We start from the raw sequence: 51,373 nt of genomic DNA, 5'->3' as shown, positions 1-51,373 counted from the left end.
TAATCATGTTGGTTTGGGTATGTAATCATGTTGGTTTGGGTATGTAATGGCTTTGGTTTGGGTATGTAATGGTTTTGGTTTGGGTATGTAATGGTTTTGGTTTGGGTATGTAATCATGTTGGTTTGGGTATGTAATCATGTTGGTTTGGGTATGTAATGGTTTTGGTTTGGGTATGAAATCATGTTGGTTTGGGTATGTAATCATGTTGGTTTGGGTATGTAATGGCTTTGGTTTGGGTATGTAATCATGTTGGTTTGGGTATGTAATGGTTTTGTCAGGATGTGTTTTGTGAGACAGAGGAAAGTGTGGCTGACTGATTAGAGGACTTCAGCTAAAATAACAATTAGGCAAATTGTCTGAGTAAATTGTTTTCAAGTCGGTGCAAGTAAATTAACAACATAAATCTTCATCAGGATTGCTTTCATTAGAGCTTTCTTTCCCTCTCCCAGTTTTCTTGGAAACACAATGTCATAAACTGGGTATGTAATAAATCAGTTGATAAACAATTATTAAATCATGTTAGATTGACCAATGACCATCCAAGATTGATGTTAACTTCTCCATGATCCTTTTAAGAGACCACATCCAATTTCAAACTCTGTTCTGGAGGAATCTGGTTCAGTTGCAGATCAACTGATATCAGCTCATAATAGCATATTGTGTCAGGTATTTGTGGGGATGCCTGGCATGGTCCACATGCCAACAGGGTACACCTTGCTAATGCTACCCTTGTCTCCAGCAGGTCCAGTTCATGGAGTCTGCCACAGATTAGCATCTAGACAAGGTGCTGAGAGTAATGTGATACAGGGTCTATGGAAAGGCCTTAACAGACCCCAGTGGTTGATGACAGCTAAACATCAAACAGACTTGCAAGGTCTTCACCTATGACCTTATTACTAAACTTCCCTGTCACAGTGCCACTACCTGTTGTTAGGTATCAGCCATGAAAGGATGTTTACCATTCATTTTGCAATATTTGACAAATATTTATTACCTTTATTTAACTAGGCAAGTCAGTTAAGAACAAATTCTTATTTTCAACGACAGCCTAGGAACAGTGGGTTAACTGCCTTGTTCAGGGGCAGAACGACAGATTGTTACCTTGTCAGCTCAGGGATTTGATCTTACAACCTTTCAGTTACTGGCCCAATGCTCTAACCACTAGTTTTGGCCAACTCAAAAATGTGAATTTATTGCAACACTTGAAATGAAACACTTGTGGAATTGGTTATAATTTTGTTGAGTTAGGCCACCTCTATTTTTTTTTTTACAGTATGTCGAGGAGCTATCCCCAGCCAGCTTGATAAAATGATTGCAATATAGCTGTCATGCCATCATATTCAGTATCTCTAATAAAAATAAAAATAAATAGTGCTGCTGGAAAAGTCTATGGCAGTTCAGCTAGTCGCCAAAAAAATGGCGAGGATAAGAAGTTTAACGCAGCGGTTCGGTGAGGGATTTTAAGGAGTCAGATTTCCATGTCCATGGGCCGGTGACTCACTGAAGAACTGAGAATGTCTTTGTTCGATTGGTGGGTTTACTCCAGGCTGTCGGAGAGAGAGAGAGAGAGAGAGAGAGAGAGAGAGCTTGAGAGTGCACTCAGTCGCAGGAGATGCAAAGGTCCGCAGGAGACAGAGCGCGTGAGAGAGCAGATTCCAACTCTAAGCACGTTAAGGACCATTTTGAATTCTTGGATTTTGCAAATCGAGCCCACAATGATTATTCGGTAAGGGTGTTTATTTTAATGTTTTGTGCTTAATTTTGAAGACCAAGAAAGATTCGGGTTAACTCACCTAACATCATTTGCTTATCTCCAGCCTGTCCAGGTGGTCTCTGGTTATTCATCTCGTCCTGCTGTATCACTTTTCTACTGCGGTTCAGGTCATTGAAGGTAAGACGTTTTGAAATGTAAGTATTCATAATTAATATAGGTCTATTTGATGCATTTTTTTCGGGGAGATGGAATACTTGGAAGTGCTGTATGTGATTCTCAAAGCCTAGGCTATTGACCTGCTACGTGTACCGCGGTAAAGAATGTCTTGACTCTGACTACTCTTGGAATGAACATTGGCTAATTGAAAGACAAAGTAGCTTCTTTTCAAATAGCCTTCTTTATGTGAAATTGATAAAGGCTACATGATCACTTTGCGAGGAAGTTGATTTAAAGCTTCAATCCTTAGTTGCTAAATCGATTTTTGGACCTATAAATTAATGTTATACTCTATACCCATTGATTCTTGAAGACGATAACGTATAAATGCCTCATGAGCTTAGTTCAACTGTTGTACCCCATCAGAACCAATCATATAAGCTTGTTTTACTCCAATGTTTGTAAACTAAATGTAAACACACACTGTGTAGTCTCAAAACATGATTAAAACTCTAATTTGGATGGCCAGTCCTTGCATCCATAGCTCTGTCTATGAAGTTGATAGTGGTTACATTTCTCCAGGCCATTCCTCAGCTTTTTACCAAAACAGAGGCTGGGCAACTGCTTTGTTATTGTTTCAATTAAAGGCACAGTGCAGTCAAAATTCAGTTATTCCTGTGTTTTATATCATATTGTACAACAGGTGATGAAACTGCAAAAGTGTGAATAAATGTAATCAGTGTTATTTCCTGATACATGCGTTCCGAAAGTATTCACATCCCTTGATTTTCCCACATGTTGTTGTGTTACAGCCTGTATTAAATGTGGATACAATTTTAAAAAATATTTTCACTGGCCTACACACAATACCCCAAAATGTCAAAGTGGAATATGTTCATCCAAATTAATTAAAAATGAAAAGCTGAAATGTCTTGAGTCAATAAGTATTCAACCCCTTTGTTGGTGGAAGCTTAAATAAGTTCAGGATGAAATATGTGCTTAACAAGTCTATGTGAGTCTGTATCCCTCCCCCCTTAACAAGTCTATATGTTGCATGGACTGTGTGCAATAATATGGTTTATCATGATTTTTTGATGACTACCTCATCTCTATACTCCTCACATCCAATTATCTATAAGGTCCCTCAGTCAAGCAGTGAATTTCAAACACAGATTCAACCACAAAGATCAGGGAGGTTTTCCAATGCCTCGCCATGAAGGGCTCTTATTGGTAGATGAGTAAAAAAAATCTGACATTGAATATCCCTTTGAGTATGGTGAAGTTATTATTACACTTTAGATGGTGTATCAATACACCCAGACACTACAAAGCTACAGACGTCCTTCCTAATTCAGTTGCCGGAGGGAAGGAAACCGTTCAGGGACTTCACCATGAAGCCAATGGTGACTTTAAAACAGTTATAGAGTTAAATGGCTGTGATAGGAGAACTAAGGATGGATCAAAACATTGTAGTTACTCCACAACACTAACCTAATTGACAGAGTGAAAATAAGGAAGCCTGTTCAGAGTACAAATATTCAAAAAAAATGCATCCTGTTTGCAACAAGGCACTAAAGTAACACTGCAAAAAATGTGGCAAAGCAATTTATTTTTTGTCCTGAATACAAAGTGTTATGTTTGGGGAAAACCCATTTTAACACATTACTGAGTACGACTCTCCATATTTTCAAGCATAGTGGCTGCCTTATTTTATGGGTATGCTTGTAATCGCTAAGGACTGGGGAGTTTTTCAAGATATAAAATAAATGCAATGTAGCTTAGCACAGGCAAAATCCTAGAGAAAACCTGCTTCAGTCTGCTTTCCACCAGACAATGGGAGATGAATTCACCTTTCAGCAGGACAATAACCTAAAACACAAGGCCAAATATACACTGGAGTTTCTTACCAAGAAGACAGTGCATGTTCTTGAGTGGCAGAGTTACAGTTTTGACATAAATCTACTTGAAAATCTATGGCAAGACCTGAAAATGGTTGTCTAACAATGATCAACAACCAATTTGAAAGAATTTTGAAAAGAATAATGGGCAAATGTTACACAATCCAGGTGTGGAAAGCTCTTTAGAGACTTACCCAGAAAGACTCACAGCTGTAATCACTGATAAAGGTGCTTCTAAAAAGTATTGACTCAGCGTTTGTGTTCCACATATTTATTATAACCGTGAAACTGAATGCAATACATAAATAAACTTAATATATCAAAACAACAAACCGTGACGCAGAGAGGACAACACACTACTCAAAAGATAATCACCCACAAGGACATGTGGGACAAACATCAACTTAAATATGGCCTCCAATTAGAGACAACGACAACCAGCTGCCTCTAATTGGAGGTCATGCCAAACAACGACCAACATAGAAATACAAAAACTAGAACTGAACATAGACATACAAAAACAGATAAACACCCCCTGTCACGCCCTAACAACTTACTATGGTCAGGACGTGACACTTATGTAAATTAGATATTTCTGTATTTCATTTTCAATAAATGTGCAAACATTTCTACAAACATGTATTCACTTTGTCATTATGGGTAATTGAGTGCAGACTGGTGAGAAAATAAATGAGTTTAATAAATGTTGAATTCAGGCTGTAACACAACAAAATGTGGAATAAGTCAAGGGGTATGAATACTTTCTGAAGGCACTGTACTTGCTGGTTAAAAATACAATCTACACAGGACCTTCTAGTCAGCAGGTTTACATCGGCGGGTGACATCACCATGCTATAAATTAGTTAATAGACCAATAACAAAGAGAGTACCAAATCTCGATACCAATAACAGCGATTTTTTTATGTTTTTCCCTCCCCACTCAGACCACTCCCAGACAGTTGTTAAAAACCTACTTTTGCCCATTTTAATGGTATTATACTACAGTACGGTACTTAATTGTTACCCAGAAATGAAATGATTTGAGGTTGATGTAAAATTGGCTGCATTGGGCCTTTAAGGACTCTGGCTTTAAGGTGTGAGATGTAAGCCTATGAAGTTTTATCTTAGTGTACCTTATATTGGACCACCCAGGCTGCAGATGCTTTTCAAATGACCTGTCATCTGAAAATTTCACCTCCACACTGAAATTTGAATGCAACTGTTTTATTGTATGAATAGCTGAAGGCATGTTTTATTCCATCACGTAGATTGTCATGTGCAATACAGTAGCATTTGATAAACAGATTCAGAGCTAGTCTGAGTTATATGATCATCCTTATGTGGACCTGCATTTTTTGCATATGTATTGAAAATAATATGTGAGTCACATACAGTACAATATGTGTAAATGAACACTTTTTAGAGTGTACATATCCCCCCCCTCCCCCCAATTTAGCATATCTAATTTATTGAATTTGTTTCAATAGATCCTCATATACTGTGCTATAGGATGTGGTTCTATTGTTTGTTTGATGGGACATGGTTTCCTCCCCATCCTCATGTGTACACAGTGGACCTGGAAGCAGTGGTCTGGTTAAACACAGCACCTGGGTGTGAACTGGTGTGGTCACTTCTTATGTAAATTAGGACTTCCCTCTTGTCCACATGCTTGTAATGCTGACCAAGCCCGTGTGGAAAAGTGACTTTGAAGTGGGAGAGGAGGAAAACACTCCCATCCCATTCTCTCTATGGGTTTTAGACAGGGACGTGAGAGGGAGGGCTGATATTGGGGTGTTTCTCCCACCCTGTGTGACAGGGTTTAATACGGTCTCTGTGTTTACAGAGCTGCACCTTCACTGGGTTTAAGTCCAACCAAGAAAGCCAAAAACATCCCCTCTGGCTACAGACTAATGTTGATTGAGTTGATGAGCAGATATGATCCATTTATGCTTCAGCTTGTCATCTCAGACAAGTGCACTATTGTGGCACCTTATGAAGTAAGGTTCACTAGGACATTGTTATTACCATAGAGATAGAACTGTGCTGTTATCTAAGGTTGTTACTTTATCATTAACCTGACTCTGCACAGTACCATCTGTTGAACACAGACTTATGTTCATCTCTGAAGGGCTATTCAGAAATACATATTTCCTTTTCAATCTGCTGTCTAATGGAGTGGTTCTGGAGAATATCATGTTAACTATGCCTCGAATCAATAATATAATTCTGATTCGCAGTTTTGAGATGTCTGCATTAAAACATGGGAATGTGTGTATGTGTAGGAATGTTGTAATTCTAAATATAATCATCACTCGATTGCCAAAACATCTGGTAATTAAGATGTGAAAGGCAACAGAGATTGTGTCGTCTTCCCACAAAATCCACTGCTAACTGAGGTTGAATTTTTTTATGACTGAGGACTTCATCATTTTACAGTCAAGTCTATTTCACAGAATGTTTTATTTTTTATTGGGGCCGAATATTACTGCCTTTCACATTTAATTTTAGTTTAGTTCAGTTCCTCACAAGGGAACTCATGTTTGGTCAATAAAGTACAGTGAGGTGACCCCCAGTGGGAGTTTTCTTTCGAAGCCCAGTTAATATGTTGAACAATTCACAATATTAACCTTATTCACAGATTTATGGGCTAAGAAATTCCCTCCACTTCTTGGAAAGGGTCCCAGTCAGCTCCATTTACAGTATATTGCCATGAAGAACAGAAGTGTGTTTAAAGACCAACTGTAAAAGTTGTCACTGAGCTATAATGTAACGGTTAGCTTTAGTTTTTAGGAGAAAAGCCATTCAATGGAAAGTTATTTTACTTTTTCGGACGTTGATGTGAATACAATATTTTCCATGTGCTCAAAATGTGTTCTTTTGTAGACGTGAGGTTTCCTGCTTGGTTACATCTGTTGAAAAGGCTAGTAAGTACAACCCTCATCTACAGATTATCCACATTTGAATGTGAAGGCAATCTTGTATCTGCCTTAGGAAACTGTAAGTGACATGAGTTCATAAGAGAACCATATCTGATTACAATCATAGAGCAATCTTAGAGTGAAATGTGTTTTTAGACAAACAACACATGAAGCTTTGAATTCACTAGAATTCGTTAAAATCATGTCCGATGAGGAGGTCAAATGAAGGGGAACATACTGTACATTGTTCCTGGAGGCTCCATGGGGAGCACTCAGCTCTCTCTCTCTCTCTCTCTCTCTCTCTCTCTCTCTCTCTCTCTCTCCTGTCTGTCTGTCTGTCTGTCTGTCTGTCTGTCTGTCTGTCTGTCTGTCTGTCTGTCTGTCTGTCTGTCTGTCTGTCTGTCTGTCTGTCTGTCTGTCTGTCTGTCTGTCTGTCTGCTGCTGCTCTGTCCTGTAAAGTTGTGGAAACACGCCCAGTGAAAGGGAAGCCCTGGCCATTATGCAGCTGTGTTGGGGACGACCTGACACAGATTCATAGAGAGATTACACAGGCATGGAGAATGAATGACTACATGTACCTCCTGTCAACACCTCACATTTAGGATGTATCCCAAATGGCACCCTATTCCCTTTATAGTGCACTACTTTTGACTAGGAGAGTGTTATTCCTTCTGGGTGGTGTCTTCTCTCTCATCTGTGAACTCTTGCTCTGATTGGTCTGCTTGTTTTTATGCTGCGCAAATCACCTATTGTTAGATTATAGCAGCATCTCACCACCTTATCAAAGGGTTAGAGTGCTGTCTCATGAGAACCATTGAATGAACTAGACCAGGTGACACATTTAACATCCCACGTGTGTTCAAACTCTACACTGCTCTCGTTGTTAGGTAGAGGTTAACCAAACGTAGCAGGTGTAAAATAAAAACTGTCAGGAGAGGTTCTCTTCTGCACTGTTCAACCAATCCAGGAGCAGGAGTTAAGATGTCGCCTGGTTAATGTTAAAAAGCAGAAGTCGTGTCAGAGGCTCTCTTTCCATTTCCCCTGAAAACTAGAACATCCGATTGTTGGGGACTCTAGAGGCTAGTTAGAGGTTAACGTGCTCAAAATGAACTTGTGAGATCAGTAATGCTGCTTGCATATGGGTGAATGTACATAAAATGACTCCAGTCTTCTCCTGTGAGACCATAATTAGAGCAGAGTGTGACAGTGGGGTTACAAATCATTGAGATACCAGTATCAAATCAAATTTATTTATATAGCCCTTCTTACATCAGCTGATATCACAAAGTGCTGTACAGAAACCCAGCCTAAAACCCCAAACAGCAAGCAATGCAGGTGTAGAAGCACGTGGCTAGGAAAAACTCCCTAGAAAGGCTAAAAACCTAGGAAGAAACCTAGAGAGGAACCAGGCTATGAGGGGTGGCCAGTCCTCTTCTGGCTGTGCCGGGTGGAGATTATAACAGCACATGGCCTAGATGTTCAAATGTTCATAAATGACCAGCATTGTCAAATAATAATAATCATAGTAGTTGTCGAGGGTGCAACAAGTCAGTAACACAAGAGTAAGTGTCAGTTGGCTTTTTCATAGCCGATCTTTGAGAGTATCTCTACCGCTCCTGCTGTCTCTAGAGAGTTGAAAACAGCAGGTCTGGAACAGGTAGCACGTCCGGTGAATAGGTCAGGGTTCCAGCAGGTCTGGGACAGGTAGCACGTCCGGTGAACAGGTCAGGGTTCCATAGCTGCAGGCAGAACAGTTGGAACTGGAGCAGCAGCACGGCCAGGTGAACTGGGGACAGCAAGGAGTCATCAAGCCAGGTAGTCCTGAGGCATGGTCCTAGGGCTCAGGTCCTCCGAGAGAGAGAAAGAAAGAAAGAGAAAGAGAGAATTAGAGAGAGCATATTTAAATTCACACAGGACACCGGAAAAGACAAGAGAAATACTCCAGATGTGACAGACTGACCCTAGCCCCCCGACACATAAACTACTGCAGCATAAATACTGGAGGCTGAGACAGGAGGGGTCAGGAGACACTGTGGCCCCATCCCATGAAACCCCCGGACAGGGCCAAACAGGTAGGATATAACCCCACCCACTTTGCCAAAGCACAGCCTCCACACCACTGGAGGGATATCTCCAAACACCAACATACCATCCCGGGACAAGGCCGAGTATAGCCCACAAAGATCTCCGCCACGGCGCAGCCCAAGGGGGGGTGCCAACCCAGACAGGAAGACCACGTCAGTGACTCAACCCACTCAAGTGACGCACCCCTCCCAGGGTCGGCATGGAAGAACACCAGTAAGCCAGTGTCTCAGCCCCCGTAATAGGGGTAGAGGCAGAGAATCCCAGTGGAAAGAGGGGAAACCGGCCAGGCAGAGACAGCAAGGGCGGTTCGTTGCTCCAACCTTTCCGTTCACCTTCACACCCCTGGGCCAAACTACACTTAATCATAGGACCTACTGAAGAGATATGTCTTCAGTAAAGACTTAAAGGTTGAGACTGAGTCTGCATCTCTCATATGGGTAGGCAGACTATTCCATAAAAATGGAGCTCTATAGGAGAAAGCCCTGCCTCGAGCTGTTTGCTTAGAAATTCTAGGAACAATTAGGAGGCCCGCGCCTTGTGACCGTAGCGTACGTGTAGGTATGTACGGCAGGACCAAATCGGAAAGATAGGTAGGAGCAAGCCCATGTAATGCTTTGTAGGTTAGCAGTAAAACCTTGAAATCAGCCCTTGCCTTAACAGGAAGCCAGTGTAGGGAGGCTAGCACTGGAGTAATATGATCACATTTTTTGGTTCTAGTCAGGATTCTAGCAGCCGTATTTAGCACTAACTGAAGTTTATTTAGTGCTTTATCCGGGTAGCCGGAAAGTAGAGCATTGCAGTAGTCCAACCTAGAAGTAACAAAGGCATGTATTAATTTTTCTGCGTCATTTTTGGACAGAAAGTTTCTGATTTTTGCAATGTTACGTAGATGGAAAAAAGCTGTCCTTGAAACAGTCTTGATATGTTCTTCAAAAGAGAGATCAGGGTCCAGAGTAACGCCGAGGTCCTTCACAGTTTTATTTGAGACGACTGTACAACCATCCAGATTAATTGTCAGATTCAACAGAAGATCTCTTTGTTTCTTGGGACCTAGAACAAGCATCTCTGTTTTGTCCGAGTTTAAGAGTAGAAAGTTTGCAGCCATCCACTTCCTTATGTCTGAGACACAGGCTTCTAGCGAGGGCAATTTTGGGGCTTCTCCATGTTTCATTGAAATGTACAGCTGTGTGTCATCCGCATAGCAGTGAAATTTAACATTATGTTTTCGAATGACATCCCCAAGAGGTAAAATATATAGTGAAAACAATAGTGGTCCTAAAACGGAACCTTGAGGAACACCAAAATGTACAGTTGATTTGTCAGAGAACAAACCATTCACAGAGACAAACTGATATCTTTCCGACAGATAAGACCTAAACCAGACCAGAACTTGTCCATGTAGACCAATTTGGGTTTCCAATCTCTCCAAAAGAATGTGGTGATCGATGGTATCAAAAGCAGCACTAAGATCTAGGAGCACGAGGATAGACGCAGAACCTCGGTCTGACGTCATTAAAAGGTCATTTACCACCTTCACAAGTGCAGTCTCAGTGTTATGATGGGGTCTAAAACCAGACTGAAGCGTTTCGTATACATTGTTTGTCTTCAGGAAGGCAGTGAGTTGCTGCGCAACAGCTTTTTCTAAAAATGTTGAGAGGAATGGAAGATTCGATATAGGCCGATAGTTTTTTATAATTTCTGGGTCAAGATTTGGCTTTTTCAAGAGAGGCTTTATTACTGCCACTTTTAGTGAGTTTGGTACACATCCGGTGGATAGAGAGCCGTTTATTATGTTCAACATAGGAGGGCCAAGCACAGAAAGCAGCTCTTTCAGTAGTTTAGTTGGAATAGGGTCCAGTATGCAGCTTGAAGGTTTAGAAGCCATGATTATTTTCATCATTGTGTCAAGAGATATAGTACTAAAACACTTTAGTGTCTCCCTTGATCCTAGGTCCTGGCAGGGTTGTGCAGACTCAGGACAACGGAGCTTTGGAGGAATACGCAGATTTAAAGAGGAGTCCGTAATTTGCTTTCTAATGATCATGATCTTTTCCTCAAAGAAGTTCATGAATTCATCACTGCTGAAGTGAGAGCCATCCTCTCCTGGGGAATGCTGCTTTTTAGTTAACTTTGCGACAGTATCAAAAAGAAATTTCGGATTGTTCTTATTTTCCTCAATTAAGTTGGAAAAATAGGATGATCGAGCAGCATTGAGGGCTCTTCGATACTGCACGGTACTGTCTTTCCAAGCTAGTCGGAAGACTTCCAGTTTGGTGTGACGCCATTTCCGTTCCAATTTTCTGGAAGCTTGCTTCAGAGCTCGTGTATTTTCTGTATACCAGGGAGCTAGTTTCTTATGACAAATGTTTTTAGTTTTTAGGGGTGCAACTGCATCTAGGGTATTGCGCAAGGTTAAATTGAGTTCCTCGGTTAGGTGGTTAACTGATTTTTGTCCTCTGACGTCCTTGGGTAGGCAGAGGGAGTCTGGAAGGGCATCAAGGAATCTTTGGGTTGCCTGAGAATTTATAGCACCACTTTTAATGCTTCTTGGTTGGGGTCTGAGCAGATTATTTGTTGCGATTGCGAACGTAATAAAATGGTGGTCCGATAGTCCAGGATTATGAGGAAAAACATTAAGATCCACAACATTTATTCCATGGGACAAAACTAGGTCCAGAGTATGACTGTGGCAGTGAGTAGGTCCAGAGACATGTTGGACAAAACCCACTGAGTCGATGATGGCTCCGAAAGCCTTTTGGAGTGGGTCTGTGGACTTTTCCATGTGACTATTAAAGTCACCAAAAATTTGAATATTATCTGCAATGACTACAAGGTCCGATAGGAATTCAGGGAACTCAGTGAGGAACGCTGCATATGGCCCAGGAGGCCTGTAAACAGTAGCTATAAAAAGTGATTGAGTAGGCTGCATAGATTTCATGACTAGAAGCTCAAAAGACGAAAACGTCATTGTTGTTTTTTTTGGGGGTAAATTTAAATTTGCAGTAGACACTAGACAGTGATGATCACAGTGACATTTCATAGTTTGAGGGCACATTACTAAGTTATCTCATCGGTACTTTTGACCTCTTTCACTCCTGTACATTTGACCTCTTTCACTCCCTACAAAGGGAGATTTATGAATGAACTCTGCTGGTGCTGAATCACTGCTCAGTCACTGTAACAAATCTGTCTCAGTCTGATCAATAATCAATAGAGGTTTGTTTTAGTGGACTGTTTTCCTGTGTGGACATAATGCTGCCACATTCTGTTATGACGTGATGCCACCAGTGCTGTATGATTTCTGATTGGTTGAATGAGCCAGTGAAATGGCTAGATAGTCTTTATAGAGTGGACTGAAAGACAAAACCAGACCCAGAGGCATTGTGTTCACCTTACCTGCCAAAGTACGTGTATCTGTGTCTGTGTATGAGCGCATGCATGTGTATACTTCTTGTTTTTGGATAGGGCTTGCTTGTCTGAACCCTGATACCCTGCTAACTCTTCTGTCCTGTTGTGTTGTGAAGGGACCCTTGGCAGACACAGAGAGACGGCCCAGGCCCTCCTCTGTCTGACCCAAATAAGCATGAGTGGCAGACCACACAATGCATCTCAACAGGTCTCTCTGCCCAGCCATTACTACTAATTGTGGGAACAGCGTTGCAGCAGAAACGTCCCTAGTGAACTGTACTGTACTCCCAGATGTTATTAGGAATCTAGTGACTCTATCAGACACTTTATCAGCAACCTTTCCTTTTTAGTGGATTTGGACATTAGGCCACTTTAAGCACTTAATGATCAAGGACAGTGTTATTTTGGCATGGCACCATACAATATAAGAAATGTATGTTCTTAAACAATTTATTGCATTAATGGTACTGTAGTACTTTAGCTGACCTGACCTCCCACTCAACTTTACTCCAGGTTAGAAGGTATTCATTTAGAATTAGGTAAATAAACTAATCTGATGCTCATTACCGAGCAAGACAGGTAATGTTTCAGAAAACGTTCCTGTTAATTGCACTGATCTTTAAAGGTGTGCCCTTAAGGCTGACCCTGAGCTCTGTTTGTTATTGCTTCCAATGAGGACACTGAATGAAATATGGCCGTGTTAGCCCTTGTAGTGCTACTGTACTGTAGACCTGTGTTCAGGCCAGCCCAGCCTCTCTATACAGCCTGTGATAGCCCAAATGTAAATAGTTACACCCAAGCACAGGAAGACATGGCCATGAATGAACTATTCTCAACTGAAACATGATGTAGAGGTGTTTTAGAGGTGAATAGGACTGGGGGGCATTTAAATGCAATCACTTAGATTGTAAACAGGAAAGGATATATTATATTTTATGTCTTGCTCGGAAGACCAAAAAGTGACACTATTTACAGTTGAAAGTGGCATGAAACATTTCATAATTTCAGTACTAACAGTACTCTGTGAACATCCTGAAACCAAGAAAATGTCAGCGACTAGCACCTTACTCACCCTCCATCACCACCCCCCCTCCAGTGAGAATGGGATCTGAGGATTTACACTTGTGCTCAAGAGATTCAAAGTTTCAAGATTTTTCAGGCTGAGAAGTTGTGTTTAGATAGTGGCTTACAGCTGGGCAAACAGGAGGACTGGCCACAGAAGTGTCTCCTAGCCAACCTGCACAAATGTCCATAGACAAGAATTCAATAGAATTCTCCCATTCAAACTCATGTAAAATCCCACATTTTTTGGGGCATTTGAGCTAGGTCAAACAATTACACAATTGACAATGGGAGTGAACCTACAAGGCCACCACGGACCAAATGAGCTCATAAAGAGAGAGACCACTTGTTTATAGGACTTACCACATTGACTCGCCTATTCAGCTCTCCCAATTATCTGGGGCACGCATTACCCAATGGAAAAACCACATCAATGAGCACATGGCCCTCCTCTGTCCCCTACCACGCTTGTCTTTAGGCGATGGAGGGCTTGGGGTGAGGCTGAGGGTGGGGGTGAGGATAAGGGTGGGGGTTAGGGTAAGGTCGGGGGACACTTGAAACAATAAAAACTGAGTCTACTGTATTTCAGTGGGCCAGATGTCAAGATTGACCAAGGCTTAGCCCCGCATGCCAGGCTTAGTATTGTCAGAGGACACACAGCTGTTGAAAGAGACTTTGACATTCAAGAGTTAATTGAAGTTAATACTAAAAGGTTGCTCAAATGTTTCATGCCTTGTATTATTCAATCTGTGGACATTAGTGTACACATCGTACAACTGAATGATTCCTGATCAAAATCAAATTTTATTGATCACATACACATGGTTAGCAGATGTTAATGCGAGTGTAGCAAAATGCTTGTGCTTCTAGTTCCGACCGTGCAGTAATATCTAACAAGTAATCTAACAATTTCACAACAACTACCTTATACACACACAAGTGTAAAGGAATGAATAAGAATATGTACATGTAAATATATGGATAAGCGATGGCCAAACGGCATAGGCAAGATGCAGTAGATGGTATAGAGTACAGTATTATACATTTGAAATGAGTAATGTAGGGTATGTAAACATTATATAAAGTGGCATTGTTTAAAGTGACCAGTGATACATTTATTACATCTAATTTTTAATTATTAAAGTGGCTAGAGATTTGAGTCAGTATGTTGGCAGCAGCCAGTCAATGTTAGTGATGGCTGTTTAACAGTCTGATGGCCTTGATATATAAGCTGTTTTTCAGTCTCTCGGTCCCTGCTTTGATGCACCTGTACTGACCTCGCCTTCTGGATGATAGTGGGGTGAACAGGCAGTTTCTCGGGTGGTTGTTGTCCTTGATGATCTTTTTGGCTTTCCTGTGACATCGGGTTATGTATGTGTCCTGGAGGGCAGGTAGTTTGCCCCCGGTTATGCATTGTGCAGACCTCACTACCCTCTGGAGAGCCTTATGGTTGAGGGCGGAGCAGTTGCTGTACCAGGCGGTGATACAGCCCGACAGGATGCTCTCGATTGTGCATCTGTAAAAGTTTGTGAGTGTTTTCGGTGACAAGCCAAATTTCTTTAGCCTCCTGAGGTTGAAGAGGCGCTGTTGCACCTTCTTCACCACGCTGTCTGTGTGGGTGGACCATTTCAGTTTGTCCGTGATGTGTACGCCGAGGAACTTAAAACTTTCCATCTTCTCCACTACTGTCCCGTCGATGTGGATGGGGGGGTGCTCCCTCTGCTGTTTCCTGAAGTCCACGATCATCTCCTTTGTTTTGTTGACGTTGAGTGTGAGGTTATTTTCCTGACACCACACTCCAAGGGCCCTCACCTCCTCCCTATAGGCTGTCTCGTCGTTGTTGGTAATCAAGCCTACCACTGTAGTGTCGTCTGCAAACTTGATGATTGAGTTGGAGATGTTCATGTGTTATGTGCTCTGATAACTTCCAAAATAACTTGCATTTAACATAGGTTTATATTATTGACCTCACTGTAATGCATTTAATACAAGTCATTCCACTCAATCAGCCAATGCCAGACACTGTATATCTTCTTTACTCAATTACCAATGGCTGCAGGCAACTGCTGTCCACCATCCCTACATGGCTGTCACAGCACACAGCCACACGCTTTAGGCCCTTGTCTGTATCTGAGGAGAGGAGAATGTCTGAGGTTGGGTAATTCTCCTCTCATGACTTCCTTTAAAAGCTAATAGAATTGGCTGGACGCCCTGCCCTGAACATCTCAACCACTTTGGTCAAAAGAGACCCTCTCTGTACTCACTCTGTAGAGCGCTGTGTCGCTTTACCCACTAAGTTCACTCAAGGTTATCTAGAGCCAAAGCCAAACTCTGGATTTATGGCATAGAGGCATATCCTCAAATACAAGGCGCCTTTGGGATATTTTAATTTGCTGCTGAGCCACGTTACTGCTCTTCACAGTTGTGACAAAGCCGAAGTGCAAAGTGCTTTTCTGTATAAGTTACCCACTGTCACGACTTCCGCCGAAGTCGGTCCCTCTCCTAGTTCGGGCGGCGTTCGGTGGTCGACGTCGACGGCCTTCTAGCCATCGCCGATCCACCTTTAATTTTCCATTGGTTTTGTCTTATCTTCCCTCACACCTGGGTTTAATTCCATCAATTCCATGTTGTGTATTTAACCCTCTGTTCCCCCCATGTCCTTGTCCGGAATTGTTTCTTGTAGTGCTTGTGCACGTTATGCTGGTGGATACCGGGTTTTGTTTGACCCATTCATTGATTGTTCTGTTTACGGTGTTTTTTATGTTTATTAAACAACACAGTTGAAAATCAGTTTTCGCTCTCCTGCGCCTGACTTCTCTGCCGCCAGTACGCACCCCGTTACACCCACTGTCAACTGAAGACCTGTAAGTAAGCAGTTCGATTAGCCAACATACTCACTCAAGGACATTGACTGTCTATCAGTAACAATCAAGTACTTGGAAGACACCCTCAACATCAGGTTTAGTCTAATGCTACACTCAATCTGCACTCTGTGCTTTACACAAAATAGGAGGGTCACCACCCAGGCTTAGGTGATGAAGAGTATTTTGGAAATACAGTTTTGTATCTCAACCTCATAGGTTGAGGTCTCACAAGGGTCAGATATTGCTGTGCCTTAATAATCCTTTGTTGGCTTTTTGGCTTTTCATTCTTTTTCTGAGGACATTCTAGAACAGGCATTCTTATTGTGAGGTCAGCTTTCTGGCCACCCCCAGGTTAGGTAACAACACACCCACTCATAGGCTCTATCTTCTCTCTGTTTTGGGCCTTTTCCCACCATTCTTAGTCTGTCTCCTGGGACCCATCCTCTCTTCCCAGCCCAGGTTAACTGTGATTGATCCCTGAGTGACAATAGAGGAGCTCCCTAGTTCTAAAATAATTGATTGATGAAAATGCATTCACTCTCCCCCCCTTTTCACCTGCAGGTGGTCACTGTGTCTTTAGCTGGGTGTTGGGGAGACAGGAGGTGTCTTCAGCTCTAGCATTCTTTACATTCTCTGGATTTCACCTTCCCCGAGGGAGGCAGTCTGCATCACAATAAGGATGGGCAGGACTGGCCTTAGCCCTACCTAATCACAAACAAAGCCTATGTCAAAACCCCTTAGGGCGGATTTACACACATGGGGTGGCAGGTAATGCTTAAGAGCGTTGGGCCAGTAACTGAAAGGTCGCTGGTTTGAATCCCTGAGCCGACTGGGAAAGATCTGTTGATGTACCCTTGAGCAAGGCAGTTAACCATGTAAATTGCTCTAATTCCACTTTTAATCCAACCCCACATACATAGGTTTTGGCGAGGTGAACTGCCACACTGGGAGCTGTTGTTGGGGTTAAGCGCCTTGCTCAAGGGCAGGACTTTGGCATCTAGGATTTGGGGATTTTTTCCTATTGCTGTTTTCCTAGTAATAGGAGAACAGGCCTGCAATCGAGGCTGCATTGAGTTGGATCGCTAGGAGGGAGAGTGAACTTATGTATCTATGTGTGGAGGGAGAGTTTAAAAGTGAAATGTTCTATTATTACCTGTCCCAGAGTGGAGAACAGTCACAAACTGTCTACCTCTCCACTGGTCTCTACCCCTAGCTCTTATATCTAGACAGGGATTGGGATTTTATGTTCCTCTGACACAATAAATACATTGGCTACCGTATGGACATCCTACATACTCTGTCCTCAAAGTGGATTGGTCTAACTGTAAATTCAAAGGGATGTTTTATGCTTTTTATGTCAAGTTGGCATTTTGTCCATAGTAACACCCTTTTATTTGAATGTCATGTGGCAGTTTTATGCCGTTGAGATTTTATGTCGTTTTATTAAAGACATTGGCCAGCCCTCAGATAAAATTTAGGCTGAACTGAATGTATACAGCGCATTCGGAAAGTATTCAGACCCCTTGACTTTTTCTACATTTTGTTACTTTATTCAGCTGTGCTTCCCTTTGTAGTCTGTAATAGTTTGCAAACCCTGCCACATCCGACGAGCGACAGAGTTGGTGTAGTACGATTCAATCTTGTCCCGAAGCCACTCCTGCGTTGTCTTGGCTGTGTGCTTAGGGTTGTTGTCCTGATGGAAGGTGAACCTTTGCCCCAGTCTGAGGTCCTGAGCGCTCTGGAGCAGGTTTTCATCAAGGATATCTCTGTACTTTCATCTTTCCCTCAATCTTGACTAGTCTCCCAGTTCCTGCCGCTGGAAAACATTCCCAACAGCATGATGCAGCCACCACCATGCTTCACTATAGGGATGGTGCCAGGTTTCCTCCGGACTTGACGCTTGGCATTCAGGCCAGAGTTCACTTTTGTTTTCATCAGACCAGATAATCTTGTTTCTCATGGTACGAGAGTCCTTTAGGTGCCTTTTGACAAACTTCAAGCGGGCTGTCGAGCCTTACTGAGGAGTGGGCTACCTTAGTATTTAAAATAATGTATTTCTGTTTTTTATTTATAATACATTCGCAAAAAATTCTAAACACCTGTTTTCACTTTCTCATTATGGGGTATTGTGTGTAGATTGATGAGGAAATGTTTTTATTAAATCCATTTTAGGATAAGGCTGTAACGTAACAAAATGTGGAAAAAGTCAAGGGGTCTGAATACTTTCCGCACTGTAAACAACTGGTGAGGATAGTTACTGGAGAAGGGATCTCCTGAATATCGTAACGTCTGGTGGCATACTAAAAATGTATTATTTAGCAAGGAAAATAATATTCAAAGAAGAATAGAAAATCAGAATGTTTGTCTTGCTACATGATGGAACAAATCTTTTTTTGAGAAAGAGTCTTAGACCAGACTGGACTAGAGGCCAGTGGGCCCACGTGTCTGACTAAATCACCCCAATAAAACCAGACTGCTTTTGATCTGCTGCCCATAATAATGATACAATATTTGAGGGGCTCTTGATGAGAGAGCTTCCCAGTGATGGTGATTTAATGTGGCGAAGCTCTGTTTTTGTTCACCCATGAAGCCTCCTGGCTCTTCTCTTTAGTGAGACCTGACCCCTACTGACATCACATTGGTCAATCTAAAGTGACAGCGACTGCTGTGATTGGCTGTGGATTGTATCTCTGTATCCCAAATTCCACCCTATTCCTTGTGTAGTGCATACTGTTGACCAGGGCTTTGGTTAAAAGTAGTGTACTATAGAGGGAATAGGGTGCCATGTTGGACGCAAGGGACGCAGACTGTGTATACAAGGCTGTTTTCATAAGGGAATTAAGTTTTGTCTGTGATTCTAGATGTGACCACATGGTGGAGCTAGAGGACCACTGTGTGTGTAGTTGTTTTAGACTTCTCAGCATAAACACTGAATTTACGACTGCTGTAAGCTATAGACATATAGTCCCAGTCGGTGTTCATGTAATATTAAGGAATTCCCCTTGACCACGCCCACAAATTGGGGAAAACGAACATTCTTTCCCATTGACCTCCACTGTAAAAGAGGAAACATCGTCGTTGAATTTTTTGTTATACAGAAATAACAAAACATGTAGAAAACACAGCTATGGTGTTGTTCAATGTACATGTAGACAGGTAAAAAATCCCGACCTACGGTTCGAAATGCTCCAACGTAGAGAAAAAGAGCCTGCAAGAAGAGCCCTGTGGCTTCAGGCTATTCGGTGTTGGAGAGGAAAAGGGGTATACGGGAAGCCCAACAATATAACTTTTCTCTAAGTAGTGAGAACGTTAGGGAGCAGGCAATGTTGAAAAGTCATCATTAGACATATTGTACTCTTCTTAAATGTAGTTTTGTAATTTACTAAAACAAGCAGACAACAGGAACGTTTTTGCTATGAGCCAATGGGGTAACCTAGGAATCCATCTAATACCGACTGGGTCTATGATGATTGCATTTACACCTGTTACAAATTACACAGTTACCAAAAATCTGAATTCTTATATTAAACACAGAGACATTTTCTGCTTCAAAGAGGTTCCATCACCATAGTGAAATTGACAGGAGTTTATTACAGATTTGAATGGGTATTCAAACCCATTTTTTATAGTTAGGCTTTATATGTGCTCAATATTTATAGCATCAGTCCATCACTTTGGGCCAAAGCTCTTCTAGACGTGTGATGAAGTTGCAGGTGTTACTATATTACTATATTACCATATTGTCAAAGGTCTTGTGTGCTGTTTCCCTTTGGAAAATTACAGTCTCATCTCTGTGTGAATAGATTCACAAAATGCTTCAGCTGATGGCTTGTGACAATAAACCAATTAATGGATGTCGTGGGGCATTGAAGTGAGACTGAGGTTAGTGGTTACCTTCCCTGGCCTCCTAGCCCCCTGCCCCCCTGGCCTCTAGTCCCCCTGGGTAAGACTGGGATTAGAGGGGTGCAACACGGATCCCCAGAACACCCTTACATAAAACACTACCACCAGGGGGCAGGCTAACCAGGGCTCATCTGGTCCATTTAGCAAACATCCAGTCCCTCATTAGGACCACTGTAGCACCAGTGTCCAGTCTCTTTAGTATGGAGTCCATCCATAGCACCACTGTGGATTGCTGTGAAATGATAATGCACTGTCAATTCCAAGTCCTGGTCGAAATATCCAAACATGCACATCACAGTAACAGTTAGTGTTCAATGGATGATTGTGTATAGGTAATCTTACTGTGCATTTTAATGGGTACTGTTACTGTTAATGATACAATATCTGAACAGTGTGTTCCTCTGTTACTTATAAATGATTGGTCCGGAGTGGGCTCATCCTCCTCTCTGTGTGTGTGTGTGTGTGCTGCTGGCAGGGCTGTCAGGACCCGTCCCTAGGCCCCATCCTCATCCCCTCAACACCAGAGCCATGAGTACTGAGTAGCGGAAGAGGCTTCTCTTTGTCACTACGCCTGCCTGTGTCTCTGCCCAGCCCCTCTGATCACTGAACTGTGCAGGCTTGGCAGAAACCCATCTCCTCTCCTCCTTTCCTCCGTGCCTTGTTTCTCCTCCCCTCTTTTGTCACAGTCCAGCTTTTCACTCTCCCATGTCAAATCAGTGTCCATGGCCCCTCAAAGTCAGACAGCCACTGATTGGCAGATTCCTGGCCCTGTACTATTTGCCCGAGTTGAGCATTTATGTCAATAATTTTAAAAACTGTGGAGATGTACCTTTACACCTGTACTTCTATTGAGTTTATTAATGGACATGAATGCAACTGACTGAGGATAGGTAATATGTTAAATGCCAAATGTTGTAGAAACCGTTAATGTTACATTTAATTATTTGTTCGTTTGTGGTGCCTTTTTTACAGAATTCTTTTGAGATCTTGTAGTCCTGATTTCTGTCCCTGGGGGATTGAAAAATGTGTGCAGTGCTCACCATGTCCTTATAAGCAGGAAATATCTCATCCAGGAGCCTAGCCAATGTCGCAGTGCCCATTATTGAACATTCTTCCAACTGACCACCATTTGTTTTGTAAGCAAAGACCAGTGATAGACAGTTCCTTCGTGTTCAGTAAGCTGTAGTAGAGTTGGTGATGGTGGTATACGGAGGGGGATAGCATTACTCAAGAGGGCTGTGGCTTACATGCTCTTAACACACCCACTGTGATGTGAGCCGGACATAGTGTAGAGCTGCTGCTGTGCCGCCTGTGAAATACCTAAGTCTGCATGGTGTTGAGGGGGTCTGGAGCAGGGGTCACTGCTAGACACTGAGCAGAGCAGAGGAGGACCAGGAAGGGAGAGAGAGAGGAGAGAGATAGGAGAGCGAGCGAGAGGAGAGAGTGGCTCACAAACATACACACACAAAGAGAAAGAGAGAGAAATAGAGAGAGAGAGCATAAAGTGAGAGAGTTAACATAGACAGAAGCAGGGAAGAGAGGGGAGGCTGAGAGCTGAACTGTTCTGCTGAGAACATACATCTTGTTGAAGTTTTGAGTCAGTACTTGGAGCATCAGGACAGGATGGCTCTCCTGCGTCTTTATAGTCTGCTGCTGCTCATGGCTCCTGTTCATGGCCAGTGGTGGAGTGCTTTCTTGGGGAAAGCACAGGAGATGACCACACAGCCCCCCACCACCGTCCCCACAACCACCCAGGTATTGTGGACCACAGAAGGGACAGAGGTGGGCCAGGTGGGGACTCAGATGGAGGTCTTCACCACTGCACCTGTTCAGAGTACCCTGCTACAGCGCATCCAGGAGCCTGCTGGTGCTGGAACCACAGAGATCAAGCCCAAGGCTAAGAAAATATATCTGAAAATGTGGAAGAGTCGTGGTGAGTTAGTCTGGAGTGTGCTAGGTGATGTAGTTGTTTCAGTTTTATTTCCGTGGGGGGATTCTGTCCAAAAAGTTCTGTTACTGGTTCTGCACATTAGTTGTTTGCACTTTCAATGAAAGAGGACCAGTGCAGTAACGATTTAGCATAATGCTCTGAAAACTCTTTCCTGAAGGAATCTGAAGACACTGACATGTGGCAGCTGTGGAGCTGTGGAGCTCACGGTGGTTCATTATTTTTGTTAAAGTAGTCTCAAGCTGATACTTGTAGTGGGATCATAACAGGGATTAGTTAGTGTGTTCCCCCACAGCTTGAGTGCGGCTATGCTTTTTTAACTTGTCTAATTGAGGCTGTGCGTTGTCGAGGGGAGTAGGCTTGTGGTTTCCTGCTAGCCCCTTGGTTTCCAATGTTAATCCCTATCACATGATATTATAATAATAGGATTAGGGCCAGGAGACTTCCTGGAACCTGGAGAAATTGGGGTCTGAGCATGAGCATTGTTTCAGAGCCTCCCGCTGGGCTGGGTTGTGGGGTGAGAGAAAGGGGGGGGGACAGACGGGTGAGGGATGGGAGGGCTGGGATACGGGGTCCGGAGTTATTATGTGTACCACAGGATGATGGTCCCGCTGGGTTGTGGGGTGAGAGAGAGAGGGGGAATCAGGGACAAATGGGTGAGGGATGGGAGGGAGGACTGAGATCAAGAGGCTGGGGATGAGAGGAGAGGAGAGATACAACATGTTTATCATTGAGATGGATGATGCACCAGTTATAGGGAAATCAGTTACCAGCATACCAAACTCAGCAAAAAAAGAAACGTCCTCTCATAATAAACTGCTTTTATTTTCAGCAAACTTAACATGTGTAAATATTTATATGAACATAACAAGTTTCAACAACTGAGACATAAACTGAACAAGTTCCACAGACATGTGACTAACAGAAATGGAATAATGTGTCCCTGAAAAAAAACATGAGCTTCATGATGAAGGCTCTCCTGTCTATTCCTCTGTCTGAGCTGTACTGTAGGTGTGATGCCCTGACAGCTTTTCTCCACCATGGTAATGTACAACAGCTGTCTGTCGCTCCAGCCTCCATAAACAGTAGCTCTGCTCCCAGATGTCCGCTCACTCAGTATGACAAGCTACTTAAAGAACTTTACACAGGTTCACACCTTTCACCTGTATGTTATTAGCATTACTGTGTTGATATACTAAGGCAGTGTCTTCTTTGAGGACATTGGATGTGCATGTTTCAATATATTTCCACCAAACTGTTATATATGAAATTCTAATGGATCTCTCTCTCTCTCGCTCTGATCCCACTTATAGATGGGCTTGTCTGTGACAGTCTGGGTTGTGTGACTCAGTCAGTGTTTGTGTGAGGCTGCATGTTGTGGGAGGCATTCGTTCCGAGTGGAGGATGTTCAAACACTACCACCCTTCTCCCTAATTGTCATGTCTTTTTCCACTTCGCTAATTTGATGAATTACAGACCCAATCAGACCCTGTATAGCCTAGTGGCAGAGATCAGAGGCCCACTGATGTGTAGAGGAGGTTTAATACTTGACAAGACTGAGGTGAAACTAACGGCCAAGAGGTTACCTCAGTGGAATGTTGGGGTGAGAGTGGTCGTCACGGGAGATGAGCTCCATGTGGGAGAGAATGGAGAGAATGTGATCGATCTTTCTCCACTAAGCACTCTCCCTAGTTATTTGGGGGGAATTAGGGTCTGAAAAGGGGAAGAAGAGGGAGAGCAATGATCCATAGGTGAACGTCTAACTCATTAGGGGTTTGTTACTGTCAGTGATGAGGATAGATGAATTTGTGAAAGAATTATAGACCATGGACACATCAGTTACCGCAAGATGAGATATTATCTACATCTGTGCTTATGCTTTGTGTGTTCTCATGCAAACAATGATGTTAATAGTGATTGTGATGATAGTCAGGTGATAGCACAGAAGTATATCTGCTAATTGATTAGTTACATTGGAGGAGATCCATAAATGTTCAGTGGTGAAATGGCATATCTTCATGACGTATGGTGACATATCATGACGAGAGCATTGGATGTTATCGTTGTACAGTTATGCAATGCTGAAATTAGAAATGTTGCTGATGTCTATAGTAGTACCGTACCCTTTATATCCTTACATATATATCCAAGATGGCGTAGCAGTCAGACGTCTTTGTCTCGTCCCATGTATATATCTTTTTCTTCGCATTCTTTAAAATCTTTTTTCCTAAACCTCAACTTCAAAATACTCTCCTGCAACCTGCCTCACCCAATGTGGTGTGGATCTGTTTTTTTTCTAAAGTATTTCTATTTACCTCAACTGTAGCTAGCTAACTAGCTACCAGCTATCAGTCAGCTAACCTTTAGCTCGGAAAGCTCTCGCCAGTTCGTACAACGCATTTCAAACCAGAGCATACCGGACCTATTTTTCTCTCCATATCCCCGGATTCCTACCTGCAAACTCTGAACCCTTTCATCTGGATCATGGCAGCTAGCTAACCGCAACCCGGGTTGACTACTCCTGGCTAACGTTTCCGTGCCGGAGCAAGCACCAACTAGCCTGGGGCTAGCCCATGCTAGACCCATCTCCCAGCTAGGGCTCCTGGGCTACTCTTGAAGCCCACTCCTCGACTACAATATCCAGACCCCTTCTACTGCCGGTACGGGGCACGGAACCCCGCCGATCCTTCACGACTGGAATACCGACATAATCTGCCCAAGGATCCCAACAGGCCCCTCAGGCGTGACGTCCCCTGAAGGCCCATTCTGCTAACCGCGGCCTGCTAGCTATCTATAGCATATTGGACTGTTAGCTGATCCACCGGCCAGTTTCTTGGACCACTATACCCATTTTGCCAATTGGACTTGGACCCCTCTGCTACTTGGAACCCTACTAATTCCACGACTGGTCTATCGACGTCACCACACGAGGAGGCAAAACAGACTTTTCCCCCATCGCGATGTCCCTCTAAGGCCCTTATGCTAGCTTGCTAGTCCCGGCCTGCTAACTGCTAGCTTGCTAGCCCTGGCCTGCTAACTGCTAGCTTGCTAGCCCCGGCCTGCTAACTGTCTGAATCGCAGTGTCCCCAGCCAGCCCAACCACTCACTGGACCCATACGATCACTTGGCTATGCATGCCTCTCCCTAATATCAATATGCCTTGTCCATTACTGTCCTGGTTAGTGATTACTGTCTTATTTCACTGTAGAGCCTCTAGCCCTGCTCAATGTGCCTTAACCAACCATGTTGTTCCACCTCCCACATATGCGATGACATCACCTGGCTTAACCTCTTACATCAAGACGTTCCGCTAGCGGAACACCTGCTCCAATATCCAATGATAGGCGTGGCGCGAATTACAAATTCCTCAAAAATACAAAAACTTCAATTTTTCAAACATATGACTATTTCACAGCATTTTAAAGACAAGACTCTCCTTTATCTAACCACACTGTCCGATTTCAAAAAGGCTTTACAGCGAAAGCAAAACATTAGATTATGTCAGCAGAGTACCCAGCCAGAAATAATCAGACACCCATTTTTCAAGCTAGCATCTAATGTCACAAATAACAAAACCACAGCTAAATGCAGCACTAACCTTTGATGATCTTCATCAGATGACACACCTAGGACATTATGTTATACAATACATGCATGTTTTGTTCAATCAAGTTCATATTTATATCAAAAACCAGCTTTTTACATTAGCATGTGACGTTCAGAACTAGCAAACCTCCGGTGAATTTACTAAATTACTCACGATAAACGTTCACAAAAAGCATTAACAATTATTTTAAGAATTATAGATACAGAACTCCTTTGTGCAATCGAGGTGTCCGATTTTAAAATAGCTTTTCGGTGAAAGCACATTTTGCAATATTCTGAGTAGATAGCCCAGCCATCACGGCTAGCTATTTAGACACCCACCAAGTTTAGCCCTGACCAAACTCCGATTTACTATTACAAAAGTTTGATTACCTTTGGTGTTCTTCGTCAGAATGCACTCCCAGGACTGCTACTTCAATAACAAATGTTGGTTTGGTTCAAAATAATCCATAGTTATATCCAAATAGCGGTGTTTTGTTCGTGCGTTCAAGAAACTATCCGAAGTGTAAATAAGGGTCACGAGCATGGCGCATTTCGTGACAAAAGATTTCTAAATATTCCATTACCGTACTTCGAAGCATGTCAAACGCTGTTTAAAATCAATTTTTATGCCATTTTTCTCGTAAAAAAGCGATAATATTCCAACCGGGAATCTGCGTTTAGGTAAACAGACGAAAAAAAATAAAGCATGGGGTCGACTTGGGCACGAGCCTGAGTCTCACAGTACTGTAACCAGCCACTATCCAAACGCACTACTTTTTTTCAGCGAGAGCCTGCAAAGCCACGATTCAGCTTTTTGTCGCCTTCTGAGAGCCCATGGGAGCCGTAGGAAGTGTCACGTAACAGCAGATGGATAGAGATAATCAAGAAGGGCAAGAAATTGTCAGACAGGGCACGTCCTGCATGGAATCTTCTCAGGTTTTGGCCTGCCAAATGAGTTCTGTTATACTCACAGACACCATTCAAACAGTTTTAGAAACTTTGGAGTGTTTTCTACCCAAAGCTAATAATTATATGCATATTCTAGTTTCTGAGCAGGAGTAATAATCAGATTAAATCGGGTACGTTTTTTATCCAGCCGTGTCAATACTGCCCCCTAGCCCTAACAGGTTAAAATCAATTTTTATGCCATTTTTCTCGTAAAAAAGCGATAATATTCTGACCGGGAAATCGTTTTTTATTACAAAGAGAGTGAAAGTAAAAGCATGCTATCCCCTCATGCACGAGCCTCAGTCTAATGGCCCTTTGATAGAGCACTTGCCAAACGCGCTAATGTGTTTCAGCCTGGGGATGGAATTACATCGTTCAGCTTTTTCCTGCCTTCTGAGAGCCCATGGGAGCCGTAGGAAGTGTCACGTCATGCCAGAGATCCCCTGTATTTGTTAGAGATCATCAAGGAGGGCAAGAAATGGTCAGACAGGCCACTTCCTGTAAGGAATCTTCTCAGGTTTTGGCCTGCCAAATGAGTTCTGTTATACTCACAGACACCATTCAAACAGTTTTAGAAACTTTAGGGTGTTTTCTATCCAAAGCCAATAATTATATGCATATTCTAGGTACTGGGCAGGAGTAGTAACCAGATTAAATTGGGTACATTTTTTATCCGGCCGTGCAAATACTGCCCCCTAGCCCCAACAGGTTAGCAAACAGATTACCGACCAATTCGAATCTCACCGTACCTTCTCCGCTATGCAATCTGGTTTCAGAGCTGGTCATGGGTGCAACTCAGCCACGCCCAAGGTCCTAAACAATATCATAACCGCCATCGATAAGAGACATTACTGTGCAGCTGTATTCATCGACCTAACTAAGGCTTTCGACTCTGTCAATCACAACATTCTTATTGGCAGACTCAGCAGCCTTGGTTTCTCAAATGATTGCCTCGCTTGGTTCACCAACTACTTCTCCGATAGAGTTCAGTGTGTTAAATTGGATGGCCTGTTGTCCGGACCTCTGGCAGTCTCTATTGGGGTGCAACAGGATTCAATTCTCGGACCGACTCTCTTCTCTGTATACATCAATGATGTCGCTCTCGTTGCTGGTGATTCTTTGATCCACCTCTACGCTGACGACACCATTCTGTATACCGCTGGCCCTTCGTTGGACACCATGTTAACTAACCTCCAGATGAGCGTCAATACCATACAACTCTCCTTCCGTGGCCTCCAACTGCTCTTCAATGCAAGTAAAACTAAATGCATGCTCTTCAACCGATCACTGCCCGCACCTGCCCTACCCGTCCAGCATCACTACTCTGGACGGTTCTGACTTAGAATATGTGGACAACTACAAATACCTAGGTGTCTGGTTAGACTGTAAACTCTCCTTCCAGACTCACATTAAGCATCTCCAATCCAAAATTAAATCTAGAATCGGCTTCCTATTTTGCAACAAAGCATCCTTCACTCATGCTGCCATACATACCCTCGTAAAACTGACCATTCTACCGATCCTTGACTTCGGCGATGTCATTTATAAAATAGCCTCCAACACTCTACTCAACAAATTGGATGCAGTCTATCACAGTGTCATCTGTTTTGTCACCAAAGCCCCATATACTACCCACCACTGCGACCTGTTTGATATCGTTGACTGGCCCTCACGTCATACTTGTCGCCAAACCCACTGGCTCCAGGTCATCTACAAGTCTCTGCTAGGTAAAGCCCCGCCTTATCTCAGCTCACTGGTCACCATAGCAGCACCCACCCGTAGCACACGCACCAGCAGGTATGTCTCACTGGTCACCCCCAAAGCCAATTCTTCCTTTGGCCGCCTCTCTGTCCAGTTCTCTGCTGCCAATGACTGGAACGAACTACAAAAATCTCTGAAGCTGGAGACTCTTACCTCCCTCACTAACTTTAAGCACCAGCTGTCAGAGCAGCTCACAGATCACTGCACCTGTACATACCTCATCTGTAAATAGCCCATCCAATCTACCTGATCACCATACTGTATTTATTTATCTTGCTCCTTTGCACCCCAGTATCTCAACTTGCACATTCATCTTCTGCACGTCCTACCATTCCAGTGTTTAATTGCTATATTGTAATTACTTTGCCACAATGGTCTATTTATTGCCTTACCTCTCTTATCCTACCTCATTTGCACATGCGGTATATAGATTTTTCTACTGTATTATTGATTGTATGTTTGTTTATTCCATGTGTAACTCTGTGTTGTTGTGTGTATCGAACTGCTTTGCTTTATCTTGGCCAGGTCGCAGTTGCAAATGAGAACTTGTTCTCAACTAGCCTACCTGGTTTAATAATGTTGAAATAAAATAAAAAAATAACAAAAAATATCCAGCGTTTTCTATACAGCTTTAGGCTCATACATGTGATTCTGTTCATTTTGTTTAGATCTCATGAATCTGTTTCCTCCTCCTTACAGAGCGTGGCTCTACAGGACACCTAGACCTGACCGAGTTGATCGGAGTTCCACTCCCTCCCTCTGTCTCCTTCATCACCGGCTATGAGGGCTTCCCGGCCTACGGCTTCGGGCCTGACGCCAACATTGGACGTCTCACCAAGACCTTCATGCCCGATCCTTTCTTCAGGGACTTTGCCATCATCGTCACCATCAAGCCCAGCAGCAAACAGGGAGGGGTGCTGTTCGCCATCACTGATGCCCAGCAGAAGGTGGTGCAGCTGGGGTTGGCACTGACGCCCGTGGAGGACGAGACCCAGAGGATTCAGCTGTACTACACCGAGGGGGGCGAGGAGTCCTCACGCAGCCAACAGGTGGCGTCCTTTAAGTTGCCTGATATGAGGAATAAGTGGACGCGCTTCACTCTGTCGGTGCAGGACCAGGAGGTACGCCTCTATATGGACTGTGATGACTTCCAAGCAGAGACCTTCCACAGGAGCAGCCGCCAGCTCACCTTTGAACCCAGCTCGGGCATCTTCGTGGGCAATGCTGGAGGAACTGGCCTGGAGAAGTTTGTGGTAAGTAATGTCTACCACTTATTGGTCTTCTGTTTCATTTGACCGTGTGTGTGTGTGTGATCACATTCTCTGCGCTATGTAGTGTGAGTCCTACTGTTTGCCCAGTCTTTGTTAGCATGAACATTACTCCAATAACATGATAAAAGACTCAAAGATCATCTGTGTAGAATTATTCTTAACAACTGTACTAAAACCTCCACAGCTGGGACTTCTTCCAGCTGGCTGTGCACCACTTGTCTAGCATACAATATCCTATTCTAAGAAGAATGTTTAGCTATATCATGTATAGTGATTACTGTATGAATGTGCTCAGTCATGGATTTTTGTCAGTTGATCAGTTTTTCAGAATCAGCTCATATAAGGTTGTATAACTCAGCTCCAAACATTCTGGTATTTGACAGCCATCGATAGGACACAGACCTGATTCAAGGCTAACGGGCGGTCTTGGCGGTCTCTCAGAGAGGAAGGGAGAGATATCAGTAAGCCTTGTTTAATAAACAGAACCACCTCTGCATGGTCAACTCAGCTCAGCTCAAGGCTTCGCGTTTATGTATCTTGTGATCTCTGTTCCAGTCTTCTCTGAGAGGAGAGACACTGAGGTTCACTCAAATCAAATGTTATTGGTCACATACACATGCTTAGCAGGTGTTATTGCGAGTGTAGGGAAATGCTTGTGCTTGTAGTTCCGACAGTGCAGCAATATCTAACAGAAATCTAACAATTCCACAACAACTCCCTAATACACGCAAATATAAGTAAAGGGATGGAATAAGAATATATACATATAAATATATGGATGAACGATGGCAGAGCAGCATAGGCAAGATGCATTAGATGGTTTAAAATCTAGTATATACATATGAGATGAGTAATGCAGGATATGTAAACATTATTAAAGTGACTAGTGATCCATTTATTAAACGGTGTCTTCCCCTTCTACCCCCCTTCTACCCCACATTGACTGTCTTCCAGTGACGTTACAGAGTGAGACCATTGAGATATTTCATATAGATTATCTATGGAGACAACTGTACAGCCCAATAAGAGCAAAACTTCCCTTAATGCCTGGCCACTTCAATATGGTCCAACAAACGCTGATGATGATGGAGTGAATGTGAATGGGACTTCCAAATGAACCGTCCTGCAATGTTCTTTATTAGCATGCTGCTGTGCTTTAAGAGTGGTGCTGACGGTGGTGGTAGCGGTGTGTGTTTGGGAAAGTGGTTTCCATGGCGATGGCAGCAAAGTGGGCAGCTTTTCCTTTTGTTGTTGTGAGGCACTTTGGTGCCGGCCAGGGGCCTGAGAGGGCCAAGAGGGGTAAAGACAGTGTCAGTCAGTCAGAGCAGAGGGGCCAGAGAGGGAGGGAGGAGAGGGGGAAATAAGGGGGAGAGAGAGGGAAGAGGAGAGGAGTGGAAGCAGAGAGGGAGGGAGGGAAGAGGGGTGAGAGGAGGTAGGAGAAGGGGAAGGGAGGGAGGTGGAAGAGGAGAGAGGCAGGGAGGTGGAGAGAGGAGAAGGGAGATGGGTAGAGGGGTGAGTGAAAGGGGGAGAATAAGGGGGGAAGAGATCCCACAGCCAACAGAACACAGTGGACTGTCATGCTGGGGGATACAATACTGCTGGGCCAAATGCCGTGCCAAGAGATGGCTCTCACCCTTCAAAACCAGCCTGGACAAAGCTCTGGGTTTTGTTTTGATGCAGCCTTCATTAGTTTCACTCGCTTCCTCTGTCTGTCTTTGTATCTTTGGACTTGTGTTCGTTCTGCCTCTGTTTCTCTCTATCTCCTATAATATGATTTTATGATTTCACAGTAAATGTGTTTCAGTCAGTAATTTGCTGTGTTCTGTACTCTGTATTTTACTGATCATAATCTGCTACTAAATCTGCTACTGTACGTGATGTTAATCTACTCATCCTGTTGGCTTCTAGTCCAGGGGCCTTAGCCAATGTTTTTGTTGCCACACTCTTTCATGATCAGTGGCATTCTCTATAATTTCCTCCAATGACGTCATCGTGTTGCACATTACACGCTTTAGGTTAATAACGTGGAAGGTGGAAGGAATGCTTGTGACAATGACAGTTAATGAGTGTGTGCCAGGCCCGTCCCTATCAAATACTGCTCACAGATTAAAATGTGTGTAACCATGTGTTGCCTGTAGAAAGGGCCTCTTTCCTCTAAAAGTCAGCATTTTCTACCTGTATAGGAAAGCCTTCAGAATAAACGTTCCTGCTGTGTGACTCTTTTTGCCTCTCTCTCTCTCTGTCTCTGTCTCTCTCTCTGTCTCTCTCTCTCTGTCTCTGTCTCTCTCTCTGTCTCTCTCTCTCTCTCTCTGTCTCTGTCTCTCTCTCTGTCTCTCTCTCTCTGTCTCTGTCTCGTCTCTCTCTCTCGCTCTCGTCTCTCTCTCAATTTAGCCAATTCAATTAGCTATATCAGCACAATAACTCCCTATTATACATCAGCATTATCACATATCTCTCTTTCTCTCCCTCTGTACAGGGCTCTATCCAGCAGCTGGTGATCAAGCCGGACCCCAGGGCAGCAGAGGAGCAGTGTGAAGAGGATGATCCCTATGTGAGTGTCTACACCACTGCCTGTTCCATAGATATGTATTCATCCATAGCCTTGAGCTCCTGATATTCTAAAGGCCTTGCCAGCACAGATTCTTTAATATGTGTTAAGTGTCTGGCTCTCAAGACTCATTTATACATGACTTGACTCTGCATAGAGCATACTGGTGGCTCCCTCTTGTGTTTAAAATGTAAAATACTGTTTACTGGTTGATTGCTTCACTGGCTCTCACTCATATCACTCACTATGTACCAACATTTGAATGTACAAAGCTGCCACTACTCTGGCCTTCTGTGCCTAAATTATGGAATGAAGAGTTAGTCCCCTCTAGTGGTTAGTGAGAGAAATGCTACTTCTAGGTCACTGGTGTCAATCTCTTCTTTTTTATTAAATTTTTATTTCACCTTTATTTAACCAGGTAGGCTAGTTGAGAACAAGTTCTCATTTACAACTGCGACCTGGCCAAGATAAAGCACAGCAGTTCGACACATACAAAAACACAGAGTTACACATGGAATAAACAAACATACAGTCAATAATACTGTAGGAAAAAAAAAATCTATATACACTGAGTGCAAATGAGGTAAGATAATTGAGGTAAGGCAAAACATAGGCCATGGTGGCGAAGTAATTACAATATAGCAATTAGACACTGGAATGGTAGATGTGCAGAAGATGAATGTGCAAGTAGAGATAATGGGGTGCAAAGGAGCAAGATAAATAAATAAATACAGTATGGGGATGAGGTAGTTGGATAGGCTGTTTACAGATGGGCTATGTACAGGTGCAGTGATCTGTGAGCTGCTCTGAGAGCTGGTGCTTAAAGCTAGTGAGGGAGATATGGGTCTCCAGCTTCAGTGATTTTTTTTGCAGTTCGTTCCAGTCATTGGCAGCAGAGAACTGGAAGGAAAGGCGGCCAAAGGAGGAATTGGCTTTGGGGGTGACCAGTGAGATATACCTGCTTCTTTGAATAGAGATGTGTGGTAATGTCTCCTGTATTCCAGGCTTCTGGGGATGGGAGTGGGGATGACACGTTGGATGACCATGAAACAAAGGACAAGTTGATGAAGAACATGGAACGAAAAAAGGAAACAGCACGGGTGAGTAAAAGTGGGAGGTGTGAGCACGGGGTGTAAGAGAGGAATGTGTTCGGTGAAACAGAATGTCAGCGGACGCTGGGTGAGCGTTGGTGAGACAAGGAACGTCCGCACAGCTAAGATTGGCTTGGGCACAAGGCACATTGTTGTCTGAGCAACACTCCCTGACAGACTTCATTGGACGTCTCTTACATGTAGCAGAACATCTTTTCTGTTTCATCAGTTGAAATTTGTCCTGTTACAAAACACAAGTATGTAAAAGTGAACACTGGGGGATATATTCCAGGAGGGAGATTCAGTACCTATCTCTCTATCTATCTCTACTCAGAGATAAGTCTCTTCACTGGCTTTTCATGTGTCTGTTATGGCTATGGGTAGCAGTGGTTGTTTATCAGGAAAGCGTGGCTAACCCCCACATCCTTGTCAGATGAAGACAAAACACCGATACAGTGCTGCACTCATGTATCTAGTGAACACCCCTTTGTTGTTGTCCGTTTCTCTTCCTTTGCTGGATTGCTCCAGATTCTGGCTGTGTGTATGCTACATTCATTTCATCCTCCTATCACTAGCCGTGTAACACACTGTACTTGTCATCTCACTCTGCCCCTAAATAAACGCACAATCTGACCTGACCCCAATTTCTACAAATAAATATATTACATAAGCTGTCTGTTCTTATTTGAATCTTGTCCAGATGTTTTAATTAGCTAGATATTTCCTGACATTGCTTTACCAGTGTACTTACTGTTCATTCCTGCTTACCTCGCTCTTTCTACAATTTTTTGCATTCACTTTTTTGTATTATCTATCTCCTTCCCTCATTTTCTTTCCCTCCAGCCAGAGGACATGCTAAGCGTGCCAGTGAGAGCCCCGCCCACAGAGTCTCCAGAGTTGGAGCTAGATGAGAACACTGTTCACCTGAACCCCACAAACAAGGCACACACACATCAGGAGATGCTGCTCAAAGGTGGGGAAGGCAGGTTCACCATACTCTTATCTTAACCAATCATGTCATTACAGGGCACTTTCAAATAACTTGATAGGCAAGCTTGATTTAACTCACCTGGTGACTATGTCAATTATTATTAGATGTTCCCTTTGCATTGATCAATCTTATCTGTCTCTCATTGGCTAATCTAGTTAATTTTTTTATTTTACCTTTATTTAACTAGGCAAGTCAGTTAAGAACAAATTCTTATTTTCAATGATGGCATAGTGGGTTAACTGCCTTGTTCAGGGGCAGAACGACAGATTTTTTACCTTGTCAGCTCAGGATTCGATCTTGTAACCTTTTAGTTACTATTCCAACGCGCCAACCACTCGGTTACCTGCCGCCCCAGGTAGTCTAGTGGTTAGAGCGGTTGTTGTGGTTGTTGTTTGAATACATCAAATATCCCTCAATGGTTAGCATTATTGAAGCCTCATTGGTGAATCCTATTGGTGTCGCTTTTTCCTCTCTCAGAAACCCGTCAGACAGAGGAGCCAGGGGAGAAATCAGGGGATGTAAGTAATAGCATGTAACGTGCCTCAAAACCTGATGTGCTTTAAATGCTGAAGTTATTCAGCTTAAGTTATTCAGTATTAAGTTATTCAGTATTTAATAGATTTTACACAATGTTCTCCTGCTGATCCTCAGGGCAGGCCTCTTAGCCACGGACAGAAAGGAGAGCGAGGAGAGCCTGGGCCTATGGGTCCTGCTGGCCCCCGTGGCCCCCCTGGCCCTTCCACTCCCTCTGAGGATAGGGCTGGACACGGCCAGCCAGGACCAAGGGGCCCTCAGGGGCCTTCAGGGGCCCCTGGGGTGCCAGGGAAGGACGGACAGCCGGTGAGCTTTACCTCATTATAATCTCCCATTACTCTGTGATACTAGTACATGTTTGATTATGTTTTCTATTATCTTCACTTCACTTGACAAGATTGAACAGATACATCTAAGGAGTGTTCTCATTTTTCAGGGAAGCAAGGGTGAAGATGGAGACCCAGTGAGTACATCTGGTCTTGTGTCAAATGTGTACGGTTTTGTTATGTTATTATAGAAATATACTGTACGTCTTTAAATATGACCTATGTTAATCTCCACAGGGACAAAGAGGACCTCATGGATTCCCAGGTTTGGCAGGAGAGGTTGGAGTCAAAGGAGATAAGGTACAATAATTACAAGTAAAAAATATATATATACATTCAATGTGTATGAGATAGGCAGTTAGTCTTACCATGTGTTCTCTTCTGTACAGGGGGACACAGGAGTAGGCTTGCCGGGGCCTCCAGGCCCTCCCGGACCTCCCGGACCTCTCAAATCTCACAGTGTACCGGTGGGTGTCAGTGTAACATCCTGGAAACATCGGACTGAACTGGGGATCAAATGGGGATTTGTGTTTAATTGCCTGTTTTCCTTTGAATTGCAGTATGGAGAGGATGCACTCGGCTCTGGCTTTGGGGACCTTGACGATACAGAATTGATCAGAGTAAGAACATTCCTGTAATCTGTCATTCTGCTGTCAGTCAATCTGTTATGTTTTTTCTCTAATAAAACGTCTCTAGGATGAGTATTTTAGCCTCTTATTACCAGCCTGATCTCGCGAGCTCTCATAAATATGTTTCACTACATGGAATCACATATTTATGTAAGCTTGCGATATCAGGCTGGTAGTAAGAGGCTAAGCGTATTCACCTCTCTGTGTTAAATGTGTGCTATGGCATCCCATATCCAGCAGGAAGTGGTGTTTCATCTGATCACATAGAGTTGAGACCACTCCACTATAGTGATGTGGTGATTTTACAGTGAGGTGTCCTCTCTCTCCTAGGGTTCCCCTGGTCCTCCCGGCCCTCCAGGTCAACCTGGCCCGCCTGGTCCCACCCGTTTCTTCGAAGCCTCCGAGGGCTTGTTCCCTGGACAACCAGGTCCTTCAGGGCCACCTGGCAGAGACGGCCTTGTTGGGAAACCTGGACCACCGGTGAGATCTCTCTCTGTCCCACGTTATCCTTATTAAGATCCGTTATGGATGTTTCCCCCTGTTTCCACCGGTTACCAACTGTTATTGATCTTCCCACTTTTGTTTTGTATTGTAAATGTTATTTTATAGTCTATATGTGTGTGCATGCATTGTAGCTGACAGTGGTTTCCTATCTACCCTCTGTTGTTATTGACCTGGCTGTCCCTGGCCTTTATTGTTTCAGGTGATTGAGGATTGGTTTAGTGGTTCTGGCTCGGGCTCTGCGTTTGGCTCTGAGTTTGGCTCAGGGTTGTTCGACTCTGGGCTTGGTTCTGGCGAGGTATTGCCCTGGTTCTGTCACTGAACCAGTAGGCTTGAAAAGGCAGACTGTTCTCTCCAACCATGTTTTCTAACAGCCTGGCCCATTTAACTTTGTGTGTGTGTGTGTGTGTGTGTGTGTGTGTGTGTGTGTGTGTGTGTGTGTGTGTGTGTGTGTGTGTGTGTGTGTGTGTGTGTGTGTGTGTGTGTGTGTGTGTGTGTGTGTGTGTGTGTGTGCTTATTGGCTTCTGCTTATAGTTGTTTACCCATCTATGAAACCATCAGGGCTCTATGCTCATCCCCCATCCTCTCATTAAATGGGAAACAACCCAGGTTTGACTTTAACTGCCTTGATGGACATTGAGCTTGAGCTACAGTATGTATTTCATACATCAAACATGGTCCAGCTACTTTGGAGAGAACCTTCCTTTTTATATAAGTCTGTTGCCTGCGTGCTTTCACTAACTGCATTGATGGAGCTTGCACTTTATTTTTTACAGTCGATGAGCCATGTTGTTCCTTCAGGAATGGCAAAATGGAAAATGGTGGCACCGGCTGGCTAAGATTTATTAACATTTTTGTTAAACCTATTTAGAAAGTAGAATATCATATTTTATAATGAAACGTTAATCTGTTGGATTAAAGTAATACAAAAAAATGTAAATCTCATCATGAATAATTATGAGAACCCTTTTAAATGACTTGGAAGTTATCTTTTCAATGGTATATGGTAGCTACTATGACACTAAGAAAAGCAAGACACTCTTGGTCATGGTTGACTAGTCACTTGTGTGACCTTTATGTGTAGGAGATTCAGAGAGCGACGGTTGTGACATCACATCTCTCTGCTGTTGATTTCAGGGTCCTACTGGTCTGGATGGGGATGCTGGGCTGACAGGGCTTAAAGGTCTGAAGGTAAGATGACAGTAACTCAGGAGGCTATTGTTTGTATTTTACAAAGGAAATTAGCTGGCTAGATCCCATATTACCATGTCCATTGCAAATGCTTACTCTAACCTATCTATTTTCCTCACATAGGGTGAACAAGGACTAGCTGGACCAAACGGACCAAAGGTATTTTAACCATCTGACAAATCAGTTATCAATTATAAAATGCATAAATCAAACAATGAGAGCTATGTTCCTAATCATGCTGTTGACATGCAGAAGCATCTACTTTAGGCGTTGTCATTTTAAGTCAAAACTATACTTTGTTCTTCATAGTCAGTTAAATGGGTCTATTCTTCCTCGCAGGGTGAATCAGGTGACCCAGGGCTGACAGGAGCTACAGGACCGAGGGGACCAGAGGGGAAGAAGGGCGACCCTGGACTTCGGGGGCTGCCTGGCCCCCCCGGACCCCCAGGAGGAGGATTCTTTGTCGAGGTGCTGTTTTGTTGATTTTACTGTTGAGTCAGTTTCCCATCATACTGTTGTCTTGTTTTGTCTCTATTGATTCTGAATGCAATAATATTGTGTGTTGGTGCTTGCAGGACGTGGAGGGGTCTGGGAAGAATGACATGGTCCTTGGCACAGAACTCAGAAGCCCTCAGGTGATTGAAAGTGGTATATGTGTGTGTCTCCTGTAGTTTTGAAGTCCTTTTACATTGTATTTCACCTTGAGATCCATGGGAATAACTGTTGTTATCTACTCTCTTCTGTAGGGACCTCCTGGTCTCCCTGGCCCTGCAGGACCAAAGGTAGGATTACAAACGAGGAAAATAACTAGGCTGTGGAAAAAACTAGGTTCACATGGAAATCTGATCAGTTGTATATCCTGTCTGTTTTCCACAGGGTGAAGATGGGAAGGATGGGGCTCCTGGGTTGTCAGTGAAGGTTGGTTGCATCTCTCTTACACCACCTTCTACAATATTATTAGTGGACATTGATGGATGTGTCTTCACCTTTGTTCTGTCTCTTTTCAGGGTGAGCCTGGTGCTTCTGGACCTGAGGGACTCCAAGGGCTAGCTGGGTTACCAGGCGCCAGGGTCAGTATTGAACCAGAAAGTATTGCATCATCTGCACTAACCATGAATTTAAAGTTTGTAGCTAGCTAAACCTCAACTACTACCTGGCTACTATTTTTAACTGTTTTGTGTGTGCTTGTCTCTGCAGGGATTGAAAGGAGACAAAGGTGATCCAGGACCAAAGGTATGTTAGTGTTAGACAGCAGAACGACTCCAAACTAACCCTGATGTGGGCTTTTCTTCTGTTCATCATATAATACTTGTGGGTGTATAAAAGCCTGTTACAACATTATAGACCATCTTTGGTTGTGTCATTCAAATGGCTTCTTGAGTTCATGGGGGTTCTTTGTCTTAACTCTCCTGTGTGCGGTGTCTTCCAGGGGGAGTGTGGTCCTGATGGACACAATGTACCTGGTCCTCCTGGTCCTCCCGGGCCTCCAGGACCAATCATCAATCTGCAGGATGTACGTCCACCCCGCACACCTCTCATCCCCTGTCTGAGTGCTGTTTCACAAATAACACACACACATTGAACAGGAATAGAGCTGTTGTGGTTTATTAAGGGTTATTAACTTCATGAGCATTCATAACACAAATTAACTTGAGTTGTCTGTCACCATCCACATGGTTTTCATATATTTATAGTTTGTACAGTATGTAAAGTTTATAGCTAGTATAGCTACAGTAGATATGCTACTGTAATCAATATGTCATATGTTTATCCTCAGCTCCTCCTGAACAATACAGAGGGCATGTTTAACATCACTGAGATACGTGGGCCCCCTGGCCCAATGGTGAGTAGCACAATGTTAATTTGATGTATTTCTAAAACTAGCCCATTATATTTAAATGGTAATAACCATTATGCTTTACATTAAATAGTCTGGATGCTGGAGCATGGCACATATCATTATGCCTCAAGGCAGTTCGCATTTATTGCTATTTCATGCAAGAGCAATGATGCTAATTATTCATTCGCATCTGTCACATGTGAAGCCAGAATGGCCTGTTTTCAATTGCAATGCCTATTTACTAGAGATACTCATCGGCTCAGCTAACGGTCAACCTAAACACCCAACCAACCATTAACGCAACCATAATGCATACTTGATCCATAATACAGGTTACTTATACAGTGCATATGCTTCGCCTACTTACATAATGCATACACTTACACTTAACTATGATGTTATCAGGTTTAAAAGCTTGTTCTTACATTACAGCCTTGGAAATGTTTGTGCTGTATTTTGTGAGATGGATGCTATCATGCTAGTATATTCTGCAAAGACACTGCATGCTACTTTATTATTGCATGTGATTGACAGCTATGCTATCCCAGTCCTGCTACCTGCCTGTGTGTGTTTTGTTGCATGTCACAGGGCCCTGAAGGCGAGCCTGGCAGAGCAGGATTCCCTGTAAGAGCAACTCCATACTTAATATGTGATTACTGGGTTGTTCCACGAAAAGAGTGCCCTTTCTTTGATATTTTAAGTACAAATTGTGCACTAATATTGAATTTTAAAAGTCTGTGCCGTTTAATATAGACCACATGGAGAATTCAATAAATCAGGTTTTTTATATGAATAAAGTCTTGCTAAAGTGCCAGCATTTTGACATGTCCCTCCATCAACCCTGTGTCACTTCTAGGATGATTATAACCCACTTAATCCCAAAATGTTTCCAAGTTTCACCCTCATTGAAAAACCCTAGTTATTTTGTTGCTTTGACAAAGTCATTTCTGATGATTATTATTTATTTGATGTGATTAGTGATCCATTTACAGTACGTCTGTCCCACAAGGTCAAAAGTGTTACGTTAACTGAACTCCTAATATGGTGAAACCAATTTTTTTTTTTTTTCAAAAGAAACATTAAACATCTAATATTCAAATCATAGAGTAAAAGCAGGTGAGCTGGTTCTACTATTTTTGGCAATTTTCTGGTGTTTTGTGGTGGAAAACTGAGTGGGTCGAGCATAACAAGTCAACCCTGTCACCCATAGATAGACAGGCCAGAAATTATTTAACAATTACATTTTTTGGGGTGAAGCTTGCATTCAATTGCCCCTCCCTGTTGCACACAACAAGCTTCCATTCCCCCTGTCACAACGGGATTTATGGCTGATTTAAGAAGAAATCGTCAACGGTCAACCCTGTTACTTTAATTGGCACTTAATAGGCACTTACTATAGTCTTTTTTTTAATTAACCTCTTAGGATGGAAAAACATGTTTTTTTATGAAGTTAGACATGTGCTCTTTATGACAGAATGTTAAAATTAGGTGAAATCAACAACCAAAAAATGTACCAATGTACACTTCTCAAAAGGCGCCCAATTGGTGGAACGACCCAACCACATATATAACATTCAGGAGGGATTGTATATTTATGTACTACTGTAAATACCATGCTGATTTAATTTTGTCTTTGCTGCCATGGGAAGGAATTGGGTAGGTTCCTTATCATAATGATAAGAGTCTGTAGTTCTGAATATAACATATATTTTGACTCACTACTATAAGTAAATATGCTCTAATATGCTTATCTTCTCTGTCCATAATTATTATTGTGGTCTTTGCCCAGGGCCCAAGAGGACCAAAGGGTGACAGTGGGCTTCCTGGTTTTCAAGGTCCACCAGGAATGAAGGTAAGGATCAGAAGCTCTGTTAATGTTTACTGCCCCTCCATGCCAGATAAGTACTACTTCATGGATCTTACATCAGATAGGACTTTAACAACCTAATCAAGACCTGATGATCATGTCTATGTGTCTACTATGTCTTTCCTCCTCATAGGGTGCGAAAGGGGAAGCTGGTGTCACTATCGCTGCCGATGGAACTGTGTTGTCAAGTGTCAGGGGCCCTCGGGGGCCAAAAGGAATCAAGGTGACTCCTCTCTCTCTACCTCTAGGGTTAAAGGTCACGGTATGGTAGTGGTTTTCTGATGATTCAGTGCTCTGACCATGTCGGTGTGCTTTTCACAGGGTGAACGTGGCTTCCCTGGAGCTTATGGTGTCATGGTAAGTCAATGATGCCTTGTAAAAGCATAAAATAATGCTCTATAAAAATGTACACTTGTATTTGCTATACATATTGGTATCTGTAACAACTGTAAACATCTACTGTCTACTAGTGGGTGAAATGATAGAAAACCATGTTCTTTTTCAGGGACCAATTGGACCAACTGGACAAAAGGGAGAATACGGGTTCCCTGGTCGACCGGTCAGTGCTTTTTGTCTACCCTCTGCTGTTTTCATTTGGTTGAGTAAAAGATGAGTCACTGTAATTTTCCCTGTGTAAGTGTTGGCCTTCTTACCTCCGCAGGGGCGACCTGGAATGGCAGGGAAGAAGGGAGACCAGGGAGATGCCATTGGTCAACCAGTAAGAATCGCTATCTTGAAACATGATTTTATGCGATTACAGTACAATCAACTAACTAAGTGATAGAAAAGTGAGGTGTCATTGACTGTGATTGATTGATCTGTGTAATTGTGTTTGTAGGGACTTCCTGGTCCTCCTGGCCCTCCCGGACCCCCAGGACCAGTAACAGGACTCAACGGAGTAAGTACAGTATGCCTGTATAAGTACACATTGATGTCATTGCTGCAAAAGTACACATTGATGTCATTGCTGTAGAAGTACACATTGATATCATTGCTGTATAAGTACACATTGATGTTTCTCTACTATAATTAAGTGGAAAGGATGGGTCCTTTGATTTAGTAGCAATGTTCATATAGAAGCAACAAGACACAAAACAGAACAACAAATTGGTAATTTGTCTCCAGTAATGATCTAATGTCAACACATGAAGAACTCTCTTTCACTGGATATCCAGATGTCGTCAATAATGTCAATATCAATGCTGATGTCATAATTTTCCTCTGAATCTTAAAGACAGTTTTTCCGGTCCGTCCCAGACCGTTCTGCAAAACACCAGTAAGTTTGTGTTTGAGCCCCTTTAATAAGGCTCTTTGGGTGTGGCGGCGCATGTAAGTCAGTGGGCTCTTACCCCTAACAGGCAGCCCCTCCCTTCCCTCCCCTCCTGTCTGCAGCCGTGCTGTCTCCCTCCATGTTTCCTGGGTTTGTGGTGGTCCTCACGACAGCATAAAGCTGGCTCCTGTTTCTCCGCAGGTCAGAAGGTCATGTGACATCATACAGTCACTTTACATATATTTATCTATCTCAACCTCACTGACTAGTCATATTGACTTCAATACATCAATTTCAGAATCTATGAATTCAATTATTTTTTCCCATTTCTGCCTGCTTTATGCTGACGGTGTAAAAATTCCCCTTGAGTGTTCCTTTAACTCTGAGCCCTGGTTTGGCGTGGTGGAAGGTCTCTACCCCCGGCATGTTGCATGTGGTTTTATCTGTTGTTGTTTTTTAGCTTTACAGCGCTAAAGTGTTAAGGCTAACTCCTGTGATTCAAGGTGACCAACCAAAATAAGAACATTAAACCAAGTTCCTTACTACCTCTTGCCATCCTTGTCCTCATTCTATGTTTAACTTTTGTGTGCAAGGCTGACAGGGATGTTTTAAAATCCAAATTAATTACAAATCTCTCTCCTATAACATGTCTCTTTTGATTTTCAGACGTTTTTGAATGGCCGTCTTGACTGAAACAAAACAACTATACCTGTTATGTGTGTGTATAGGATGTAAAGCTGTTTTATTGTTGATTATTTGGTGGTTTTGGTGGTGGATCTGGTTGTGGGTATAATTTCATATTTTAACCATGTAGTTTGTGAAATCCTTGCACAATAACAGCACAATAACCATACCATTTTGACTTGTAGGTTAATGGCAGCAAAGGGTCGTCACAAGGTAAGTCATCAGATATTCCATTGTACGCAAGACATACATTATACTCTTGTGATAATGAATCTGATCATACAGGGTGATCATCATAACAGTATGATCACTAGTCTATGGACAAATATTTTCAACATATACATACAGATGAGCTCAGTGGTCTCATACACCTGTACTGTATTTCTGTGAAGGTGGCAGGAGAGGAAACGGAGGTGCTAAAGGGGAAAAGGGAGAGATTGGACTTACTGGAATGCCTGGAGAACCAGGTATGCATGTGCAGCCAGGGGTGCAGTTTCTCCTCCATTTAACTTGTTTATTGGCAATAATCACACTTGATTAGAACCGAAACTGTATACATGAGCGTCCTCAGACGTGTTTGCAACCGACATACAAGATGACAGTTCAATAAGATGTGTTCTCCCTCATCAGATGATATTCTACCAGAAGGCTTTGTAGTGAGTATTTTACCTTAACTTCTTTAAGGAACATTTACCAGTTCATAACTCAAATATTGTATGAGTAGTGGAAATGTATGTTATGTAAAACTTATGCATGTGATAATATATTAACAGTCGGATTCAACCAAACTGTTTGTTCCTCAGGGAGAAAAAGGAGATGTGGGCTATGAAGGAATGAAAGGAGACCAGGGTGAACCTGGGTTGCCTGGCCCTCCAGGTCTTCCTGGGAGATCAGGCCTTGTGGTGAGTAATTCCAGCCTCAAAATACTCAACAAAGTACAGTATACATCTTGCAAACTATAGTCAATGTAAATAGCAAAGACTAATTTGCATACATGATAAACCTATTACTTAGACATTTGTGTAATGGTCAGAGACACTGTCAAATGTACATTTTGTATATGCTTATGTAGGGGCCAAAAGGTGAGTCCGTCGTTGGCACTGTTGGTCATCCTGGAGCTCCTGGTGAACCAGGGGTTCCTGGCATTGGACGACCAGGCTCTCGGGGGCCCCCTGGCCCTGCCGGACCCCCTGGACCACCCCCTGTCTATGGCTCAGGTAACTGTGCACTGTGTGCTCGCTAAAATACAACATCTTAAACTTAGCATTGCTGTCAAGTTCCATATGTATGCATTTGAAAAGCACAGATGTATGTTTAGTAGACCTACAGTACACTGTGTTACCTTTGTATGACTGTTCTATTTTTCAGCAGTGAGTATTCCCGGCCCACCTGGGCCTCCCGGTCCTCCAGGGATTACTGGCCATGAAAACCCGGTAAGGAAACCAGTAGGGTACTTCCTTATATACTCACCAAGTCAACATAGGTAAACACACAGAGAAATGTGTGTATGTGTTTACCGACTTGTGTGGGTTTGCGTGTGCACTAGTTCTCACATTGTCACCATGGATTGGCTTGAGCAGCGTTGTCTATGTCCAGAGGATTCAGTGTGAACTTCCTCTCTTCTCGCACCAGGTGTCCACATACAGGAACACCAACAGTCTGATGAGGGAGAGCCACCGTGCTGCAGAGGGCTCAATGGCCTACGTCTCAGACAAGGGAGAACTCTATGTTAGAACTAGAGATGGCTGGCGCAAGGTTCAGGTACTGCATGCCTTTACAGTCCCACAGTGATGTCTCCAGTCAATTAAAGCCTTTGATATGGCTAAATGTGGCAAAAAAATTATAGAAAATGTGATGTTGCCTGTGCTTATTCAGTGAGGTGTGCCCTGTCTCCCCAGCTTGGTGAGCTCATCCTCATCCCAGCAGAGAGCCCATCCTCTGCAGTGTCCCAGGCCCTGAGCAGACCAGGAGATCGCACCAGACCCCACAGGCCACACAGCCAGGTACTGTGGTTACACTGCGCATTATATCTGCTCTCTTCACAGTTTGTTATGAATGTTTCATTTATGATTTCATTATTCAGCGTCAATCTGTCAATCTGTTTTTTTTAGGAACTAGTTGGAACTAGCTACGTGCCCAACTATAATGTCCTACCTCATACAGTACACTCAGTACCAGCGGTAAGGTGGAATTTATACCTCTCAGTTGCACATTTATACCTCTCGGTTGCACAGTCACCTTGGACTAGCTTGAGCTGTGTTGTCTATGGTTACGTCCATTGAATTTTGCCCCCCTCAGCTGCACCTGGTGGCCCTGAATGCTCCGTTCTCTGGGGACATGCGTGGCATCCGGGGGGCAGACTTCCAGTGCTACCAGCAGGCCCGAGCCATGGGTCTCACTGCCACCTACAGAGCCTTCTTGTCCTCACACCTCCAGGACCTGGCCACCATCGTCAAGAAGGGAGACCGCTACAACATGCCCGTCATCAACCTCAAGGTACAGTTGTTGTCTCGTATGACAACTAAAACATAAACAATGGACTGATAGGTCCTGAGTTTTTTGGTTATGATGTGGTTGTTGAAAATAAAGCGAAGCCAGTTCAGAAAGGGAACCCTAAAACCGGCTAGCTGATGCGTCAGCAGAGATTGCACCAATTAGATGCTAGTAACAATCACGCTTACCTTATTTGGCGGTCTATTTCATCTGACTGGTTCTGCTCACACATCCTGCTGCTGCTTGCTGCTAGTATGCGTATGCTTCTTTTGCTCCCACCACCCCAGCCTCCACATGTTAGGTTCTGTTTTCCTGCTAGGGAATTGGAATAGCCATCCGCACTCTCTGCTTGTAGGTCATTTTATATATTGATACTTTGCTTGGACAGTGAGATACCCTGAAGGAGCAGAGCCTATATTACCAATATTTGCATTATTCATTCTTTAATAAATAATGAAATATACACTGCTCAAAAAAATAAAGGGAACACTTAAACAACACAATGTAACTCCAAGTCAATCACACTTCTGTGAAATCAAACTGTCCACTTAGGAAGCAACACTGATTGACAATACATTTCACATGCTGTTGTGCAAATGGAATAGACAACAGGTGGAAATTATAGGCAATTAACAAGACACCCCCAATAAAGGAGTGGTTCTGCAGGTGGGGACCACAGACCACTTCTCAGTTCCTATGCTTCCTGGCTGATGTTTTGGTCACTTTTGAATGCTGGCGGTGCTTTCACTCTAGTGGTAGCATGAGACGGAGTCTACAACCCACACAAGTGGCTCAGGTAGTGCAGCTCATCCAGGATGGCACATCAATGCGAGCTGTGGCAAGAAGGTTTGCTGTGTCTGTCAGCGTAGTGTCCAGAGCATGGAGGCGCTACCAGGAGACAGGCCAGTACATCAGGAGACGTGGAGGAGGCCGTAGGAGGGCAACAACCCAGCAGCAGGACCGCTACCTCCGCCTTTGTGCAAGGAGGAGCAGGAGAAGCACTGCCAGAGCCCTGCAAAATGACCTCCAGCAGGCCACAAATGTGCATGTGTCTGCTAAAACGGTCAGAAACAGACTCCATGAGGGTGGTATGAGGGCTCGACGTCCACATGTGGGGGTTGGGCTTACAGCCCAACACCGTGCAGGACGTTTGGCATTTGCCAGAGAACACCGAGATTGGCAAATTCGCCACTGGCACCCTGTGCTCTTCACAGATGAAAGCAGGTTCACACTGAGCACGTGACAGAGTCTGGAGACGCTGTGGAGAACGTTCTGCTGCCTGCAACATCCTCCAGCATGACCGGTTTGGCGGTGGGTCAGTCATGGTGTGGGGTGGCATTTCTTTGGGGGGCCGCACAGCCCTCCATGTGCTCGCCAGAGGTAGCCTGACTGCCATTAGGTACAGAGATGAGATCCTCAGACCCCTTGTGAGACCATATGCTGGTGCGGTTGGCCCTGGGTTCCTCCTAATGCAAGACAATGCTAGACCTCATGTGGCTGGAGTGTGTCAGCAGTTCCTGCAAGAGGAAGGCATTGATGCTATGTACTAGCCCGCCCGTTCCCCAGACCTGAATCCAATTGAGCACATCTGGGACATCATGTCTCGCTTCATCCACCAACGCCACGTTGCACCACAGACTGTCCAGGAGTTGGCGGATGCTTTAGTCCAGGTCTGGGAGGAGATCCCTCAGGAGACCATCCGCCACCTCATCAGGAGCATGCCCAGGTGTTGTAGGGAGGTCATACAGGCACGTGGAGGCCACACACACTACTGAGCCTCATTTTGACTTGTTTTAAGGACATTACATCAAAGTTGGATCAACCTGTAGTGTGGTTTTCCACTTTAATTTTGAGTGTGACTCCAAATCCAGACCTCCATGGGTTGATATATTGGATTTCCATTGATTATTTTTGTGTGATTTTGTTGTCAGCACATTCAACTATGTAAAGAAAAAAGTATTTAATAAGATAATTTCTTTCATTCAGATCTAGGATGTGTTGTTTAAGTGTTCCCTTTATTTTTTTGAGCTATATTTCTACGTGGCGTTTCCTTTCTGAACTACAGGAAGTCTGTGACTGTAAATGTGTCTTTAACCACATCTTTTCCACAGGGAGAGGTGATCTATAGCAGCTGGATGAACATCTTCTCTGGGAACGGAGGCGTGTTTGACCCATCCATCCCCATCTACTCCTTTGAAGGACGGAACGTCATGACGGACCCTACTTGGTGAGTGACCGGCTTTGGCTGACCCCTTAAAACACATACAGAGAACAATCACAGATTGGGATATTTAGGTGAACATTGATGCAAGTCACTGGATAGGAGTGTCTGTTTAACTCTGTGTGTGTTTTTTGTGAATGCAGGCCTCAGAAGCTGGTGTGGCATGGCTCCAGTACGGTGGGCATCCGTATGACCACTAACTACTGTGAGGCATGGCGGGCGGGTGACATGGCGGTGACGGGCCAGGCCTCGCTCCTCCAGACAGGCAGACTTCTGGGCCAACACACCCGCAGCTGCTCCAACCATTTCATAGTGCTGTGTATTGAGAACAGCTACATTGACCACAGGAGGTCTAATTAACCTCAACACACATACATCTAGTATACACTCTCTCTCACAAACACACACACACACACACACACACACACACACACACACACACACACACGTCTCCTATTAACATAGAGCAGCTATGTGCTGGACTACACGAGGCGCTATCACACACCACAGCACTCACCTATCTACCACAAAAAGACAGAGCAGCTTCATACTGACCACAGATGAAACTCCCCCTGTTCATTCACCTCTCATTATTAAACTCCCATCAACACAGCATCACTGCATTGCACTGGTCACTAATGTATGTTTACTGTTTCTTTAAGAAAGGTGTAAATATAATGTAAATTGCTTCCTGTCAAAAGCACTGCATCGTTCCAATTCATTGTGTTTCAATTTGACTGAAGAAGGAATGCCAAAGAACTGGTGATCAGCAACCAACCGACTAACCCACATTGTTTCTGCAGGAGTAGCCTTTAACACAGTTTATTTTTGTTGGTTTGCTCATTCGAGTCTTATTCTTAAGTGCCTAGTAGAGTAGTTTGCGTAGAGACAGCAACCATTCTAACCTTTTGTGGTTAACCGTATAGGACCCCAAAACAATATGATGAAATTAGGACGACTGGTCTTTTCTGTTTTCCGTGATAAAAAAGAATAATGAAATACCAGGATCTATTCAGACAAGGGAACCATGTGTTTCCTCCCTCAAGCCTTGAAGTCATTTAGATGCACTTTGAGTTTATTTGAATAGTTTGGGGTTTCCAGATCCATGAAGGCTTTTTGTCTGTGAAAATTAAGGGTTTTTCTGTTGCGAGCGACTTTGCCTTAGTATTTAAGTTGAATTCTATGTTTCGTATTTTATTTATACTGTAACAGCACATAATCTTAAAATGTGGCAGCACATAGGTTCACTTTGAAAATCAAATTGAACAATGTGTGTGTGTGTGTATATATATATATATATATATATATATATATATATATATATTATGCTGTTGTTCAATCTGCCTGCGCTATCACCATGAAATAGTTGTTTTTGTACGGTATTCCACTAATTGACTTACTGTAGATGTACTTTCAACAAATCTATGATTGAGAACTAGATATTTGAATGGCTGTTACAGTGATTCAGAGAAATACTATGTACTCATTGACTGGTGCTCAGTGAATAAATGTTTGTTTTTTTAAGACTTGACTATTAGTTTAATTGGAGCTTAATTTAATGTGGGTCAATAAATGCATTTACACCAAATGTGCACTAGATGGTAGCACACCATTTCACTTTACCTAATAGTTTTGTTGAAAGTGGGACTGAGACGTGCACCTCAAAAAATAAAACACCTCAGCATAATTTGATATGAGCGCTGATACAACTTCATAAATCTGGGTGGTGACATTTGAGAAATATTTCTGGTTTGTGGCTCAAAGGGTTATCAAAACGGTCTTACTGGATAACTGACTAGGTGTTTCTTACATGTGCAATGATACAGTACCACCTCAGTGCAAGTTGAAGACTTCTATGTTTCTGTTTTGAATTATTCATTGACCAAAGTCATTTTATTATATAGATGTTCTTCTTATTTGTAAACAGTGTTTTCTCTGAATGTCTCTGAATGTGTCATTGTTTCCCTGAATCTAAAACTGCTACGCCCTGATCTGTTTCACCTGTCTTTGTGATTGTCTCCACCCACCTCCAGGTGTCACCCGTTTTCCCCATTAGTCCCTGGGTATTTATTCAGGTGTTCCGTTTGTCTTTTCTGTCAAGTCAACAAATGTGTTTTTCTGTGCTCCTGCTTTTTCTTATCTCTCTTTTGATAGTCTCCTGGTTTTGACCCTTGCCTGCCTTGACTCTGAACCCGCCTGCTTGACCATACTGCCTGCCCTGACCTCGAGCCTACCTGCCACTCTGTACCTCCTGGACTCTGACCTTGTTTATGATATTTTGCCTGTCCACAACCATTCTCTTGCCTGCCCCTAGGATTATAATAAATATCAGAGACTCGAACCATCTTCCTCCCGTGTCTGCATCTGGGTCTCGCCCTGTGCCCTTATAGTATGAACTGGCCATGACAGACCCAGCAGACTTGGACCAGCTCCGCCACGCTGTCTCCCTACAGGGAGCCACCATTGGGAGGCATGAGGAACTACTGCTGGACCTTTTGGAAGGGCTTCATTTCCTGACGGAACGCCACGACAAAGGGTTCAAGGCTATTGTGGAGCAAATCAGGGAGTTAGCTCAGATAGTCTGCCACCTCTGAGACCCCCACCAATCACCCAGTAACCTTTTTAGTATTAGTGGTGGGTTTGTACAGCCTACCCCAGCTCCCCGAGAACCCCGCTTACCTCCTCCGGAGTGATATTCTGGGGATCCCGGAACCTGCCTGGGTTTTTTTTCTCAGTTCTCCCTCACTTTTGAGCTGCAGCCATCTTCGTTCCCTTCGGATCGGTTGAAGATAGTGTATATTATTAGGCTAATGTCGGGAAGGGCGCTCTCCTGGGCTACAGCAGTTTGGGAGCAACAATCCGCTATTTGTCGTGATCTGGAAGACTTCATGACAGAGGTGAGGAAGGTTTTCGATTCTCCGGTATCCGGGAGAGAGGCGGCCCAAAACTACTTGAATTACGTCGACTTTCGCACGTTGGCCGCCGAGAGTGTCTGGAATCCGAAGACCCTATTCGATACCTTCATTCACGGATTATCAGAGGTGATAAAAGATAAGCTAGCTGCTCGGGTGTTTCCGGTGGACCTCGATTCCCTCATCGCCTTCACCATTAGGATTGATGGACGTCTACGGGAACGCAGGAGTGAGAGGTCTGGCCTAGGTCACACTCGTCCATCCGCTGCGGCTCGGTCACCTCCGAAGGAATCCGGAAGTCCCTGAAGGCTGTTTTTCCGAGAGGATCCGAGGCCACCCGAGCTCCCTCGAGAATCATCGATAAACGGGTGAGTTGGATACACCGGACCTATGCAACTGGGAAGAGCTAGATTATCGCCTAGGGAACGTTCATGCAGGCTAAGCTCTAATTGTTGTCCGTATTGTGGTGCTATAGGGCATTACATAGCCACCTGCCCAGTGAAGAGACCTGAATCGTTAGTAGGTACAAGTACACTGGTGAGCCTGACTGGGAACCCTCTAATTCCCATTACCCGAACTCCCTTTTTATGTGATCTTGCTATGGGGAGACCAGCCAAAGTCTCTCTGGGTGCTCATTGACTCTGGTGCAGATACCAGGGTAGCGTCCATGAAACGTATCGGAACTAAGTATCCCTACTCAACTCCGTTCCCATGGATGCCAGGGCACTGGACGGCCACTCCATTGTCTGG

General features: G+C 43.5%; 1 protein-coding gene across 6 annotated transcripts; it reads left to right on the top strand.

The window, feature by feature from the left end:
- Nucleotides 1–1,565: 1,565 nt before the first annotated feature.
- On the top strand, nt 1,566–49,235 carry LOC106569208 (collagen alpha-1(XVIII) chain). 6 transcript variants are annotated; one of them, XM_045694135.1, is made up of 44 exons: nt 1,566–1,727; nt 1,819–1,892; nt 28,954–29,507; nt 32,002–32,076; nt 33,078–33,173; nt 34,008–34,137; nt 34,633–34,673; nt 34,807–34,995; nt 35,126–35,152; nt 35,253–35,315; nt 35,405–35,482; nt 35,576–35,635; nt 35,975–36,124; nt 36,348–36,443; nt 37,283–37,336; nt 37,460–37,495; nt 37,676–37,804; nt 37,912–37,971; nt 38,083–38,118; nt 38,213–38,254; nt 38,344–38,406; nt 38,534–38,569; nt 38,766–38,849; nt 39,114–39,179; nt 39,765–39,800; nt 40,966–41,028; nt 41,177–41,266; nt 41,365–41,400; nt 41,549–41,602; nt 41,705–41,761; nt 41,882–41,941; nt 42,278–42,319; nt 43,183–43,210; nt 43,390–43,464; nt 43,628–43,653; nt 43,801–43,899; nt 44,070–44,214; nt 44,366–44,430; nt 44,630–44,758; nt 44,896–45,000; nt 45,109–45,177; nt 45,296–45,493; nt 47,602–47,717; nt 47,855–49,235. In XM_045694135.1, the coding sequence occupies exons 1-44, from the start codon at nt 1,717–1,719 to the stop codon at nt 48,069–48,071; spliced, it is 3,960 nt and encodes a 1,319-aa protein (XP_045550091.1). In that variant the 5' UTR covers nt 1,566–1,716; the 3' UTR covers nt 48,072–49,235. The 6 variants fall into 6 exon arrangements, with proteins under 6 accessions (XP_045550091.1, XP_045550090.1, XP_013995811.1 ...); XM_045694134.1 differs by lacking the exons at nt 1,566–1,727; nt 1,819–1,892 and adding an exon at nt 21,258–21,942 and having other exon boundaries at nt 44,369–44,430; XM_014140336.2 differs by lacking the exons at nt 1,566–1,727; nt 1,819–1,892 and adding an exon at nt 21,258–21,942.
- The last annotated feature ends 2,138 nt before the right edge of the window (nt 49,236–51,373 follow it).

This window comes from Salmo salar, chromosome ssa14 (genome assembly GCF_905237065.1).
Source record: "Salmo salar chromosome ssa14, Ssal_v3.1, whole genome shotgun sequence".
NCBI classification, from domain to species: domain Eukaryota; kingdom Metazoa; phylum Chordata; class Actinopteri; order Salmoniformes; family Salmonidae; genus Salmo; species Salmo salar.
The sequence above is the reverse complement of the archived record's forward strand: the minus strand, read 5'-3'. Positions and strand labels throughout refer to the sequence as shown.

What these genes read in the sequence shown, in the direction of transcription:
- LOC106569208 (XM_014140336.2), top strand. Translation starts at nt 21,633, where the DNA reads ATGGCTCTCCTGCGTCTTTATAGTCTGCTGCTGCTCATGGCTCCTGTT. An exon ending in CAGAACTCAGAAGCCCTCAG is followed by an intron (nt 37,972 to 38,082) that starts GTGATTGAAAGT and finishes TCTCTTCTGTAG; the next exon opens with GGACCTCCTGGTCTCCCTGG. An exon ending in GTCATGACGGACCCTACTTG is followed by an intron (nt 47,718 to 47,854) that starts GTGAGTGACCGG and finishes TTGTGAATGCAG; the next exon opens with GCCTCAGAAGCTGGTGTGGC.